At 45.3% G+C, this 72089-nt stretch overlaps 2 protein-coding genes across 2 annotated transcripts in view; one reads left to right on the forward strand and one right to left on the reverse strand.

Annotated features, from left to right (window-relative positions):
• Window positions 1-4237: 4237 nt before the first annotated feature.
• Window positions 4238-41352, reverse strand: MAP6 (microtubule associated protein 6). Its single transcript, XM_009098894.4, has 3 exons — window positions 40581-41352; window positions 6870-7083; window positions 4238-4995 (listed from the first exon to the last, which is right to left on the reverse strand). Exons 1-3 carry the CDS (start codon window positions 41303-41305, stop codon window positions 4795-4797), a joined length of 1140 nt encoding a protein of 379 aa, XP_009097142.4. The 5' UTR covers window positions 41306-41352; the 3' UTR covers window positions 4238-4794.
• Window positions 41353-48987: 7635 nt separating this feature from the next.
• Window positions 48988-72089, forward strand: part of MOGAT2 (monoacylglycerol O-acyltransferase 2) — a 28174-nt gene continuing 5072 nt past the window's right edge. Inside the window, exons 1-2 of the mRNA XM_009098895.4 lie at window positions 48988-49081; window positions 58898-59076. Coding sequence (XP_009097143.1) covers window positions 48988-49081; window positions 58898-59076 — 273 coding nt within the window. The remainder of the gene's footprint in view (window positions 49082-58897; window positions 59077-72089) is intronic.

The raw sequence follows: 72089 nt of genomic DNA on the forward strand, positions 1-72089 counted from the left end.
GTGTCATGGGAGAAGCACTTCGTTGCCCATCGTGGATTGTCATGGATAAGCCCCAATAATAACCAATCCTTTAGAAATGAGCATTTTTCTCCTCTACCAGAGTGAAATGGTAAATCCTGCAACCTACAGCCCACCTGAAACACTCCAAAAATCCTAGAGATAGATGTGATTCATGAATGGATGGAACTGTCAGGGAAGGGAGAAGGGAAGGCAGGGTGATACAGAGGACATCAGAAAGCAGCACTGTTACTAGCATGTGGTCACAAATGGAATAAATTCAGAAAGTGATTCGTAGACAAGGCAAGGATGCAAAATAGCACCCTTAGCAACAGGAAGGTAGAAAAGGTTTGGTGGCCCCTGGATGTCAACAGGAAGGAGGAGGAGGTGGAGGAGAGGTTTCAAAGTCATAGAATCATGGAATAATTTGGATTGGAAAGGACCTTAAAGACCATCTAGTTCCTAACCCCCTGTCATGGGAAGAGACACCTTCCAGTAGACCAGGTTTTCAGGTTTGGTTTAGGGAGAAAATAAAAGCTGTAGGCTGTTGAAAAAGTGCAATTAGCATTGGTAAATACACATCATCTACCCTCCCTCCAGCTCTCAATGGGATTTGGTCTCTGCTCCCTGAGCCAGGACAAGGTGGACATGAGCAAGGCACTGCATGGACTTTCTACTCGAAGATATTTTGTATAGAAAATAAAACTTGTGCCACCCACATGACTTCACTGTCCATCTTTGCATTTGCAAACACTTACAGCTCACGCCAGACTGGTCTGAGATTAGCAGCCACCTAGAGGGAGTTAGACTGTGCCAGCCCAGCTGTCCCCACAGGCAGGCGTGAAAGCGGCAACTCTAAGCAACACAAGCCTCATTTGGACAGACATTTCTTTCACTTAACTGTGCTTCTGATTGAGAAAACAAGATCAAGGAGGAGGTATTTGTCTTCAGCATTTATTTATCATTGGAAAAAGAACCCTTTGAGCAAGCAAAGATCACAAGCACATCACAATCAATTGGCGGTACATTAATGTCTGTCTGTGTGTGTGTGTGTGTGTGTGTGTGTGTGTGTGTGTGTGTGTGTGAGAGACTCTCATCAGAATATCAACAATGAAAAAGCACCACAAGGAGGTGTGCTTAACATGTTTACAAGAGACAATTTGTGATACGCAACCAAACCCAGGCCACAAAATATTAATTAGACACTTCCTATCTGCCTCCAAGAGGCAAGAGTTTGTGGAATGCATGGGCACCAGGTTTTGGCACCGGCTGTGCTGCAAATGAAGAAGCAAGTGATTAGTGTGCAAAGCAGTCAGAAAACAGGAGCTCAGCAATTAGCACCATTTTGCAGAAAGGAGTAACAGTACAATACAGTGAAAATGTGAAAGCAAGCAATAGCACAGGAACTCTCACAGGGTAAAAAGCAAAACATTTCTTTTTTTTCTTTTTACAAGAAAAGTAAAACATATTACAAATCAGCAGTGGAACAGAATCAGCATTGTGGTAGCTGGAAACACAGAACAGCAGAGCACTGTTTCCCAGTGGGATTGACAAGTTCAGAGCCCAAAGTGAATTTGAAATGGCAGAGATTTGGTCTCCTTTCTGATAAACCTGAGTGGGTTGGATGGGCATAGAGTCTGTGGAAGGTACAGCAATGCAGGATTTCACCCTGAGGCTTGCCTCTGCTGTAGTTCCTGGTATTCAGTGCAGTGCCAGCCCATGTGCTTGGATGCGTGTGTGCTTGGATGCATGCTGCAGATGTGGTGCATATGGAACACAAGCCGGGATTTCTATTCCTATTTTGTTGATGTGAGAGGAAGGTGTCCAGGCCTTACCAGTCTCCCAGGCTCTTTCTGCAAAGAAAACCTTTCAAGGACCATTCATCCCACCCAAAGACAGGTGTCAAAAGCAGGCAGCTCAATGGTCCTTGGAAAGTTCCTTCAGTATAGAGGGAATTAAAACCACTGGCTAACACTTTATACCTAGCTTTGTAGTGAGATCATGGAATGGCTTGGGTTGGAAGGGACCTTCTAGTTCCAAGCCCTCTGCCACCAAAAGACTTCATGTATTATGGATACAGAAAGCTATCTTTTGACCACTCACTGCGTATGTTTCAAACACTGTGATAGATGCTCTTCCTTAAGAAGAAACCATCCCAGGCTGGATAATCAGCAGTTCATCCAGAGCCATGGAGATGCTTGGATGAGGTGGTCTGAGCATCTTAGTGATGTTCCTTGGTAAAATTTAGTTCATCTTGAAGTCAAGGGCTAAATTCTCATTGAATTCCAGGTGAAACAGTGGCAAGTGTGGTGTCTCTTTAAATGTGAAACTTAGGGCTGAAAAATAAAAGGAAGAATTGTTTTGCATGGTCTGTCCTTATGAAAGATTGGTGTGTTGAGCCATTTGAACTGTCTAGTGCCTTCCTGATGTGTTCTGCCTGCTGTGACATACCATCTTCACAGCTTATGCTACTTATCCTGTAGGAAAGGACATTACTGAGGAGTGTGAAGATACATGAAGCATCTTAAAAGGCAAGGAATCACACCAAGTCTTGGGAGCTGCTCTTCTCTGGCCAGTTGTCCCTTATGTGACAGGTTGGAAGAGCTGTGAGCAGCATGCCTCCCCGCCAGCTCAACACAAGCCTTTTGCCAAGCTGCTCTGGACACGGAGCTGAGCAGTGCTGCAGGGGCTTCTGAGCACTCAGAAAAGCAATGATCAATATGGACAGGTCAGCATCTCCATGAGGCATGCACATAAAAAAAAAAAGAAAAGCAAGAAAAAAAGAAAAAAAAAAAAAAAGCACTACATTCACAAAGATTTCCACAGTTTTACTTCCTGGAGGATTTTCCCTGGTTTCCTCCTAAACAGCAGAGGTTTTAAATATATATATATATTTCTATATATGAATATATATTTTCCACATACACAACCTGACTAGCTCATAGCACACAGTTCTAACACAGCTAAGCTGGGAATTACACCACTGAATTCAGAACACTACATTTACTGATACTCAAAGGTTTAGGCTGTTAGCGCAAGGCAAACAGGACACATCACATGATACACTGAACTTGGCATTTATTCATTACTAAGGCCAGCAAATGTCACTATCTGTATATCACAGAGCTTTCCTCCTCATTGGAAAAGTTCACTCAACCTTGTAGCCCACCACTCATTTATGTTTCCAAAAGACTAATTCTAATGGGATGAAACCCCAAAAAAGGGACTCCTCACCCTCCCAACCCATCCATTTTTTCTGCTAGATAGCTTCACATCTCTAAAATACCCCTAGTAATAAGACTTTCCTTATTCCACCACCTCTACAGCAACACACCACCTCTCCACTCTACTTCCCATCTCTGTCGTCATGCTTCCCAATTGTCCACTGGAAGTTTCAAGGTGGACTTCATATTAGGAGAGAAAATTTGGAGCTGCAAAAATAAGGAACGAGAACCCTGCATCTTAACTTGCAGCCACTCTGCTATGGGAGAGGACCCAATCCAGAAGTTAGGCACATAAATTTGGATTGGGACCACAACTCTCCCACTGATCCAGTGGCCCAGATTCCGTGGCATGCAATGCCATTCTTTTGGGCCAGTCCATACTCGCTGACAAATGGTCCTGCTGTGTTTCGGGCTTCCAAACTGGTCCTGGGGATTTCCTAGTTAGTGTAAGAGCACAGTAAATATGACTGAAACCCTGAGATCTTGTCTGGAGGGAGTCTAGGGATCCCAGTAACTTTTTTATGGCCCTCTTGAGTTGCCCATGAGCCAACATGAACATAAACAGCTGGAAGAATAGACACAACGGGGGCTGACAGCTCTAGCCAACCTTGGTGACACATTTCTTTCTACCCCTTGGAAGGCCATGCCTGCAAACTAAACCACTTTTTGAAACCTAGCTCTGCCTATTGACATCCCAGAAGTGAAGAAAGCAGATCAAGATTCAAAACAAAACAGGAATAATTAATAAGATCCATAACTTAGGGGAAACAATAGGGAAGAACAACCTGCTGTTAACCTAGTCTAACCTGCCATGTGATTGGCAAGTCTTCACTGCTCACTGCACCTTCCCTCACCAATTTTTTTTTTTTTTTTAATCAAGGACTTCAAGTGCTATTGATGAGTGAAGTTGCCTTGATGCAGCTAGATGTACTCCCAACTACCCTTGGGGAGGATTTGGCCCTTTACTTCCATGGGCTCTCCTTTCCTGTCGCTTCTTGGAGCAGAATTCCCATCAGTGTCAAAAGGGGAAATCATTCTTGGCCACACCATTGATTTTGGTGTATTTACAGCATATCCACGGCACCATGAACGAACCTGATCCTCTCTGCCTCCAAACCCTTTACCTATTGACACCAATGGGAGATGACAACAATGGCCAACCCAAAAAGGCCTCATGGGATGAGAGCACAGCCCTTCCTTGGCTCAATGGGCACTTCCACGCTGTCAAAGCACCGAAGAACCAAGCCCAAGGAAAGGGACAAGCTGTTGGATGTAATCACTGTTGATCCATCACCTTCATCTCTTAGGACCCTGCTTACACATTCTCACATCCCTCACTCTGTGCAGAGCCGTGTTGTGCAGGCAAAGCAGAACAACCTGACCTCAGAAACAAGGATTTCCTAATCCTCCTTGGAAATAAAACAGAAAAGCTTCTAATACAATCAGAACAAAAAGCAGATTAGAAGCCTCTAATTAATTTTGTGGCCTTTATTTAATCAAAGGGGGGGAAAAATAAAAAAGGAAGGAAGAAAGAAAGAAAAGGAAAAAAATGAGAAAGAAAGTGCAGTGACATTTACTCTTTTGCCTCAGCCAGTTTATTGTTCATCTCTTTACTTTTCTCCTTATCTTCTGGCTTTGCAGTATTGGAGGTCTCGGCGCTCTTTTTCTTGGCAGCCCGGCCAGATGCAATCTGCTTGTCTTTGGCCTTTTTCAAGGGTTTATGGCTTGTTGTGGTCTTTTTTGGTTTGGAAGGCTTTATGCTAGGCTTTTCCACCTGCATGGAGGGCGACAGGCAAAACAACGACATAGAGATGGAGAAAGAGAGAGAGAGAGAGAGAGAGAGAGAGAGAGAGAGAGAGAGAGAAAGAGAGAAGGAGAGACACAAGGACAAGTGGAAAACAGGATTCAGATCTGAAACAGCACAAATGTTACTTATCTGCTCATCTCTGCCCTGCCACAAAGGCAGGGGACCAGCTGAGCTTATGCTGAGCGGCAAATGGCCAGCTCCTTTCAGGATGCCCTGAAGTCAGTGACCCTGGAGCCAGGAGAGCCCATTGTATCCAGATCAGGATAGAGCAGGGTGAATAGGAGAGGGAATATTATCAGTCATTTTATCAATTTCTGCATCTTTCTCTGACTTCAGGAGGGGTTTTACAAACCCACAGAGGATTGCCTCTCTGGAAGCAGAGAAATGATGCTCAGGTCAAAGAGGCTGCTATAAGTCTCCATCTTTCTTGCAGGAGAGGACTCCTCTGTTTGTTTGTCCCTATCAGATTCCCAAAATGGAGGAAAATTACCTTGGGATACCAGAACACTAATTGGCACATGAGAAAATTCCACAATATCTTGTTTCTATGCCCCCAAAATACAGTTACAAAAATTAAGGGAGAACAGAAGTCTTCATCTCCTACATGCTCACCCTGCAATGCCTCTCAGTCCTCACAGATCTAATCACTTATCACTTAGGGAACAACTTATGGTCCTCTGTTTAAAACTTCACAGACTGACTCCTTTAATATGCAGATCCTCTGCTGGTCCTGGAAAACAAGGCTGGAGAACATTTCAGCTCGGGCCCTTCTCAACACATGTTCTTTATCTGGTCAAAGCCAGAAGTGTAAAAAAGTGTCAAAATCTGTGTAATGCTCTGAATTAAAGGCAGATGTCTAGCTCCCAGCAGAAAATGTAATGTGGGGCTCCTAAAGTTTTGGAGAGAGGAAGAAAAAGCTGCCTGGGTAATTACATAGGAAATGACAACAGAAAAACCTCTTCATCTTGGCCCTACCCTCACTTGACATAGGGCACTATTGTCCCCAAAGTGCCTCAAGCTGTCCTAGAGCCCACAGAATTCTAGAACAGTTTGGGTTGGAAGAGTCCTTAAAGAACATCTCATTCCCTCCCCTCTGCATAGGCTGGGACAACTTCTACTACACCTGGTTGCTCCAAGCCCCTTCAAACCTGGCACTGGCCACTTCCAGGCATGGGGCAGCCACAGGGCCTCACCACCCTCACAGCCAAGAATTCCTTCCCAATATCCCTTCTAACCCTGCCCTCTGGCAGTGTGAAGCCATTCTCCATTGTCCTGTCCCTCCAGGCCCTCGTCCAAAGTCCCTGTCCAGCTCTCCTGGAGTCCTGTTAGGCACTGACAGGGACTCTGAAGTCTCACCAGAGCCTTCTCTTCTGCAGGCTAAATAAACTCCCTCAGCTCTCCCAGCCTGTCTCCATAACAGGGGTGCTCCATCTCTTGGAGCATCACCATGGTCTCTTCTGGACTCAGTTCAACAGATCCATGTCCTTCCCATGCTGAGGACCTCAGAGTTGGAAGCAGCAGTGCAGGTGGGGGGGTCTCACAGAGCAGAGGGGCAGAATGGAACAGTGGGGCAGAATCCCCTCCCTGACTTCCCTGTCCATGCTGTGGGATCAACCCAGGACCCTGTTGGCTTCCTGGGCTGGCAGCGCCCATGCTGGGACATGTTTAGCTTTTTATTCACCACCATCTCCAAGGTGGATCCCAAGATGCTCCCGCTGGTTGGAATGAGGATACAACACAAGGGGAGGGACAGCAAGCAGTGTTCAGCCCAGCCTGACTGCCCTGGACACGTCTCACCAGGAGCAGCGATGGCCCTGGGTCCCCTCTGCCGTGTTTCTCACCTTTGGAGGTTCTTTGTAGGGCTCACAGTAGAGAGTGCGTATCCTTCTGCGTTCCAGGTATTTGTTATCAGCTGGAGAAGGCTTACTGGTTTCCCCCTTGAACTGAGCACTGTAACTGGTTTCATGGGTCATTTTCTCCTCTGGTGGCTTGTACTGGGGCTTTGCTTTTATCGCTTTCACCGGCTTGACATCTATCCAGGGTCTGAACTCATTTCTACAGATCAAAAAGGAAAAGGGTTCAGGAATTAAACCAACAGGAGAGCAATGATAACATGGGAATGGAGTCCTGCATTGATCAACCAAGTCTATGTGGAAAGGATTTTGCCTCCATCCAATCAGATTTACATAGAAACTGTCTGCCAACAATTCATTTTTTACCTCATCCAAAACCTATTGGCACATTATGAGAAATTCAAATGAAATGTAGTCTATTAAAATCAGTCAGTCCTGGACAGCCCTTAGCCACACCTGTAAGCAGAAATTGGTGTGATCCCACATACATTGCACCTATTAGACAAAAAAGCTTTGTTAATTCCATACTAACAGGTAAATAATTGGGACAAACAGATAATTAATTAACACAATACCAAGTAAGATGTAAACTCAAGCAGAGCAGGGAATGCAGTTTATCAGCTATATTTTGAGCTGTGGCTTCCCTTTATTAACTGATAGTGGATTCCTGAATCACAGGGAAACAATAACACTATCTTTCATTTCTTTTGGATAGAGCTGAAACTCCTGGTAGAAGAAGCCCCAAACACAGTTAAAAGTGTGGATCAGTGTCTTCTGGACACATTCTGCTTCCCATCCACAGCCTCCTTCTCTTCCATTTTGTAGTTCTTCCGGATACAACACCTTCCAGGTTTGAAGCAAAACATTTCAATTTCTCTCTAAGACTCAGCATTCACCTGAGGATGGGGAAGGAGAAACCCTAAAGGTGTTGCTGACTTGGGGGGTTGTGCTCAGACATAGACCAAGACAGTGTTTAGATCCTTAAAACTCCAGTGCAAGCCAGAATCTATCCTACCAGTGCTGATACAAGCCCTCTGCAAAGGAGTAAACTTTCCTTGAAAATCACAAAGCTGCAGAATGGTTGGCCAGGACCTTAAAGTTCATTTCATTCCAAGCCCTTTCCATGGGCAGAGACACCATCCACTAGACCAGGTTGCTCCAAGCTCTTGTCTTAATTTCAGGACTTCCAAGGCATTAAGCCTTTTAAATTACAGACCCTGCCCCTCCTGCCTGTTTCATTTAACCACTTCTGGGTTGTATTACTAATTTTCTGCCTTTATTACTAGGTGTGCTGGTTTAAAAGACAAGTGTCGACCAAAGAAGGCGGGAACCTTCCAGGAATGGAAAATATGATCCCCCTCCTTACTGTTATAACTTCGAAATTATAGGGATCTCAGGTAAAAATAAGGGGAAAGGAGAAACAGTTCTTTACTAAAACAGATATATATATTTTTATATATACACACATATACATATACATATACATATACATACATATACATATACATATACATATACATATACAAACATATACATATACATACACATATACACACTATAAATATAAATATAAATATAAATATAAATATAAATATAAATATAAATATAAATATAAATATAAATATAAATCATGTAAAACAATTCAGACAAACATCAACGACAACATGGTCGTCCACAACAGCAACAACAACAACAAAACACAAGGAGTTCCCCGTATCAGCCTTTTCCCGCCATCCGGCGCCGCCCCTTCGGTGCAGTTACGCTCCCAACCGCCAGGGGCGCCCATGGCTCCTGCTGAGGCAGAGGCTGCAGTGACTCCCCCGAGGCTGCAGGGGGCGCTGTTGGCTCAGGGTGAGACAGCGGGCGGCGCTGAGCCGCCCCAGCGCTGATGGTGGCCTCGGGAGGAGAGAGGAGGTGGGGGGCAAGCGATGGTTCTGTTTTCCCCTCCCTCTCACATGGAGGCTCCAGTAAGCAGCCGCGAGGTGCTGTCTCCCTAGAGAGAGGAGATGGGAGCCGGGTTTTCCCCTGAAGCACCCAGGCAGATGTGGAGGAGCTTTCTCCCAGCAATGGCGGGTACTGAAAAGTCCCAGTCCCAATAGTCGCTGCTGAGGGCGGCGGCCCACCAAAGATACTTGCTTTTACAAATAAACTTCAGGTTAGCTGATAAACTAAATGAGACATTGAGAGATGAAAGAAATAATGGGGAAGAAAAACTCCTGAATTCCGTAAGAATTAAAAATTAAAAGGGAAGGTTATACATTAGAGGGAAATCTTTGGGATCAGGTGTATCGGGGAGTCTGTACCTCTCCAGTACCTCAGGCAGTGGGGAAAGAGAGAGGGAAATGTGCCCAGGAAATTAGGACAAAAGGGAGGCTGTGTCCTCCAAAAATTCTAGAGACCCCAGGGGAATGCCCCATGGCCTCTTCCTTTATTCGAATAAAGCCAGAAAGGACTCCTCTGTCTCCTTTTTGGACATAAACCTCTGGTGTTTTGTGGATTGATTTTCCTAACAAGGAGAAGTCCAGCACCAAACCCACAACTGGCAGAGACCGAACCACCTCCAGCTACAGAAACTCCCGACCACCACCCCGCTTCTCCCCTCCCCCAGAGCCATTCCAATGATATGCCAAGGCCCTGGCTACATCTTTTGTCTTTTAAATCAAGGTCCATTCACCATCTCTATGACAACAAATGGAGGAAAATTCCCTGAAGAAAAAAAGAGAAAACCTAACCTCCAACACTCGGGAAATTAACTCTTTGTAAGGGGGCTGCCGGTCAATCCCTTCCCGTAATATTTTTGAACACCTTAATCAGCTTCAACCAAACTTGTCAAACGGCAATGAAGATATTTGGTTTTACTTCTGTGAAAATAACCAGCTGTGTTGCGTTCAGAGAATCAGGAAAGCTTAAGTATGGACATGTGCATGTCATCAGAGGATGCTCAGGCAGGGATGCTAGGGCCGCAAAAGGTCACCTGTTGTCCTGGCTGAGGACAGAAAACCCAGCCCGGCCTCCTTGCCTTGCCTGCCCTGTCGTCTCTTGCAGCAAGGAAGGCAAAATCCTTCCACGAGTTCCAAGAATTCCAGTCGGAGCTCTGGTTGTCAGGGAGTAGAGCAGGGGGGTGGGGGGAAGTTTGACACCACCTTTCCCTTTGTCCTTCGAATCATACGCTCGACTGCAGAGCACCATCTTGGTGTTTGTGTGTGTGTCTGTGTGTGTGTGTGTCCGGCATTTTCGGGTGTCTTTTCGTTCTGGGGGCAGTCCATGAGACTTAGAAATTTATAATCTGTGAAAAATGCGTATTTTATGATTGGCTTTTTGCAAATATTAAAATTAATGTTATATGTGTTGTGTTAGAAAGTTATGCTGTATTAATTTTTTAAAGTAGTGTGTAAAATATAATTTTGGGTTATAACATACTGTTAAAATAGAAACTGTGCTATGTAAGATACTTTTTTTAATGAGAGGACTCGCACTGAGATAGCAGTCACAGGACGCCTAAATCTTTCAGAGAAAGAGAATTTATTGCTCCCTTATCAGAAGAAACGAACTTCTTCCCACCTCGGTTCAGGCGTCTTCTGGAGAAGTCAGGATTCAGAGGAAGAAGCTGACACTGACCAGACAGAATGCTTTGTTTGAATGGAATTTATGCATCATGTATGAGGTGTATGAATATGCAGCAGGCTATTGTTTTTAAGGGTTAATCCTCTGTTAACGGGTGTCCTTTTCAGGCTTATTTTGCCCAGAAAGAGGTACCCGGACTATCTGTAAGTTTGTGTTTTTATTGTCTCGTATTGTCCAAATCTCAGTTGTTCAAATTTTTATTACTCTAATTATATTACTATTTTTATAACCATTTTATTACTATTAAACTTTTTAAATTTTAAAAACAAGTGATTGGTGTTTTTCAGAAATCTTTTTGTTATTTTTGTCTGTTGCTGCTTGTTAGTAAACTGTTATTTTTTCTACTCATCTATGTTTTGTGCTGGATTGTTAGAGCCTATAAAGGGAGACAATTCATTCCAGAGCATTCTCCTTTAAATTGCCTCAAATCCAGCCAGAATGACAAACTCAAAGTTCATCCTAAACTCCTCAGAACAGGTTTCTTCCTAGGATCCACTTTTGTTCCAAAGTAGACTATATATATTTTTTCAATATGTGGAAATAAATAAAATGATGGACTAATTCTCTCTGCCCATATCTATCTGTCTCTCAGATTTCTTTCCTAGTGTTATAGATGGGTAATGCGATGGTTGGCCCTCACAATTAAGACATTAATATTATGAGTATGTTAAGAAGTTTTATTGATGTATAGTTATGTTATTGTGATGTGTTCTCCCCATAGTGCTCTTTCCCCTCCCATTTTATTGTTGTCACGGGATGGCCTTGGTAGTCAGGGCATTTGTGGGGAGGGCAGGCACAGCATGACAACACCTGACCTTCCATCAAACTGCAAGAAAGGAGACTCCACCAATGGACAGAGAAGAGCTGACTGACGGACTTTGGGAGGGCCTGGGGTTACCTGATGCAACACCAGCAGTATAAAAAGTGGAGCAGCCATTTTGTGGGTGAGCACAGGGTGGTTTACTTCCATGCCCCCAGCGCTGTAATTTTTCCTTATTCAGTGTTTTGTTGTATTTTGCTAAGGTTTAATAAACCTTTGAAATTTTAAAAGTGAGTATTGTTTCTCACACTAGCGACTTCAAACCCCATTAGCTGTTTTCTGTTGTATTTGTGGCAGAAGTAGAAATCTCAAAGGTGAAAATCACAATAGCTTTCCTCAAGATCATTGAATGGGCACATGGGGAATATCCAAATGGTGTTCTGCAGCTGAGGGAAAGAGGTAAAGTTCATGTTTCTCACTCATTCTCAGAGGACAGCTGAACGATCAGCCCCCATGGTTCACCAGGTCAACCAGCAGGACCAAGGACAGGCTGCGTTTACAGATCCAGAGACAAAGGGTGAAGGCTGTTGTACTGTGGATGTAGGGAGTGGATTTTAAAGGTGGAACACAAACCAGGATTTATTCATTCTTCTGCTTGTAGAATGCTGGTTTATACAAAAGTGAGTTCCGAAGCAGCATGACTGTATTTGTTACCATAGTGCCTAGCAATTTCATTAACAGATATATTATGCAAACATAAACATGCAGGAAGTGACAGGCTTTTCCCCCAAACTCCTGTGATCTCTGCAGAAAAGGCAAAGAAAAGCCTTCTACTCCCAGTGGGCTGTCAGGGAATGCATTTCTGCAACAGAGCTGGGCTCTTAATGCAACAATCAGTTTCATCTGACTGAAAAATGAGACTGCTTGTCTCCATCCTTGTTTTGCTGGTCTGAATGCAGATGTAACAATTCTGTGAGTACTCAGCTCCACTGTTCTTGGTGACTGGATTTCACCCTTGACTACTTTATGTCTCTCAAGATGAGCCTTTGCATGCAGATAATAAAACAGCCATTCTTAGGTGTGTGCACATTGATGTACTGTGTCTACCAGCTCTGGAATAGCTTGGCCACAACCTCTGGAAATCAAGGATACAAGGCTACTGATCTAGAAATACCACACTCTGTTGACAAAGAAATTCTAAATACCAGTGTGCCACATGTATTCAGTGCACATCTAGAAATAGCAGGTTGCTCAGAGAAGCTGTGACTGCCTCATCCCTGGAAGAATTCGAGACCAGGCTGGATGGGGCTTGGAGCAATCAAGCCCCATCCAACCTGGTACAGTAGAAGTTGTCCCTGCCCATGGCAGGGGGGGTGGAATAAGATGACCTTTAAAGGTCCTTTACAACCCCAACCATTCTGTGATTCTGTGTTCATTTTCTAAATCTAAATAATTTTCAGGATGTTTTAACATAACCAGCTATTACACTACAACTGGTCCCTTCAAGTATGTGAGAGAGCATGGGCCACATATGGAGCTCTACCACATCTGGGATGGACCAGCCATTCCCCCTTGTTACCACACAGGCAGAATCAGACTGGTTTGATTTGAAAGGGACTTTAAAGTTTATGTCATTTCAACTCCCCTGCCATGGGTAGAGACAGTTCTGACTAGACCACTGAAACACTCAGTGTGTCCAGTTCTCCATATCTGACGTGACATCCAGAGGACGCAGAGACAGTGGAAGTAGGAGAGAATCTCTGACCATTTACTACAGCTACATGTGATGCATCAGGCTGGTCTCAAAGCCTATTATGATATTTAGGCAACACATAAACTTTAAATAAGTGTTACTAGATGTCCTGGATTGTAAGATAAGTGTGTTTTCTATTTGCCATCTCTTAGAGGTGGGGCAGTTATCTTCTGTTAATTGGGCAGTTTCCTTTATCTCTTCCACAAACCAGTCCTCCCTCTGGGAGATATCTTCTGTTCATGGGCCATTGAGTGTCAGTGCATGGCTGATAAAGTTACATCATCCCATTGTGAGATGTTCTGCCCAGGGGGAGGAGCCAAGCATTCCTACCTGGATATAATCTGAGATTTTGGGACACCAGAGCAGACTTTCCACTGGATTCCCAGAGGAGCAGCTGCATTTTCCTTTGGTTCCCAGAGGAAGACCAGGCCCATCTACACCACCACCAGACCTTCAGAGGAAAACTACACCCTTCTACAGGCTCACTGCTCCAACAGAACCATGTCTGCCACTCCAGGAGGACTGCAGCCACCATTCCAACAGGGGTGTCAGGGCATATTCTGTCAGTAGGGTTTTTTGTTTTGCTTCTAGGGATGAAGAGGATGTCTCCGGAAGGTATCCTAAATCCCCCTTCCAAGTCTGATGACTCTCAGTCAGAGGTCTGTCTGATACTGTTCAATGTCACCATGACCTTGTGTTGTCCAAACAGTGCATGGCACAGCTACACTCTCTTGAGGCAGTTGTACTGTACTTCCTATGCAATGCCCTGTTGTTGGAAGTCTTCAAGGTCAGGTTTGTCAGGACTTGGAGCACCCTTGTGTAGTGGAAGGTGTCCCTTGCCCATGGCAGGGAATTGGAACTGGATGGTCTTTAAGGTCCTTTCAAACCCAAACCATTCTGTGATTTTGTCATCTGGAACTGGCGTGATTCTCCAGGATCTTTATTTCACTCAGAGATGTTGTGTTATACATTTAAATTCTTCTTATATTCAGCAAAGAAGTGAGAGAAAAATAGTACCTTTAAGAGTTAATTTTAAAAAAATATTCTGGATACAGTAAAAAATATCTGTATTCTAAGGTACCATATTGGTTGCTCCTGTAGCACTAAAACTTATGCTGGTTTGGAGTAAGATCCTGTCATTCGGAGACTTCCCTCATTATTATTCAACATTCCAAGGCAAATTTGTGGGGAAGGTACCCAAAAAGTTACAAATTCCTTCTGCAATCTGAAATGAGCCCTGAAAATGTTACTTTCCCCTTTTTTCCAGAACAGTGGGTCATAGTGGTGTCTGGACCTTTGAAGAATTCTGCACACCAAATTAGCTCTCAAAGTATTCGAGGAATGTGCTGAAACCCATCCTAAAAGAGGTCAGCTCACTTAAACCTGTGCTTAAGTAGCAAGTATGCACCATGGACCAGATCCAGTCTGGATGTAACCATCAGGCACAGCTTAGTCCAGCTCTCAAATTCTTTATCAAAGATTTTCAATGCTTTTAATTTTGCTGAGGAAGATTTTAAGAACTCTTTTCACGTGAAATGGAGGGTTGAACTGAAGTAGTGGCCAATTACATGTCTCCTAATTTTCTGCCTCGTTCTGGTCCCAGCCTTACAAAGAATAATTAGAATTGACAGGGAACCCAGTGCTGAACTGAAATAAAACTCAGTGAGAAAGAGAATATCAGGTGTCAGGTGACCTTTTGTGAGCCATGTTCAACAGAAAAATTTCCCAGTGAGGTTAAAGAGAGTTTATGTATCTACAGTGCTGATGAGAGCATAAGGCTGTACAGGACAGGGCAGATGCCTTACCAATGCATAGGCAGTAGATCTTATCAGATGACAGCAGCCTGGGGAGGTGGTGGCCTGATCCATATCCATTAAAGCCTAGCCTGGTCTCCACAGGTATCAGTGAACACCACACTGCTCTTGCGTGAGGCTTTGTCCACCCTGGTTGTTTTAATTGCATTTTCCCTTTGACTGAGGATTGCTGAAGTTGGTGGCAAGATGAAAGTGACCTGAACACCCTCTTTCAGCCCAGCCAGGGCACACTGGGGTTAAAATGAGCTCCCAGTTGTCTCTGGAGATGCTTGTCAAGTCCTGTGTAGGCACGGACTGCCTTTATCTACTGAAGTCAAAGGAAAGACAAAAGGGGGAAGGAAGGACAGAACAGGGCAAGGTTTAACCACTTCAAGCTTCCACCTTCTTTGAAGGACTTTAAAGAGAGGCTACATTTGCTCAGCAACAGCACAGGGTGTTCAGTGTATTCTGCTGACAGCAGCTCTGCTGGCACTGAGCCAGGCCAATTCTCTCTTCTTGATGTACACATACAAAATAATGAATAATGCAGAAAAAGGAGATGGGGACTTCATGCCGGAGGCCTGCACAGGAGAGATATTTCTAGCTTAATCTGGAAAATAACATCTTGGTGAAAAAGAAAAAATATTCCTATTTTTCACTTAAAAAAAAGAAAACTTTACAAAATGTTAGGCCTGAAACATTTAATTAATTCTAAAATGAAACTTTAGTTTCTTTTTCAGTTCCTTTAATTCTTTCCCATCCCATTTTTCCCCCTTATTCTATTCAGGACAATGCCAAAAACTATGAATCCTCTTACAAAGCAAAGTGCTGCACAAGGAGTATTTCAGAACATCAGATTTCTCTTTAATGTTTCTCTAAACAAAACAGCAACAAAAAAAGAGACACATTTGAGCCAAACTAAGCAGAAGATACGTCCAGGATTTTCAAATTATTTTTCCTTTCTGGAATGCAGTGTCACTTACTCTTAAGTATTCTCCTGCTCTTAAAACCAGAAAAGAGGAATTTGGTGAAATGAAGTAGTGGGAAACCCAAAATCCATAATAATGGCTGGTTGAACTCAATGCCAGAGGAGGACGCTGAACTTCAGTATATAATGGGATTTAATTAAGTCATGGGTGTTTAGATGGATATCAAGAGTATTCATAGTTGTCTTCAGCATTTAACTGCTCCTGAAAAACCATGAACCAAAGCAGGACTTATTCCATGATACAGGAATCTCCTCCAGCCCCTGTCTGGTTGTCTGGTTCTGGCTGTGATTGGCCAAAGATACTGGCCTAAATGGGTTCCAGATAAATTCTGCTCAGAAAGGATTGCTTGGATGAGGAGCAGGCTTGTGTTTTGATCCCAAAGCTGTTCTCTTTTCTAAGGTGAACAAAAAGAAATACATTTGGGCTCAGCCTAAACAGGTGCATTCTCCTGCAAACACAACTGATTTTAAAGATAAGCCTGATCAATGGTTACTGCTCTGCAAGAGCCAAAACCTGCCTCCTAATCCATTTCCAGCCCCAAAGGAATTCTGCCCCATGCTGAGGTCCCTCATGCAATAGTAAACAATGCAATGTGCTCTTGCCTCACAGAGAAATAAACCTAAAATTCTGGGCCAGAGTGATTTCTTGCTTTGCCTGACATTTTGCTGCAACACAACATGTCCTCTGCACCCCAAAATACTGGAGCTGTTGGAATGAGTTTGCAGGAAGCAACAGAGATGCTGCGAGGGCTAGAATCCCTCTGTTCTGGAGACAGGCTGGAGAGCTGAGGGTTTTCACCTAGAAAAGGTTCTAAGAGACCTTAGAGACCCTGCCAGTTTCTAAAGAGGCTCCAAGAGAGCTGGAGAGGGACTTATGACAAGGGACTGGAGTGACAGGACAAGGGGAATGGCTTCCCATGGACAGAGGGCAGGGTTAGATGGGATATGGGGTAGAAATTCTTCCCTGTGAGGGTGGTGAGGCCCTGGCACAGATTGCCCTCAGAAGCTGTGGCTGCCCCATCCCTGGAAGCATTCAAGGTCAGGTTGGATGGCGCTTGGAGCAACCTGGTCTAGTTGAAGGTGTCTGCCCATGGCAGGGGGCTGTAACAAGATGATATTTAATATCACTTCAAACCCAAACAGTCTGTGATTCTGTGATTCAGCCATTTAATTCCATTTTCCATCCAAGCCTTCTTTAGTTAAAAGGTCAATTTCAACCAATTTCTATTTTCAATGGTCTTGTCAGCATACAAATTTGCCACTGCAAGTGCAAGAACACCCTTGTCACTGCCTGCTGCATCCAGTGGCCCATCTCTAGCTCCTACAGGGAGGCTTAATGTCAGATTTATCCTCTAATCCCTGTGCTATTCTCTTGAACACAATAATTTACTGTCAAGCTTCAGTGAGTTTGTGAAAGGTACAAGGAGGCTCCTGGTGGCCAAGAGTATTTTTTTCCCAAACATTAATAATCAACCTCTAAGACATGCATACACACACACACAAACACATGTACAGAGAGCTAGTCTGTTTGGATAAGCCAATTGTGTACAAAATCTAAAGCAATGTGAAATATATTAATGAATTAGTTTGAAACTTGGGCAATGGACAATGGGGAGTGAATGTGAGCAGGATGGGGAGGGATCAGTATCTCTAAAGATCCCTGGTTAGGGCCCATCAAGCACAGCACTGGCACAAAAGAGGAGAAAAGTACTGAGCCTCCAAGAGTACTGAGCCTCCAAGTAACCTCCTTCAGTTACTGGCTGAAGGAGGTTCTGATCAAAACTATGTACTGGAAAGGATGAAACCAAGTCATATGGCAGAGGAGAGCCATGTTGCCATCCATTTATAAAAGCTGTTTGAGTCAATAGCCCCCAAATCATGGATATTGCATTGCCCACCCATGCAATGTGGGCTTTTGTGGTATTGTCCACAAGGGTCCCAGGATGAAGGAAGAGATGAGAAAGTTGACTCCATGTATCAAAGGCTTGATTTATTATTTTATGATAGATAATATATTAAAACTATACTAAAAGAATAAAGAGATTTCATCAGAAGGCTAAGCTAAGAATAGAAAAAATTAATAACAAAGTCTTGTCTCTGACCGAGACCGTCTGGGCAGGTGATTTGTGGTTGGCCCTTAATTGGAAACAATTAGATGAGACCAACCACAGATTCTCCCTGTTGCATTCCACAGCAGCAGATAAGAATTGTTTACAGTTTGTTCCTGAGGCCTCTCAGCTTCTCAGGAGGGGAAAAATCCTAAGGAAAAGATTTTTCATGAAACCTGTCGGTGACAGGCTTTCAAGGAGGAAGAATTATTGTGCAGGATGTCATGATTAAAACATCACAAAACCAGGACTGAAGGTGACAGTGAACACTGCAAAGGGCCAAAGAACTGAGTAGGATACAAAGTTGTGGGTGAGTAACTCCAAGAGTAACATCCCAGCCCGCCTGTAGAGGTGCCTGTATGATGCAAAAGGATGAGATAAATCCTCATGCTCAGAGTAAGTGGCACATCTAGGCAGCTTTGTCACATGAAATTGACTTTACAGACCTCGGGGTAAACACCGGCACCCCCAGGATTGTTTCCTTCTTTCCACTGCTGCTTTCAACTTAGATCTGCTCTCCAGCCTCCAGCCTTCACCCAGTGCCCTGTGCTCCCCAGCCATAGGGAGAGCACAGTCTGAGCCTGATAAAAGATATCCATCAGCATCTGCAACAGCCCAGGAGCCCAAAGCTATCCCTATCTCCTGGCAGCTAAACACCTGCCAAAGGGAACAGCATGGACTCTGGGGAGCCTAACACTTGGAGATCCCACAGCAGAAATCAGAGAAACCAGGTAAAGGTGTATCTGGGGATCTGCAGAGAGGTTAAACCAAACAATACTGACACCTCCTGGTGTGAATCACAACCCTGTGGAAATTTGCCTGTTTATACCACTCTGAATTTCCCTGTCTATTATAAACTTACGGGTTCTGCTAAGGAAGGGACATACGTTGGCTGTTCCATGTAGTAGTTTTCATGTTGTCTCCATACAGACTCAAGCTGTACAGATTATGAACTCGATGTTGGTGTCACCAAGGAAGCCAGACCATGCAGCCTGCTGGAAAAGCTCCCAGCGTGATCAGAGCCTGAGCTTGCTTGCAGAAATAATCCATCTGTAAATGTCATGTTCACCCCTGGAAAATGGGTCAAGATCAGGTCAAAGTTCTGCCAACATGCTATTTAATTCTGTTCTCCAGTGGCTTGGTCTAGGAGCAGCAACTCAGCCCCCTTGCCCTCCATAAGGACAGATGACTGTAAAATTTGCCACACAGTAAACAAACAAAGCAGTTCAGAGCATGGATGCTTTGACACAGCATCTTTATCAACAGAGTGCTGTAGGACTGGGAAAAGTGTTGCTACAGGCAGATCTGGATAGGCTGCACGAACCAGGACATCATGGGAAGACCCTGTAGCAGGACTTCTGCCCCTTCCACCAGAAAGTTTATCTGTTGTTTGTTAGCTGGTGCAATTACTCAGGGAATCTTGCTCTGAGTTAAGCACCACATAAGCCTTGGTGGAAGACAGTTTTGCGTTTTATTGAGTTATTTTGGTGCCACAGGGTTGATGCTTCCAGCTGACAGTAAACATCTTGCTGTGGAAGCAGATGTGGGAACATAAGCTGGAATTTCTGACTGACAGATAGTTCACTTTACAAACTATAACAGCTACACCATATTTTCAAAAAGCAGAAGTCTTTGCATATTCCTCAATGTGTGGAGTCTTCTCCCTGAAGTCAGGATGCCTTTCCTGGTTACTCCCCTGGTGGTTAAGTGATAGGACTTCGTGTATGCCATCATCAATTGGTGGTAAATTACACTGACTCCTCATCTACAGTGTTTCTTTGCTAGCTGTAACATAGATACATTTATATGGTGCGCTGTTTTATGTAATCTAGTAGTAGTCTTTTGTTTTATCCTGTGTAGCAAGTAGCTCTGTTTAAGGCCTTTCATCTGTTAAACTTCTGTCTTTTCAGTAAATAAGTCATTTTATAATAAACCTGATTGGTCATTCTTAAGAACTTGCAAGCCAGAGCAATTTAGCCGTGGGTCACCTGAGTGAAGCTGCTGCCAAACATCTGAAACTAAGGCTGGGTTTGTCTCACGCTCTCACTCGATCCATAACAGAGCCAAAGTGCTCTTCTGAGAGCCTACTGGGCCAAAGAGCATCCCAAATCTGACTCTCTGTTCAAGACAACACACACAAATGCACAGAAATACAGACGTGAATTAAGTAGGCTCATCTGTTAGGGTCCCAAGAATAAAAATTCTTAAGAAGACACCTTCATGTTAGGAAAAGTGGAAGAAATTGCAAAGACAACATAGCATTGGAAATTCTTCTCTAAGTGTGAAGATTTTTTAGTGCAGTTCATGGTGAATGCAATGAAGTATTTCAAATATCTGATGGGATGCAGAGAAACTGGCAGCTGCCTGCCTCTGCTCATCCCCATGCAAAAAGGGCACAATGAATCACTGAATCTTTAAGAATGGAAAAGTCCTCTAAGATGATCAAGTCCAACCAGTCCCCCCACACTGCCAAGCCCAGCACTAACCCATATTTCCAAGTGCTATAATAATTTGTCCCTTTTAAATCTGTGTTAAATCCCTCCAGGATGGAGACTCTACCACTGCCCTGGCCAGCCTATGCCAAGCCTGAACAACCCTGATCTGATGGCCTTCTGAGCCTTTGGTTCTAGTGGGGTTCTTCGCAGAGAGATGTTTTCAGCGCCTCATTTAAAGTATCTGAAGACACAATTTACAGATGAACTAAAAATGCATTATTTCAGCTCATCAGAAAACTTCAGCATATGCATAGTGGCCCTTAGCTGCTCCATAGAGGTAAATATGGACAATAAAATCTTCCTGAATGAGAGTTTCATACTGCAAAAGCTATGAATGAATCCATCTGAATCCATTATGTGACTTGCAAGAGGAGAATCTGGTGCAGCAAAATGTGCTAATGGACACCTAGGAAAAAAAGCTTTTTAAGGTCAAATGAAGCCATTGCCTTTCACAAACTCAGTGTCATCAGTCCTTGAGGGAGATCCAGCAGCAGGATGAGGAGAGAAGCCAAAGGCATCAGCTTTCAGCAAAGACAGGACAGATGGTTGGTTAAAGAATTGAAGAGCTACTGCCCAAGGTAATAAAGGACAAGTGCATCTCACTACCTGGCACTGCTGACAACACCTCTGGTCCAAATTCACAGAATATCAGAAGGGTTGAAGGGACCTTAAAACTCATGTCACTCCAATCGCACTGCCATAGGCAGGGACACCTACTTGGGGCACTACAAGGTTGCCCCAAGCCCCACACAGCCTGGCCTTGAACGTTTTCAGGAATGTGATAGCCACAGCTTCCCTAGGAAACCTGCACCAGTGTTCATTCACGCTGCTAGTGGGGAAGTTCATTAAGTCCCATTACTCTCATAGTGCGGGACAGGGATTGCTGGGGAAACCTTTCCTCCCAGACTTTATGGGAAGCTCTGCTGTAAAGCTGCTTGACTCCATCACCAGCTCCTGCCCCTTCTCCAACGGGTGATACTGCAGTCCATTGCATGGGAACTGCAAGGTTTGCCCTTGAGGCAAAAGATGGAGATGGGTGGTAGTTGGGTACACAAGTAAGATTTTGTCTGAATTTCTTCAATTATTATCCAAATCATGGGAACAGAAGGATGGGTCTTTCTGGAGAAAGGTCAGGACATCACTGTTGACAAGAAGTAGCCTTTCTGTCGCAGCAGGGTAATTCAACTTGCTGTATTTTGCTGCTCCCTGCAGGGAATCATTATTTCCCTTCTTCCTTAGTGTTTCTCTGAGATTTCATTTCTAGTCTGCATGACAGTGTAATTGCCCACATGGCAGGGTGGGAGGGAAGCTTTGGGCTCTTTGGCCGGTTTTTTCAAAGCCTTACTAGCGAGGCATTCCATGGCCCTGTGCAGTTTGGTTTTACTTGGCTAGCTTGGTTTTGTTGGCCCAGGTGAGAATCTTTTTCCATCCCTGGCCTTGGAGAAGCAGCAGCAGCAATCTTTAAGCTGCCTTTGAGGTGAACTGAACAGCTGCTGGTCCGAGACCAGAGAAATGTGACTGGCAGCAGCGGGAGATGGGTTGCTCCGTTCCAGCCCCCAAACTTCAGGAAATTGAGACAGGGAGAGAAAGCCCACCAAGAGGCTCCAGCCCAGTTGCTTTGTCTGCCATGGAGAGGAGTTTCACAGTAGAGAGTCACCACATTTTCATCTGCTGCTGAAACTGCTGTGAGAAGCTCCTGTTTGTTTGGTTTTTTATCCTGAGAGAGAAGCCGGCACCATTTTGTACTGCATGCTGTAGCAGGTATTTTCCCTGGCATCTTGGGTTTTTGTTCCAGTGTGTGTGTGTGGGTAAGGCTTGACAATTTAATATTTAGCAGTTATTTATGTTTTCCCCCCTTGCCTTGTGGAGATTCTGTGTGTTAACAAAGTGTTGGGTTTGGGTTTTTTTCACTTTCATCCATTAATATTAATTTCCTATTGGTAGAAAGAGATTGCTGGAAGCCTTTTAGAGGAGATGACTCATTAGAAGAGTGTTCTCTCCTAAATTTGTCTCAAAATTGAGACATCATAATCAGAATTTCATTTAATATATTAAAGCAATTCCAGTAGGCTTTAACTGAAGAACTAGTCACCTGGTTTCAAAGAGTTTACATGGCCAAGGTGAGAACAGGCAAATGCTGGGAAAAGGAAGGTTATGAATAGGGATCCCCATGAACATTCATGGAGGGGACACTGAGGAACAAGGACCACTAAGTAAAGAAGCAATAAACCAAGTCCCATTGCAAAGTTAATACCCAGAAAATCAGTGTTGCATCCCAAAACATAGAAGGGGATGCTGAGGCAGGGATGCCTTGGGAAGAGACACCCCTTTAACTTGGGGTGACACAAAGAGATGTTCTCCCACAGTTCCTTGTGCCTTTATGCTAATGATCCAAGTTATGTCATCCCTTTTCCCTCCCCAGTTCTAGAATGTTTCCTGCTCCTGTTTCCCCTATTGGTCCCCATTCCTTGCAGCTCCTCCCCTGAATCCCAGTTAGTTGTTACCCTCTAATCCTGCCTCTGCATCACCCCTGTTCCCTCAATCCATTGTCCCTCAGATCCAACATTCCACCTCCCTTGTCCTGTATATAACCCTGGATCCTTTGTTCCTTGTCCCTGGTTCCCTTCAGTGTGCTCTTAATAAACACCCCTGGAATGCCATACAAAGAACCCCTCCCTTCTGCTTTTCTCTCTGTTGACCTTCCAATAACAACACCATGTGCTGAGTGTGCTCGGTGCACTGAGCTATCCCCTTCTCGAGGAGACGCTCTCGGGAAGGCGGTGGCTTCGGCATCAGAAGAATCACAGCATTGCAGAGTGGTTTGGGTTGGAAGGGACATTAAGGACTATCTTGTTCCAGCCCCCTGCCATGGGCAGACACCTTCAACTAGACCAGGTTGCTCCAAGCACCATTTAACCCGGCCTTGAACAATTCCAGGCATGGGGCAGCCACAGCTTCTGAGGGCAACCTGTGCCAGGGCCTCACCACCCTCACAGGGAAGAATTTCTTCCCAATATCTCACCTAACCCTGCCTTCTGTCAGTGTAAAGCAATCCTCCTCATCCAGTCACTCTTTGTCCAATGTCCCTGTCTGTCTCTCTTGGAGCCCTTTTAAGTACTGGAAGAGGTTCCAAGGTCTCCCCAGAGCCTTGGCCCTGTGATAATAAAGTTTTTCCTTGCATTGAGCTGGAGCAGTGACACACGGCTGAAAGTCCAATGCAAAGAGAGTTTTGAATAGCACCTACTTCTTCTGTCCATACTGCTTGTAGAATTTATCATCTAATTCTTCAGTTGCCTGGCATTATCCCTGTGTCCCCCTTCAGTGACCCTGCAGAGCTGAGGGAGATACTGATATGAGGTTACAGCTCCAACTGCTCTCATGACAATGGATGCCTACAGAGTAGACAAGCCTGCAGCTCAGCTCAGAGACCAAGCAGCCAGGATAACCTCCTGTTTTCTGTTCTATCACTGAACTTTGGGGTTGATGTTAACAACCAGCTACCATGTAAGTGATCTTATCTTTTAACATCTTAGAGCCTCCAAGCCAAAAGCACCTCCTGTGAAAACAAATCCCACACACACAAGCTTAGGATCCAAAGACACCCAATTTTATCCCATTTTAGTGTATACAGTCAAATACAGACATGTAATCCAAACTTCTTGTATTTATATATGCTTTGTGTACATAATATCTTATTCTTTGAAATGGAAGGAGAATTCAAATCCATGATGATTTATCCATCCTCAAGGATGGATAGCAGTAGTCCCACTGTGCAGAGGTTTAAAATCAAAGAATCATGGAATAGTTTGTGTTGGAAGGGAAAAATCATATAGTCCACCTTCCCTGAAATGAGCAGGGATATTTTCAACTAGATCAGCTTGCCCAGATCAGGTAACTGTTTATATTTATTATACAAATAAAATAATAATTAAAAACCATCATACTAATTAAATACATACTTTTTAATATACTATATAAATATTTACAAATACTATATAAAATGCATAGTAATAAAAGTATTGTTGCAGATATTTTTTGCAAGAGCTATTCTCCAGAAAACCCTTTAATCTGTCCACTGGGGTACCAGGTCCAACAAGATGACTATTCCACAGCAAACACTTCTGCAGCTTGATGAGCTGCATTTCCCCATTTCCAACCATGTCCCAAGTGTGTAACACATGTCAGGGATAGCGAGACAGGCTGCACACAACATAGGTAGTATAACACAGCCTTGAATAATGCAATACAGATGTGGATGAATGCAGATTAACCTACATTTGGTCCAATCATCTGCCTCTGCCATTCTCACATGTGTGTATTTGAGGTTGTCCTATTTCTTTACAAAATTGTACATATATAATGAATCTAAAGTATTTTTTAACATTCAAAAGTGACAAGCCAGTCACTGGCTTTGACTGAATTCTGCTTGTCAATTGGTGCCTTCCTGTGCAATGCCACCACTGAATGTTTCTGTAGTTGAAATTAAGCTATAATTCTTTTTAACTGGAAAAACTGTTACAGATCTGGGTGTGAACTAAGTAGATGAAAGAAGAGAGATGAGACTTGAGCAAAGATAAAGGATTACTGAGCTAAGAGAAAGGCTGAGTTGGATTTCCCCTCCCATCTTTCCCCTTAATACTGTGTTATTCCAAAGGCTGCAAAATCCAGTTATAGAATTGGTTTGTGCTGTAGACATTAAGGTGCAGAGTTTGCACAACATATGTGGAATTACTGGAGAGGAAATGTGGATTATTCCATTGAAGTTGCCCTGGGTGCTGTGAGGAAGGTTATTCTACAAAGCACCATGAAAATCTAGGACAAGGCAGAAGGGGTTTAAACTGAAAGCAGGGTGATTTAGATTAGATATTAGGAAGAAATTCCTCCCTGTGAGGGTGGTAAGGCCCTGGCACAGGCTGCCCAGAGCAGCTGTTGCTGCTCCATCCCTGAAGCATCCAAGACCAAGCTGGATGGGGCTTGGAGTAACCTGGTCCAGTGGAAAGTATCCCTGTCCATGGCAGGGGGTGGAACTGGGTGGTCTTTTAAGGTCCCTTCCAACCCAAACCCTTCTGTGACTAAAGTGGGATGAGCAGAGAGTTTCAGGGGACAGTGTGGGAGAACTAAGAGTTGGGAAAGCTTCTTTGGGAAAAGACAAAGCTTAGGATGCCCATGCATTTTTTTAGGAAACCATACAACACACCAGCACAAGTCACAGGGACTGTGTTGGTGCAATGAAGAGCAGAATAAGGGCCATTAAAGTTTATCACTTTTAACAGTGTAATACTCAGTTCATCCCACATCAGTTAACATATCTTTCTTTAGAAACTATCTCTACCAGAGGGAGATACAAAAGTTAGATGAATTGCAGGAAATGAAAAAATGCTCTGCATTTTTCTGCCCCAAGCTTGGGAAACTGCCAGGATCACTTAAACATCAATAATGTAATGGGGAGGACTCACTGACTCCAGCTCTGTAACAACCTGATTAGTCCCATGGTACCAAATCTGTAAATACTGGGACCACCAAAGCTGCCTTGGGGGAGAATGGGGAAGAGACAGCAGAAGGCACTGGAATAGATGGCTCTATTGTGAAACCTCCTCCTAACTGCTTAAAAACAAGGACTGATATGAGTTGATCAAGGTGACATGAGTGAACAAAGTTGATATGAGTGAACAAAGCAACTAGTGGTCTCTGCAGGTACCACGCTGTCCACACCGAAGCTGTCACAGTGTAATAAAAAAGGGTAAGGATGACAGCAGGAAAGCTTTATATGGAAAACAGTGAGAAAGCATGTTGTAGAAGAAAAAGCTGTTTGATAATTAATTGGCTATTTTTAAGGGCTCCTCCAGTGTTTGCATAGAGAGTAAAGCTCTGAAAGCAAAGCTCAGACCAAATGGGTTATGTCTTTATATCAAAGGTGCTCATGTCTAGAGGGGACCCCTGTGCTCCATCAAAAGCATCATGCTGAGCACACCAAAAATATCAGGGAGACACGCCATTCACACATGCATGAGAAGAAAAGTCCTAGGCTATGTGCACAGCTGCCTGTGCCAGCAAAGGTGCTCCAGAAATATTGTGTGCAGCAATCAACGTCTGGAGAACTGCACAGGCAGGGAGAAAACCACAGAAACACTCAAGAGACTCAGAGCCTATTCCCATTTTGGGGAGCATCTTGCATTGTCATGATTTGCAAAGCTGATGGGATGTTACCACTCAGGGATCTGATGTCCTGGTGTCTTTTGGCACCTCCAGGCCCACTTGAAACAACTGGAGGAGATTGCAAATGGGCCACTTGCTTAGAGACAGTGCTGCACTGATGCTTATGTGACCAGAGACACCTGGACTAGATGATGATGCCATCGTAACGTGGATGCAAATAGACTTAAAAACATACCTGGATCATAGAAATCCACTTCCCAAGAAAGGCACCATTAACACAGAACTGAACAAAAATACTCCTCCATTGCACAGTCTCCTCATGCATCACCCATGCCAGACCTACCTGCCAGCACACAAAGGTGTGCACAGCAATCCAAAAATACTCCTCCATTGCACAGTCTCCTCATGCATCACCCATGCCAGACCTACCTGCCAGCACACAAAGGTGTGCACAGCAATCCCTTTCTTAAGGAAAAAAAAGCTCCCAGGCAGTAAATTGAAGAACTAAAACATAGAAGCACCACTTTTATAAGTCTTCTGTGAAGAACTAGAAGGAGGATTTGTTGTTACAATGCACTTTTGTGGACACAGCAGATGGTTACAGCCTCTCCAAGCCATTTGTATCCTGCTGGGTAAACTATTTGTCTCATTCGAAAATGAGGCAATCTACAAATACTTCTTCCTTTGGAGTTGTTCCAAACTTAATCAAAAACTAAAACATGCTAGGGACAAATGTATTAAGCAGGTATTTAATTGAGAGAAGAGATGATGGAAAAGGCAGAGTTCTTGTCTCCCAGGCAGAGCATGCAAGCTTTAAACACACTCTTAGATTGATTGCAACTGACAGAGCAGAAAGGCTCAGAAAAAGCACTCCTTCCCTTCCCATAAATAATTCACCTCCTGTAGCAGTTCATAAAATGTTTATATTAAGTAATAATTCAATTTTGCATTGCAAAAAGAAACCCCAAACATGCTAGCCAAGAAAAAAATCATCCCAAAGGAGGATGAGAAAATGACTGCTTGGAAGCTGTCATTGCTAAAGCAATTTAATGGGATCATTCTTGGATGTACTCTGTCCTGTTTGGTCAATCCTAATCCTGACCTGAATAGTGTTTTCCATTGATCTCTGCAACAGCTACATGAAGCCTGCTCTTGAGTCATAGAATCACAGAATTATTTCTATTGGAAAATACTTCTGTGATCATCAAGTCCAGCCATTAACCCAGCACTGCCAGCCCCACTATTAACCCATGACCACAAGTGCCACATCCACACATTTTCTGAACACCATGAAGTGTTTTCCAGCAAGGCAGGGCAGGTTCAGTGATCCCACATTAAGCTCTGCTGTCAAGAAATGATGCTTTTGCTTTCAAGTCAACAGGAATGTGAGGAGGCTGTGAGCCCACTAATAGGTTATTTGTCTTGGTTGCAAAAATACACAAGGTCCAACATGAAATAAAACTCCAACAGTTGGACCCCAACATGGGATGGAAGACTGAGAGCATGGCAGGGAGGAGAGAGAGTAGTGGGACAATGGTTGATGATCAACAGAAGCCATCAAAAAACAGAAATAAAATATCACCACACACACATACAACTAGGCAGCTTTTATTGAAATTGTAATTGTTTGATCCAACCTATGCCCTGGGGAGCATAAAGAAAAGCTAGCAGCACCAAGGTCACTGCAGACAAAAACATCAATACAGGGAATGAGTGATAATGATTTTTCTTTCTCTTAGATTCACAGAGGGGGGACTGTGGAGATATCTTCCTGGCATCTCCAGAGATGCACAATATCCCTTGAACTTTGTCCAGCAATGCACTTAATACAGTTTTAATTTTTGATATCCAAATTTTGCTCCTGTTGGCTATGACAACAGCAGGTTTGAGCATCCTAACCCACTGCTACATTTCATAGATGTAAAGATAATAATCCATTTTTCTCTTCCAAAACCATTCCATACTTTCCAGCTTCCTGCAATGACCATGTCTTCTGCACTCCTGGCCCCTCTAATGGGTATCCTCAGAACCTTCTCTGGTCCATGACTGCTGAAGTACAAAACCAAAACCTGAACAAAAAAAAAAATCTACCCAAGTCTTGACTAATGTGGAAAGATGTCACATCCTCTCCATGTATTTCAGTACGCTACTTGCCCCAAAGTATTTATTTTGGAGTGCTTTTGTTCTTATTTTATTGTTTCTAAAATGAAGTAACAATTACTGACATGTGAATTGTGATTCCCTGTGGAATTTTTCCTCCACCAGCTGTTCCCGTCTGGAGCAGCACCACTGCTGATCCCTACCTCTACCCTGCCCTTACTTCTCCAAAACTGCTGCTTCTTGGTTTTAAGTGAATTCTTCAACATGTCAAGATCTCTTGAATTCCAATTAATGCAAAATTATTTAGCCAAACATAAGTGAAGGACTCAGCATGAGATTACATGGATGGAATATGACAGGCTCTGAAGTGGTAGGGTCCTAATGCCACTTTCTGCCCTTATAAATCTCTTACCTGTTATAAAGTGTCATGGTTTGGAATGGCAGGAAATTCAGGGAAGTGGTGCAAAGTGTGAAAAATGCATACTTATATGATTGGCTCTTCACAAATATTGAAATGAACACTATATGTGCTATGTTGGAAAGTTATGCTGTATTAATTTTTTTAGTAGTGCTGTATTAATCTTCTTAAGTAGTGTGGCAAATATAGTTTTTAGGCTATAGCACAATATTAAAATAGAAACTATGTGATGTAATATACTTTTTGTAACTAGCTCAAGGAATAGATAAGATAACCAAGAAGTTCTTCACATAAAAGTAACACCAACAAGACACCAAAATCTTAAGAGAAGAATAACTGCCTCTTTACTGAGACAATCCAGACTTCTTCCAGACTTCTAGGAGACAGGAAATTGATTTACAAAATGAGGAGAGGAGCAGAAATTACGCAGGAGACACCCTTTGTTTGAAAAGAATGTTTGAATCATGTATGAGATGTATGAATATGCAACAGGGAATTGCTTTTAAGGGTTAATCCTTTGTTAGTGAAGTGTGCTTTTGTGGCAGAGTGCAAAAAGCACCCAGACGTCCGCAATTCTTTGCTTTTTATTGTCTTTTATTGCCCTAACTTTGATTGTCCAAATTCTTATTGTCCTAATTTTTATTACTATTTGATTACTATTAAACTTCTAAAATTTTAACACAAGTGATTGGCATTTTTCACACAAACAAGACACCCTTTCAATGCTTCAATCCTCCCTTGAGAGAGAGAAAGGAACAAGATAGGAGGCTAGGAGCTGTCACCCAGACATGGTAAACCCAATCCATGGTAAACCCAATCATACCTTCATAGGATCTTGCTTGGGCAAACTTCAATCCCACCTTTCTTCCCTCATCTCACATTTTCTTCACATCCATTTATGTCTAGACAACAAGGGCATGAAACACGTTCAAAGTCCTGATGTGCAACCCAGCATGCTGGTGTCCACAAATCCAGCACACTGGAATAATCAGACCTTGTTGGCTAATTCCCTCCCTAGTTTTAGGAACTTCACTGTTTAGTCTGCTCTGATGCACTGGTGGAAAAAGTGTGGCTCAGGCTGCAAGAGTTTGCAAGATACCCAGGATCCTTTCAACTTCCTGCTGAGCCTCACAGTGATGGAACTACGCAGTCAAAATGGATGTGAGAAAGGAGAGGAGCCACCTGTGCAGGGAAATGGCATCCTGAAGGCATCTGCAGATTCTCCTTTAAAATCTCATCCAATAACCTAAGCAACAGCCCCACCGCTGCCTCAGCCTGGGAATGGGACCAGTCAGGGTTCACATCCCTGCCTGTGATTCCAGCCCATCAGATGCTGATTCCTTTCAGGCAAAGCTCCCTGCACAAGAGCCTCCTTCAAGGTGAAAGGCAAAGTGAAATTTGGGAGGAAGCCTGAAGTTTAGCAATCAGGTCTGAAGAAATTCCTTCTCCAGCATCTGGATAACCTCTCCTTTTCCCATTCATCCAGCACAAAGACACTATTAGCTCTCACAGGGTGTTTATCTGCCCAACCTTGCAGATGCTGAATTGGAAAACAGACAGAGATTTCTCACTGGAATACTGTGCAAGGTTGATGGTGCCTGACTAATGGTGCTTGACTGTTTTTCTCTTGTATTTCAAAAGGGTTAAAGATATGTGATGCTGTGCAGGTGCTTTGCTGCTCAGAAAGGGGAAAAAAAAGAAGGTGGTAGTCATAAAAAACCCAATGGCCTTCTGTAGTGAAGCTATATGCTAACTAAACAAATTAATTAATCCCAGAATGTCTTGGAATGAGACGAACCTTAAAAATCCTCTCGTTATGACCCCCTGCCTCAGGCAGACACCTTCCACTAGACCAGGTTGCCCCAGGCCCTGTCCAACCTGACCTTGAACACTTCCAGAAATGGGGCAGTCACAGCTTCTGTGGGCAACCTGTGCCAGGGCCTCACTACCCTCACAAGGAGGAATTTCTTCCCAGTATCTTACCTAAATTTCTTCTGCTTCAATTTGAACCCATTCCACCTTATCTTGCCACTACTGTTCCTGATGAATAGTGCCCCTCTGGCTTCTTGTAGGCACCTTCAGACACTGCAAGGTGCTGTGTGGTCTCCACACAACATTCTGTTCTCCAGGTTGAATCACAGCTCCACCAAAAAAATAAACCAAACAACCCAACCCCCCCACAAAAACCAAAACAAAAAACCCAAACAACTAAAAAACAGTTTAAAGTTTTTAAAAAATTAAATTATATTTTAAAAGTAATTCTTAAAAATGTAAAGTTTTATTTTTAACATTTAAAAACATTCATAATTTTTCTTAAAGAATAACAGTCTCCCCATCTCCTCTGCACCAAAACCTCCTATTTTGTAGTGTTAACAGCACAGCTTGCAGCCAACAGCACCAACAGTCTATCCATGTGCACACTGTGTGTGCAAAGTGTTGCAGGATCCCCTCAGCTACAGGCACTTAGTGATCAAATAGAAATTACTAACTGAAAGAATAGTTTGCCATGTGTCTTGGTTTGGAAAGACAGGTGTCTGCTAAGGAAGGCAGGAGCTTCCCCTGAAATGGAAAATGTAAACCTCCTCCCTCCAAATTGTTAACATTTTGAAATTAAGGGGCCCTCAGGCAAAGGTATGGGAGCAGGAATAACAGTTCTTTACTAGGGAAGAAAATTTAAATAAAAAATGCAGTAATACAAAGCAACATTGACAGAGTCAGAATACAACCTGACACCCTGTGGATCAGGGTGTTGGTAGCAGATGAATTGGCATTGTGGCTGCAGTCCTGGAGTGGCAGACATGGTTCTGTTGGAGCAGTGAGCCTGTAGAAGGGTGTAGTTTTCCTCTGAAGGTCTGGTGGTGGTATAGATGGGCCTGGTCTTCCTCTGGGAATCCAGTGGGAAAGGGCTGCTTCTCTGGGAAACCAGTGTGAAAAGGCTGCTCTGGTGTCCCAAAATGTCAGATTATATCCAGTTAGGAATGCTTGGCTCCTCCCCCTGGGTGGAGCATCTCACAATGGGATGATGTAATTTTATCAGTCATGCAGTGACACTCAGTGGTCCATGAACAGAAGATATCTCCCAGAGGGAGGATTGGTTTGTGGAAGAGATAAAGGAAACTGCCCAATTAACAGAAGATAACTGCCCCACCCCTAAGAGATGGACACCTCTAATAGAATAGACACTTATCTAGCAATGCAGGGCACCATATAATGAACTAATAATCAAAATAAAGCAGTTATTAATGGAAAGCAAAATATGTTTGCAATAGAACACCTGCAATGCTGGATTTGGGGAGAAGAAATGAGTTGGAGGCTAAAGAAGTATCTTGGTGAACAGCCCAGTTTGTGTGTATAGTATTTCAATAATATATAAAAATAGATATACATAGATATAAACATAATATATAAACATTAGTATATAAAATATATTAATCTATAGTAATTAATAATATATAATTACAAATAATTATATAGCCTTCCAATGTCCTTTATATATATATATATATATATATATATATATATATATATATATTACATAAAGGACATTGGGAGGATATCCAGAATATTGAGTTATACATCAAGAGAAATAAAAATTCCATTCTATAAAACTTTCCTAAAATGGCCCTTTCCCTGCTGGCTGGTGCTGACCACAATAGCAGAAGAGCATCCCTGATCTTGCCCCAGTGGAGCAAGGCTTAGCCAAAGACACCATTTGAATATACATATATACATATATACATATATACATATATATAAATATATTCAGATCAGAGCAAAGACCAGTGAGATGGATGCAAGATTGAGTGCAGAAGTACTTAGAAAACTTGTTTAGCTAGTAGGAGACAGGAAAGGTCATGATCTAAATGCAAGAGGAGACATATTTATAACATTATATGTCTTAGTGATTTATTTCAGAAAAGAAAGGATGGGTAATCTAAATCAGTTGATCTCTCTCCTCTTTATTTACTTTGTGTTACAGTGGTGGCTTGAAGCCACCAAGTAAAAGTGGGATCTGCCCTACAGCATCAGGTCCTGCATCCCAAAGGAGCTGGTGGTCTCACCAGACACAGAAGTGTGTGGAAGGGGAGGAGGAGAGGTGTTTGACATGTCCTTTCACACGATAACTGACTTAACAGATAAAAGAAATGTGAAAATCTATTTGGTTTCGGCAAAGCATTTTATCCAGGGCCACGTGAGAAATTTTTAATTAAGTCAGTGAACATGAACATCAGCAGAATGGGAAACCAGGCAAGGGAAATGACAATGATGAATGTTGGAAGGGTGAGCTGCAGCCTGGAAGAAGGTTAGCAGTGTTTAACATTTTTGAGGTTGACTTTGGCACTAAAAAAGTAGGGCAACATTGATGACACCTCCTAATGACACCATGAAATTGGGAGCACCAATATGTAGGAGGATTGGGAAATCACAGAGGAAGGAGGGGATTGACCTTGACTGCCATGTTCAAAATGGAATGAAAATTAGTAGTTAATTCCAGGCTTGGTACTAATCACCAGAATTTTTTTTGCTACGGGTTGTAACTGCCTAAGAAGGAGAAGAAGGAGAACAGTATGGACATCCTTGTTATCAAAAAGTAAATGAGGGATTCATAATGAATCGGTGATGTCCACAAACACAACTCGTGAGTCTTTAGTGGGAATGGGGACCTCATCTCCCAAGGGCAGTAGTGTCCATCTCTGTTTAAGAAAAAGAGATTTCATCTAGGAAGAGCTAGGGAGACAAGGTTGATACCAGGAAGTAACAATTTTTACTTCCTAGCTATAGAGCCAAACAATGAAGATACTGTACTTGGAGGCACTGAGCAGTGACATTTGGATAGGGGAGAGTCACTAAGTATGCCAATAAAACAGAAAAAAAATAAGAGAGAAATAAACAAAATAAAGCAGCAAACTATAATCTGTCTATGGGCCCGGACTGTAAATGAGTTGCAAATCATCAGAGACTGAGGTCTTTGCACATAATGCAACTAAAAATTCTGCATTTCTGAGACACAGCCTTGGGTGTTACTCACAAAGACTAAATAACAAACCAGGTAATTGGACTTCAAGGTTCTGAGGGTCCCACCCAGCTCCATGTGCCTGAAGGTCTCTCTGAGGTGACCCAGCTGAGCAGGAGCAGAGGAATAGTTGCTCAGGCATGTTGACTTCATCACCTGAATGCCACCTCCATCTCTTCCTCCTGCTCTACCATGTCCTAAGGCATGCAAAGATCAGCTCCAGTTTGTACACAGTCAAAGCAGCAAAATTCAGTTTTACCTACATTGCTGAGCAGCTCCCCATTGGCTTTTGGGGCTGGATGTTTCCCACCTTTAACTGATTGCAGGGAATACACTGCCACATACTCCAACTTGGAGCTACCTACTTGCAAGTGTCCCCAGCTTGGAGACACCACTGGTCTTTCCCAGCTGATGGACTACATCCAGGGGAGATAAGAGTGTGGCAGAACAGCTCTTTGCCTGCATGTTGTGGTTTGACACTGGCCAAATGGCAGGCAACCTCTACAGATGCTCACTCACTCCCTCCCCTGCTACAACTGGCCAGAGGAGAGAGAAAAAATTAAATGAAGGTTCATGAGTTAAGGTAAGGACTCAGAGAAAACACTCCAAGGGCAGAACAGGCTCAACTTAGAAGTACAAAATGAATTTATTACTAACAAAGTCAGAGGAGGATAATGAGAAGTAAAATAAGCCCTTAAAACACCTTTTTCCCCAGCCCCTTCCTCCTTCCCACCAACAGCTCAGGGAGACAGGGGGTGGGGGTTTTGGTCAGTTCATCACCTGAGATTTTCTTCCACTGCTCAGGGAGAGAAGTCCTTCCCCTGCTATGTCATGGGGTCCCTTCCCACAGGAGACAGTTCTCTGTGAACTTCTCCAGCATGGTTCCAATCCCATGAGCACCAGTCCTCCCAAAACTGCTGCAATGTGAGCATCTTCCATGGGCAAACATTCCTCCCAAAACCGCTGCAGCATGGGCCACTCTTCCAGAGGGTGCAGTCTTCCAAGGACAGCCTGGGAGCAGGGGCTCCCTCTCTTCAACCAGGTCTCTCATTGGATCACAGCCTCCTCCAGGCATCCACTCACTCCAGCGTGGACACCTCCCCCACAAGTGGATCTCTGCATCCCCCATGGATCCCCATGGGCTTCAGGGCACACCTCCTTCACCATGGACATCACCACGGCCTGCAGAGGAATCTTGGCTCTGGCACATGGAGCACTTCCTCCCACTCCTTCTCCACTGACCTCGGTGTCTCCAGTTGTTTCCCTCACATGTTCTCACCTCCTCCTTTTCTCTGGCTACCAAAACACTGTACCCCACTTTGTTTTGATTTTCTCCTTAAATGTGTTATCACAAAGGCGTTACCACCATCTCTCACTGGCCCAACCTTGCCCAGCAGCATGTCCATCTTCAGAGTCATCAGGGCTTGGCTCTGCCAGATATAGTGGAAGCTTCTAGCAACTTCTCACAGAAGCCACCCCTTTGGCCACCCTGCACTACCAAAAGCCAGGCTGTGCAAAACCAACAAAGCCTGTATCATCCATCTCCATGCTCTGTGCCTTAATGAGCACTAGGGCCATTAGTCATTACTCATACAAGGGATCCCTGTGGTATCAGCAGACATCGTGTCTCCTCCTGCTACTGAAGGTATGTATCAAGTGACCCCTGAGACAGAGCTCAGCCTTTGCCAGAGCAGCCAAACATCTCTCTGAACAGCCTTTTCTGGATGGAAGAAAACATTCTGCCCCTTCCCTTCCACCTGAGAGAATTGGATCCATCTGCCTACACGGTTACTTTAATAAACACTCTCATAGCTCAAACAACAAGGATTTGGAGAATGGTATCTGCCCAGGAATGTTCTCCAGCAGTGCAGTCTGGAATAGCCCTCGCTCATGCTATTAAACCTCTTTAACCTCTAAAACCAATGTGGTTGCATCCAAACTGATTGTAGGGATAAGTTCTTGGCTTGGGAGTGTGCGCTACCAAACTCAGGGTGAGAAGAGGCCTAGGGACAGTTCTAGGAACTGGAGTTTACATGATGTTTCCACACCCCTGAACATGTCCTGGGACTCTCTAATTTACTAGTACAGACATAGCTATGGATCTGATCAGAAATTTCAGAAGGCAATGGAAAATCTCCCATCTTACAGCATAAGCAATGTAATTGGCATTTTCGCCAAGATAGGAGATGTCCTTCCCTGGAGATTTTCAAGAATAGGTTAGATAAAATCACAGAAACACAGAATGGCTTGGGTTAGAAGGGACCTTAAAGTTTATCTTGTTCCACCCCCCGGCCATGGGCAGAGACACCTTCCAGCAGACCAGGCTGCTCCAAACCCCGTCCAACCTGGCCTTGGACCTTCCAGGGATGGGGCAACCACAGCTTCTCTGGGCAACCTGTGCCAGGGCCACAGCACCCTCACAGGCAGGAATTTCTCCCTGATATCCCTTCTAACCCTGCCCTGTGACAGTGGGAAGCCATTGCCCCTTGTTCTGCCCCTCCAGACCCTTGCTCAAAGTCCCTCTCTGGCTCTTGGAGCCCCTTTAGGCACTGGCAGGGGCTCTGAGGTCTCCCCAGAACCTTCTCCTGTCCAGTCTGAACACCCCCAGCTCTCCCAGCCTGTCTTCAGAACAAGGAAGAGTATGAATTTCCTGCCCTTTTGTCTCTTGCTCCAACCTTCCTGTGTGGACATCCCTCCCTAAATTATCTCTTCTGTACCTCTGAAAACCAGGCAGCAAGTCTCCAGTGCTGACTCATTCATCTCTATAGCTACTACAAATTCTCTTTTGCTCCACATCCTTAGTACCTCCAGGGTTTGAGATGAATGACAGAACATTAGCAACAGGCAATTCATTAGTACTAGAGGCAGTCCAAAATTTTCCATTGAAGCCTTTATTGTCTTGTTTCCTCTGCTAGGAAAGGAAGTTGGTGGGAGGGAAGAAATAATTGGTTTGGTAAAAAAAAAAAAAAAAACAACTTTAAATCTGGTTTCACAATATTACTTCTTGGGGGAAATTAATTTTCTTAGAACTCATTTTGATTCCTTACAAAGGGGGTAAATGTTTCCTTTCAGTTTTGTATCTTTTTTTTTCAGGGAATAAAGGTAACAAAAGGAGCAGAATGCAAGACAATGAAGAAGGGGGAAAAAACACCCAAGAAACACCTAATTCTGTCATTTTCCCATAATTTTCAGATAAAAATGGAAAGCATTCATTCTTTCTTTCTTTTATTTTTGCCAAATGTGCTTTTAATTGTTTCACATCCACCAGCATGTGCCACTGTGAGCATATTTTGTTGCTTGTTCCCTCTGATCCCAAACCCCCAGAGTCAAGTCCAGCCCACCCCATCCTTTGGTGCACCAGGGAGAAATGCTCTGCCCAGCCCATCCAGAAGTTCAGGAGGAGAAATTCCCTCACCCAGCACAGATAAAGCCCTCACAGAATTGAACAAGAAACAGCTTCATCCACCACCAGAGGCTTTCCATGGGGCTTGTCACTGACCTGACTGAAGGATTTCCTTGGTCCTTCAGGGTGCACAGGCCACCCTGGGAAGCAGGACCAAAGGTGATGGGGTGGTGAATGAGATGTAACCTGCCTTGGCTACCTATAAACTTAGGCAGCTCATGTGCTGGGGAGGGAAACTGAGGCAAGAAGCCCCCTCGGTGCTGGAACCTTGCTTGACCATTGCCCACCCTTTGAGAGCAGTGGGAATAAGTACATAAATAAATCCCATATATAACTGAATGGTTAATAAACTATAGTTAATAAATATATAAATATAAAAATATAAATAATGTAAATACTATGAATAAGATAAATAAATACTAGAAATACTGGAAATAAATCCTATATATTCTGTAGGATCCCTGGGCACAGGCAGTCCCTGGCAGATATCCACACTCCTGCCACTCTGGCCTCACTGAAGGCTTCTGGCTCAAATGCTAATACAAACAAATCCCTCATCCCTCTGGCTGGGAGGAACCTCCATCTTCCATGGACATCACCACCAGGCACCACCTCTGCTCTGTACCTCTGTGTGGACCTGGGAGGAGGTCACTGTGATAGTCATCTGTCTAGGTACACAGAGGCTAAAAAAGAGAATTCTTCTCTTTAGCATGGACTTCCCCCGTGACCTTGGGCTAGTTGCTGACTCTATCCCATGCTCTCAGATATTCCTCACATGGAAATAATGCCTAGTGGGACAGAGCAAGCTTATAAACTACTGCTGCTCTGTTCTTTGGTTTCACCAAGGAATTGTTTCCCAGCTTTGTAAACACTGATTTGCAGCAGTGACAGAGGACTGTAAGGAAATCTCCCCCCCACTCTCTGCTGACAGGAGCTTTCATCCATGCACAAGCCCCATGTGAGCCATATCCCTGCTTCTCTCTAGCAAGAGGTCATTAGCAGGTAATTTTTGGCTGCTGGGTGGCCCACAAGGTTGCCCCAATAGGCTGTGAGTCTCCATCCTTGGAGATGTACAATATCCACCCAGCATGTCAGCAGGCAGTAATTAGGATTTGGAGAATTTGGTTTTTTATAAGAATCCAAACAATAAACAACACTTAGAAGATGCCTAATTTTGAACAGAAAATGAGAACAATTAGCCAAAACATCACTTCTGCATTAATGAAGAGGCGCTTATGTTCTATGGCTGAGCATCAGAGCAAACACTTCTGCAATATGCAGCAAGGAAGAAAAACATGGAAGTGGGAGAGCACTTTCCCAGGTGGAAAGAGAAGCCCTAAGAGTATTGTGAAAGCCAAAAAGCAACACAAAGAAAACTGAATCCTTCTCGTTCTTCTTAGGTTTAACATCCCTGCTGTTCCAATCCCTTTCCTTGGGCAGGAACCCTAGCCCAGTGCCTTAGGAATTTGCTGGAGCAGAGTGGAGGGATAGGAAGGTGAGCAATCTGCATTTAAATATGCAAATAAGTCCAATTACCCTTTGTAGCAGTGGAAGAGAAGCAACACATCGGCTCTCCAGTTCCAGGAGAAAGCTTTCTGCTTTAGCCCTGCTATCTCCAGCACGAGCCCAGACCTTACAAGGTGAGCAGACAAAAAGCTGAGTCTCAGTTCACTGCGGATTTAAGGGCTGTGTCACTCCCAGAGACCCCTTTCCCAACACTCTCCAACTCTGCAAAACAGAGCCCCCAAAAATCCCTGGCCAATTTCTCGTGTCTCAGCCAAGCACCACCATCACACCTGGATGCACCTGAACCTCCGGCATTACCCAGTGAGAGTTAAGAACTGATGCCAAATGACAGCAAAAATCAAGATCTCACTGCTTGAACTGTTTCTCACTTAGGGAGGGGGGAAAGCAGATTACTGTCAGCTTTGCTTAGTGGGACAGAGGAGTCAAGTCCCAGCTTCATCTTAAATCTGCATGAATGTATTACCTGTTTGGCCAGGTGTCACCTCTAATCTCCCCAAGAAGGAAAATAAAAATCATTCAGAGGCATAAACACCTCAGCATTCACACAGCTACTGAGAAAAGGAAAACAGCTGCAATCACACTTTTTGTCACCACAGCTTAGCTCTATGCCACTTCCACCCTGGTCTCGGCAGGGGTGGGCTCTGCCAAAGAAAGTGCTGGAAAACACAACTGCAGCAACCCCTCCTTGCAAACATACACGCAGGGCAAACACCCCATCACTTGTTTTTGCATTCCCAACACATCGAACGCCTTGACCCGGAGAGAAACAACAACAGCAGCTCACTGCAAGGAGTTTCACACTCGGAATCCCAAACAAGGTCTACTGCTGAAGTGAAATAAGGGCATCCATTTCTAGTTGGCTGGGGAGGTGGCGGTGGGGACAGAAGGATGTGTCATCCCCTGCTGCGCTGCATTAAAACATGGCAGCATCCGAAGGCTGCCCCACCCAAGCGGCCTAGGATGCATGTCCCTCATCCTGGCGCATTCTCGGGATGCTTTGTCTTGAGCGTGGGCCAGCCTGAGATGCTTCCTGGGACGCTCTTGCCCCTGTGTGGGGCACCCCATCCGTGCATGGGCCCCCGATGACATGGTCAGGCCGCCGGTCCTTTGGGTTGGCTGCAGCCTGACAGCCAGGGATGTGCTTGGAAAGGAGCAGAGGTGACTTGCACATTCCACGGAGGTGACCCCAAACATTACCCCTACGGAAACCCAAGGTGGTGGGTGTCTTTGAATTTTGGAATGAACAGGAGGAGGGGAACACAAAGACACTCAAAGCTGCTGCCAAACCCAACAAACCACCAACAAAAAGTGTCCATGCATTCACTACCTGCACAATACCTACTGCCCCATCATCGATTCCCAGAGAGACGGGAAATTTAAGGACACCCCACCCCGGGCAGGAAATCGGCAAGCCCCCCCAGAATGTTTCACAGCCTCGCTCCCAGGGTGGGATGCTCCTCCAGGGAAGCGCACAGGGGGACTGGGAAAGAGCTGACGAGGGGCCGGCAGGTTGGGGATCTGGATGGATGGGAGGGGGGGAACGAGGATATATCTTCTCACCTGTACGAAGAGCTGACCCCCGCCGCCACCTCCTCTTTGATCTGCCTGTTGACAGCATCGGCAGCCGCCCGGCCTCTGCTCGGCTCCGCCGGCTGCCCGCCCGCCTCCTCCGCCTTCTTCCGACCCTTGTCTCTCCCATCCCCGGGCCGCACTGTTTTGGGATGCTCATCCTCCACCTCGGGGTGTTCCTCCTTTTTCTCGGGAGCGAGGTGCACCTTCCGCCGCTTCTCCTGAGCCGGTTTCTCTGGGGGAGCGCGGTCCAGGGCCAGGACGGGGGAAGGTCCCGGTTTGGGGATCCAGGGATGGTCGCCCCGCTTGGGGATGGGCCAGGCACGGAAATCCTTCTGGTACTGCGTCTCCTTCTCGAAGGGAGTGTCCGAGGGCTGGTACTCGCTCTTGGGCTTGCAGCTCGGCTCCGGCCGCTGCACCTTCCAAGGTTTGTAGTCGTGCCGCATCACCGAGTCGGCCGGGGGAGAGGCGTGCGGGGCCGGGCCGGGCCGGGCGGGACCGGGAGCCGGCTCACCTCCCCCGGCCCCCGCAGCCGCCTCGCCGCCCGGCTGGGTCTCGATGGGCGCCGCGGGGCGCGGCGGGGGCGCGGGGGCGGCGGGATGCTCGGTGGCCTCCGAGTATTTGGTGAAAACGAGCGGGACGGCGATGTCCGCCTTGTCCAGCTGGTTCCAGAAACGGGCGATGCAGCAGGCACGGGTGATGCAGGGCCACGCCATGGCGGCCCCGCGCCGGGAGCGACCGCTCCGCGCTCCGAGCCCCGCACCGCTCTCCGCCCCGAGCTCCGCGCTCCGCCCCGCACCGGGGAGGGGAGAGCGGGCGGGGCTTGCACGCACACGGGCAGGGCACGCACACGCGCGACACACCTGCACATCCACGCACCTACACACGGTGTGAAACATGGCCATGGGTGTGCCCCCATCTGCACGGCCACACAGCTGCACACACATGTGAGGATGGCTCTCTGTGTGTGTGCCCTCATCTGCACAGCTGCAGACCTGCACACACATGTGAGGATGGCTCTCTGTGTGTGCCCACAACTGCACAGCTGTACAGCTGCACACACATGTGAGGATGGCTCTGTGTGTGTGCCCACATTTGCAGAGCCACACAGCTCACACACGTGAGACTTGGCTATGTCTATGTGTACACAGACCTGTGCAGCCACACACACTTGCAAACACATGTGAAACACACCCATGCATGTGTGCACACACATTCTTGGTCACAGGCCTGCACACACATGTACAAGGCACTCATGTGTGCACTCGCATGCAGGGTCACAGAAACCTGCACATGCACATTTTTAAAAGCCCATGTGTGTGCACACAGCTGTGCTGCCACAGACCTCCACAGCTGCACAGCTGCACACATATGAGGAGACACAGCCATGTGGCCCATGTGTGCACAGACCTGCACACTTCATGCACACCTGCACAATCACACACCTGCACACACACATGCCAAACAGGCAAACCCAACAAACACTCCTCTGTGTGTGCACACAGGCATCATCACACACCTGTACTGGGCAAGTCACATACACACGTGTGTGGACACACCTGCACGACTGATCACACACATCCACACATATGTGCAAGGCGCCCATGTGTGCAAACACATGCACACGTGGTCACACACACCTGCACGCACACGAGAGATGTGTGTGTTTGTGTGCACACATCTGCACAGCCACACACAGCTGCACACACATGTGGAGACATGCCCATGTATGTGTGCGTGTAACTGCAAGGACACACACTGTAAAATAAATGGAGCCACAGGGGCTAGCTTCTCAGCTGGATAGCTGGTTCCCCGCAGGGTAAGCGCCCCAGGCAAGCGGCCCAAGGCCGAACACCTCAGCCCTCTGGAGGCTGGGGTGCCCTAGGCCAGACAGCCGCACAGCCGAGACCCCTGGCAAGCTTAGTGATTTCAGCTCTTAGTGAAAGTCAGCTCCTTTGTGATTTCAGCTCTTAGCTTGCTTTAGGGGCTGCGGCTGGCCGTGGCTCCTGGAAGGCAGAAGTAAAGAGAGAGGAGAAGGCGGCCAAGAGCGTTCCACGATGGTTTATTCTGAGGGTCTCGCGAAGAGTCTTGAAGCTGCTCTTCTGGGGAAAATGGGCCCAGACAGCCTCTTTTATAGGGTTAGGGGGGATTGAAAACTGACCAATTGTAAGGGTTAGGGAAACTAGCCTATGGGGTCACAGAGAGATAAGAAGGACCAGAGTGAGGACTCCTGGTACAATTCCTATGACTCAGCAAATACCTATCTCTAAACATCCCTCCACGGAGCCGTAGCCAGCCCTGCGTCTGCTACAACACACCAGAGCACAAACATGCAGGAAATGCATGTGTGCAGGCACACAAATGCTTGATCACATACCTGCACACATATGTGCAAGGTGCCCATGTGTTCGTGCACATGCATGCATGGTCACTCACACCTGCACACACTCATGCACAGGAATGCAAACACACATGCAAGACACTCTTGTGTGCACACAGGCATATTGCACATGCACACACATGTCAACTCACACACCAACAGACACATTTGCACACAGACACGAGGACATGCAGAACCACACAAACCACATTCACTCATGCAGGTTCTCATGTAAGTGTGTCTGCAGTGCACACTGACATTTGTACACACAGATGTGCGCACATGTGTACACACACATGACTGTACATGCATGCAAGCACATCCAAACACATGCACGTAGACTCAAGCCTGTACACATACACAAAGTCACAAAATTCACAGAATTACTAGGTTGGAAGAGACCTTCAGGATCATCAAGTCCAACCCATGCCCTAACACCTTAACTAAACCATGGCACCAAGTGCCACATCCATTTTTTTTTAAACACATCCAGCGATGGTGAGTCCACCACCTCCCCAGGCAGGCCATTCCAGAACTTTATCACTCTTTCCCTGAAAAACTTTTTCCTAATATCCAGCCTATATTTCCCTTCCCTACACTCGCCCTGTACACACATGCACAAACATGCACATGAACAACTGAAAATGCACCCCCGTGCTCACACGTGCACAAGAGTATGCACACCTGCACTCCCATGGGTAACACATACATGCACACAGACATAAATATGAACATGCACACACATCTGAACACACACACAGCTAGACATGTCTATCCACTCACATGTGCACATGCTGCATATGCACATTTGTATGCACAAGCACATGCACAGATGCACATGCACACATACACACATATACGCGCACACACATATCCAGTCTCACAAATGTGCACGTGCTGTACACATGCATGTGAACACGTGAGCAGATGCACCCGTGAGCAGACAGACAGACAGAGACTCCACATGTGTGTGCTCCCGTGTGCATGCACTCATGCACAGATACTTGCTCACATGTGTACACATATAGGAGCTGTGCATATGTGTGCACATGTATGTGCAGACACACACACCCCCACCCACACACACACACACACTTTATTATTTCCTTTTGCCTCTTTTGCAGTTGCAAACCCAAACCAAAACACCCCCCAGCCATCTCCTGCTGACGGCTCTTTCTGAAATCTGATTCCCAGGGTGGATTCACAGCCCCAAATCCCACCTTCCTTTCTAGCTTTGCATCCACCTTCACCCCATCCATCATGTCAGCCCTCCAACCCTTCTGCCATCCCTCTGTTTCTCCATTCTGCCATCAGTCTCTCCACCCCTCCCTCACTCCATTTCTCCCTCTGTTTCTCCATCACTTCCTTCCTCCATCACTCTATTACTCCATACCTCCATCTTTCCATTCATCCCTCCATTCCTCTCTATCTCCATCCCTTCATCACTCCATCCCATTCTCCCACTGTCCCTCCATCATGCCCTCAACCCCTCCATTCTTCTCTACATCTTTGTCTTTATTCCCTGGTGCCAATAAAATCCATTTGCACCCAAATCACATCCACACTTGAAGCCCTCCAGCCTTTGTCAGCCTTGCTGCACTGCCAGCATTTCCACTGGGAGCAGAACTCAAATAAAACCTGGGAAATCCACACACCCAAATGCTGAATTACAAAGAGAAAAAGCAATTCCCACTCATCAGTGACTGCAGCTGCTGGGAGTGCAGTGAAAAGCAGGATTATCCCTGTGGGGATTGTTTCTCTACTATAATGCTTTGTATTCCCTTATTGATTCTTAGGCCCTGAGGATTTTGGGCTTGGGTTTGGTTTTTTTCTTTGCTTGTCTTTGCCTGGAACGGCTTAATTTCATTCTTACCTGTAGGCAAATTGTGGAAACTCATTTTATGGATGGTATTGGAGCACTCAGTGCTGGGGATGGATGGCTCAAAGAGCCACCTTTGGAAAGAGAATAAATAAATATCAACTAGAGGTGTCTTTACACAGCATTACTTTGCCTTCCAGAACTATATTCATCCTGCTATTACAGCAATTAAAAGTGAGGATTGCAATTAAAGATTTAGGAAGCTGCTCAGTATTTCCCAAGTTGGGACCCAAGCCATAGTGCTCTGGGGCATCAATGCACTGTGTATCACCTTTGTAAGTGTGTGGGATACTGCTGTACATCAGGATGTGCTCATCTCTGCTTAGGCTGGGCTTTGAAACAGAATCACAGAATCATTAAGGTTGGAAAAGTCCCCTGTGATCACTGAGTCCAACCATTCCATCAGCACTGCCAAGGCCACCACTAAACATGTCTGTGAAAAACATGTTCACTCTTCTGAGAAAATTGAAAATGTTTAATAAAGGACAATAGGAGACAAGGACCACAGAGAAAAGGTTATTGGCCGGGTGCATCCTGGCACTCAGCCAAAACCACACTGTTCTCTTTGGGGATACCCTTTAAATACCTTTTCCCTTACATCAGCCTGTTGCATATTCATAGACCCTTATGCATAATAAACTTTTTCCCAAACTAATTTACATATTTTTACATGGCCCCTCCTTGGGTCCACCTTTTAGAGTATGCATATTCCTTGGTTGTGATTTTAGTCCATTTTTATCATCATCTTCAGTTTTGGGCCTTGGTCCACACTGTCTTCAGATTCATGTATGTTGTGAGCGTGTTTTGAGGCCAAATGGGACAAGGGCCAAAGCAAATCCATATCAAAGTGCTGCATAAAGAGACTAATTGAAATGCATAAAAAAATTTTTGACCAATAAATCAAGTGCTCTAAAGGACATCAAATTCTTTAATGAAAATCACTGGCATAACACAGCCAGAATAAGAAGAAGTGATTTTGTAACAGGTAGAGGGGGAAGTAAAATTTGAAAGAATTTGCATTAAAAAACCCCCAAACCCAAAAAATCCACCAGGCAGAAGTGAGCTTCTCTCACACCCATGTCCTCACTCAGAGCTGGAGAGGGACAAAGACCAAGCTTGGTGAAATGGTATCACATAGGTTTGGTGTGGTAGAAAGGAGGAGAATCCCCCAAGGGAGGAACACTTATTACTGAAGGAGTGATGGGCCAGGAAGGAATGGGACAATGTTCCACTGTGCAACTACCAAGAGTGTACATTCAGTTTCTTTCTGATAATTTTGGCCACTGGAGGGTAAATTAGCTCTAGGAATACACATGAATGGGGTAAATAAAAGGGAATTATCTATGAGTGGAAGACAGCAGCAGTGATCTGAAGAGTGCTTATAGCTCTTCTGCTGGAGTCTATATGTGATGGGCCTTCAACAAGGAATTCCACAGGTCCACTTCATGGCCAGCTCCTCCTGCCAACCATGCAGTATCCTGGCACCCTGTATCAGCCACTGCATTGTTCCTTACATTTCTTCCTGCAGATCCTCTGTGTTAGGCTTTCCCAGCCCTGATCCTGGATCCTGGCCAGTGTCCATGTGCAAGTCACATGGGCATGTTAAGACATGCTGACTTGAAAAGCCTGGTGACTTGAAAAGCCCACAGTTACATGACTCTGGGCTTACAGGTTCATACTCTGAGAGGGACATTGCTCCACTGAGTAACAATGGCCACTGACAGAGGTGTTACAGAAGATGACTTATTGCGAGATTAAAGGAACTTCATTTTCCCAAACTAAATGCAAGCCATAGGAGATTGAGCTAATGGCTGTATGAAACTGAAAAGGGAAAAGCCAAGGGGAATGTGGTTGGAGCTTTGTCATGGCCCATACATGTGCAAATGCCTGAGTGGGTTAGGAAATAAGACTGACTAGGTTATCAGGATATAAGATACAGAGATCAGAGCTCAGCGTTTGGGCATGTCTGAATGGTTAGTGAGTTCAGAGACAACTCTGCTCTTCCCTAAAACAGGAAGGAGGAGGCTGGGGGGGGACGGACACCTTTCTCTATATAACTTCCAGACAGGAGGGTGGAGCCAGGAGAGGGTTAGTTTTCTCACAGGGAGCAAGAGACAGGATCAGAGGAAAAGGCCTCAAGTTGTGCCACAGCATGTTTAAATTGGAAATCAGGAAAAAAAGTGTTTCCCAAAAGGGCGGTCAAGCCCTGGAACAGGCTGCTCAGGGCTGTGGCAGAGTCCCCATTACTGGAGGGATTTGACAGGCGTGTGGATGTGGCACCTGGGGACATGGGTTAGTGGTGGCCTTGGCAGTGCAGGTGGAATGGTAGGACTCCCTGACCTTAGAGATCTTTTCCAACCTAAATTATTCTGTGATTCAGAGATTTTAAGTCACAGGCTCTATTTTATCTATACTCAGCAAGGAGATGCATCTCTTTCAGTTCCTCCTGAGTGGAAATCTGTGATTTCTCTCTTAATTAAGCAGAAGTTTTCCAAGTCCTCCATAAGTATTTCTTTTTCTCTCCTTAGTTAAGAAAGTAGACAAAAAGCAAATGACATAACCACAGCAAGGCAGGACATAAATATTTATTACCCAGCTGAGCATTGCTTAACTCCTGGGTCAGGTCTTCCATGGGCAGCACCTTCCAGGGCTTGAAAACTGTTTTAGGGAAGGAATTTTCCCTAATAACCAATCTAACCCTTTCTTGGTCCCACCATCCACCTCTCTGACAATGCTGGTGTTACACAGTCCAGGAAGACCAGGAGCCCTGGGCCCAGAGATCTCCCTACAGAATTCTGGGAATCACTGATGGTTTCTCATCAGGAAACATCCTGTCTCCAGGTAACAGTGCTGAAAGAATCAGAAACCTCTTTTGCTTTCTTGAAGCAGTCAGGGTCTTTACATTTGCAGTAGAAGACAAAAGATGCGGAGAGATTTGAGTGAAATCTAAACCAGTCTTAGCTCAATTAAAGCAACCAATGCTTTTAAGAAGAGATCCCTTGGGGTTTCACCAGAGCCCTGTTATCCTAGTGATTTGGGAAAACTGAGTCTAAGAGATGCCTTGTAGCCCAGCATCCTCCTAGGCCTGACAAGGGGAGGGATTATTTTTAAGCTAACAACTCTGATTTGCTTCTGTCAAAGGTTGTTATTAATTTTATCCTGTACTTCTTGGCTGCAGTGACCTTGGGATTTGAAATGCCCCTTAGACATGTGAGTGAAGCCTTTTACATTGCCAGTCCTCTCACAGTGCTCATTGTTCAGTGCAATCTGTTCACAGTATTATTCTCAATCCTGGTTACAATGAGACCTTTGGTTTTCCCAGCCCTCCAATGAGATTATTTTGTTGCTTACCTAGGGGCTTGTCAGTTCCTTGAGGATTTTTTCCCCCAAAATTTCTAATTTTTTTTCCCCACATAGTCCATTGCATCTCTTTGCACATGACAAGGCAGAGGCTCAGACTGCACACCTGCGTGGAGATACAAATGCAAATCTGGAGTACTGTTTCCTTTCTCTATATAAATGTGTACAAGGATGCACAGGAAAACTCATATGCCCCATCCATCCACCATCCATCCATGTCTTGGCAGAGGCATGAGGCTCATGTACCCTGTGCTCAGCAGTGAAACACTCTTGTGTTACCTCCCCCCCCCCCCTTGGCTGAGACTGAAACCCATCAACAACTCATCACTTGTGAACAAAAGTGACCTGTCTGTGCTCATCCCTTCTGTTCCTTCCTTCCTGCAGTGCACAGGGTGATTTGTAGGGGAAGGGGGAAAATAAAACTGGCTCACAGGCATGAATGCCTCATTGTCTCTGCCAATATCCAAATATTGCAAAATTTGAAAGAGACAGGATCTTTTGAAAGTGGGATTGGGTCCTGAATGGAGTTTACTTTCCAGATTTGGGTGTCAGAAGCGTGAAATTGTCACCATCGAACAATGTTGTGAGTCATGATGGTATAAAGTCCACGGCACCTCCCTCTGCTCCCCATATGGAATGGTGCTGTGCGCAGCCACCACTGTGACTATGTTGCACAATCCCTTCTACTGTAACACTGGGCAGATATTGACCGGCGACTTTGCACTTTGCATTCACTACTTGCTTCCTTCTCCTTGCAAGACACGCATGCAGAGGCCAAGATGAAAGTTGAGTTTGCTCCGCTGTCTGTGCCACTTCAGAGAAGGCTTCAGACAGCAGCAGTGGCTCAATGGGTCTGCAGCTTCCTGGGTCTAGGTAAGAGACATCTCTTTTTCCTTTTTCTGAGAAGCCAGAGAAGCTTTCCATAGAATTGCAGTATGGTTTGGGTTGAGAATTGCACTACGGTTTGGGATGGAAGAGACCTTAAAGATCATCCACTTACAATCCCTTACATTTTTATGCAGCACTCTGATATGGATTTGCTTTGGCTCCTGTCCCATTTGGCCTCAAAATGTTCCCACAATGTACATGAATCATAAGCACATTTGGCAAGGAAAATGAGAACGCCCCAGGCTGAACCTTGTGAACCCACCAGGCAGAAGCTGTGCATGATTATAAAATTATTTAAGATGTGAGAGGCCACTAAAACTCCCCTTTAAATTGTCACCTGCAGTGTTGTCATATTCTCTTGTCCCTGTGACAGATGTTAGGCATGGGAGGGATTGGTGCCAGGACATCTCCTGCAAAGCAGAGGGAATGCCTGGAATAGCCAGAGTAAATAGAGCTTTCCTGCATCTCCCTGGGGTAGTGTGGAGCTGAACACTCTACACAGAGGGAGCTGCAAGTGTGGTCTGGCTCTGGCTTTGGAGATGGAGTCTCACCTACCTTTATCCCAGGGCATTTCCATTCCTATAAAATGGAGGAAAAAGCCTCCTAAGAAGATGTGGACCTCCTATCTGATTTTTTTTCTTCATTTTCACTTCATTCCAGCTTTTGTCAGTGATCTCCTGGGAGCAATGGGATGAGCTGCTATCCCCTTCCTCTGACTCTAGTCAGTGATTACCAAGGAGTTAGGTGCCTGCCTTTGGGATTGCTACCACTGTAGGGTGTGTTTTCCCTAATTAAACCCACGGTGCACTTCTAAAAGGTCTTGCCCTGAGCTTTGCCATGCTGTTCTCACAATGCCATAGCATTATTTCCTCAAAGAATTGGTGGATATGTGTGTACAGGGCGTGGGGGAGAATGTGTACAGACAGCACGTGATGAGATGTCAGCTGGTGGTCTGAGAAAAGAAGCCAGTCCACCTTTGTCATCAGATCCTGCAGAGACATAAATGTCCCTGGATGGTCTCCATTAGCTTAAGTTTGTCTGAAAGGTGCCCTGGCTTCATGTGAGGATGCCAGGAGAAGAAGGTTTATCAGGTACCTTATCAATCAGCTTCCAAAACATCCTGATTATTGTTGCACAGGAGGTGCTTGACAAGGAACCACCACTTGGGGTTCTGCTCAAAGTCAGTGGGGATTTTGGGGGCTGCAAAATACTGGACTTGCTCTGGTTTGTACCATACCATGGTGCCTTTAGCATAATCATACAATCCAAATACAATACAAACCAAAGTGGTTTGGTTGACAGAGACCTGAAAGATCATCCTGTTCCATCCCCTGCCATGGGCAAGGACACCTTCGACTAGACTGGGTTGCTCCAAGCCCCATCCAACAAGGCCTTGAACATGGCCCCAGGGATGGAGCAGCCACAACTTTTTTGAGCAATCTGTTCCAGCGTTTTTGGCTTCTTCTCACCATCTGATCAGAGCAGGGTGGCACTAAGGAAGTGTATGGCTGATTGCCCATGCATGAGAACATTTACAGGCCTTATGCAGCATCTAAACCAGGATGGGGTTTTCCACTTCTCTTGCTCTTTAGGTTTAGAGTTTTTGTGGTTTAAGCTGTTGCTCTGCTTGGTGTTAGGAATGAGAAATAGAATTACCATGCTTGAGGAACAGTACCGTAGGAGGAGTACTGGTGACTCTGCTTTTCTAGCCCTGGGAACAGACACTTCACTTTTTACAGATGCCCTTGCACATTCTAAAAGGTCATTTTTCCAAGAAAACCCAAACAGTTCGAGGAAAAAAAACACATCAGCAGACTGAGATGCAGACAAAGTCACTGCCTGGTGGAGGGCATCAGGTGCTGATGGAAATGACACACATGCTGTTTTGGATAGGATGCACAGGGAAATGATGATGGGAGCCACAGAGGCACATTATCAGGGAGTGCAAACTGCCTGGGGACATTTACAGCCCATCAGGCTGGAACATTGCAATGTTTCCTAGTTTTATAGAAACAAAAATATCAGAGGCAGGTTATCAGTGTAAATTGTCTGGGGCCATTTACAGCCCATCAGGAGCCAAGCTGAAAGGAAACATCAGAGAGCTTCCCATTGTTATGCCAGTTGTGAATCTCAGATGGGATGTGAGCAAAGCTCTGCCTTTGCTGTGGCAAGACAGTCGCTGACTAGCCCAAAACACAGCAGATCTTTGTACACAAACATCTCCAGAACTATACCTGCACAAAAACATAGGCTGTGCTTCAGACTCCCACTCAGTTTCTGAGATGGACCCTTCCAAAATCTGCTACAGACCGGAGCCTGAATGGCCACCTTTGCACCAGTATCTGATGGACCAGAGGACTGTGCAATTATGGTCCAGACAGAGTTGCTCTTTGAATATTTCTTGGTGTATGATTGGCTCATGCTGTCAGGAAAATTACTCCACAAACACCAGAGGTTTATGTCCAAAAAGGAGACAGAGGAGTCCTGTAACTTTATTTGAATAAAGGGAGCATTTTCCTGGCGTCTCTCAAAATTTTAGAGGACATAGCCTCCTTTTTATCCTAATTGCCTGAGCACATTTCCCTCTCTCTTTCCCTATTGGCTGAGGTACTTGAGAGGTAAAGACTTCCTGAAACACCTGATACCTAAGACAACCCTTCTAATGTATTCTCCCCGGCCCTTTTTTTCCCTTGTACCAATCAGTGGAATTCCTATGGAATTTATGGTTGTTCCCATTGTTTCTTTCATCTCTCAGTATCCAATTTTATTTATCAGCAGACCTACAGTTTATTTGTAAAGACAAATCTCTCATTCCATTTATCAATCAGTGGAATCTTTCCCATTGTTTTATTTAGTTCTCTCAGTGCTAGTTTTATCTACTAGCAGACTCACCGTTTCTTTGTAAAGACAAATCCCTCATTCCTTCCATAAGTATCACTCTTCTGAACTACACCTTATCCCAGTTTGTGCAATTCAAGAGGCCAGGGGCCACTGCTGGTCACCAGGATAGATGAAGCTACCTTTTTTTTGGAAAAAAAGTGCCAAACAGCCATCCTTGGTGCCATTGTGTACTTGTGTTATAAACCCTGGGGGTCTCCCTGAGCAGAAGAGATCCCACATGTGATCAACCTTCTAGTGAAGAAGAGATCCCACATGTGATCAACCTTTTGCCACCAGAGAACACCTGGCAGGAGGAGACACCGACGTATCCTGGCAAGACAGACGAAAATCTGGCAAGAGCCATGCAGTCTTGGACACAGCTGACCAGAATGGGACATTTTGGAGTGCTCCATGCTTCCCTCTCTGTCCCTGCATCTGCATTTCCTTCCACAGTCCATGATGCAGTTGGGATGCGGTAGAGCTGTGGTCACAGGGTTAACAGGTGATCCAACAGCACATCCCCATTCTCAGCATGGATGCAGTTGGGGCTTTTGGAGCTTCAACAATGTTTTCCAATAAAACAATTTGTACTTGAGGTTTTTCCCTTCTTGGTATTGGGAGCAAGCTGGCACTTGACTTTCCAGAAATGGAAGTAACTTCTTGAGCCAGCAGAATGACAGCAAATGGCCGGGAGGGAGGAATCCTCTGCAGTTGTAGGAGTTACTTGCAAACACAGGCTCTACCTCCTGCAGGGAAATGCAGCTTGCTCTGAATGAGGATGAGACCCAAACCCACTCCTCCACCCCTGGCTGACCTTCAAGAGCTAATCATCTTCCCCAGGAAGAACTTGATTTGTTGTTTGGGTTTTTTAATGTGTTTTTGCGAGTTTTTTGTTGTTGTTTGTTTGTTTGTTTGGGGTTTTGCATGTTTTGTTTGGTTTGATTTGTTTTGGGGTTTGGTTTGGGTTTCCTTTGGTGATACAATCTGAAACCGAAACCAGTTAAGAAATGCTCTTAAGAGGTGCATTAGAAAGGTAGTAACAAAACCTTATGAAGACATTCCAGCTGTTTTGGTTCATTTTACAAAGTTTCTTTAAGCCTGGAGCTTTCCACCCAAAATATCCCAGTTTAACAACTGCATAAGCTAGATGCTAAGAGATACCCTTATTTTCATCCCATCAGCTGCCAAACACCCCTTGTTTCACTATTATAATCTTCAGGCATGGAGCTCAGACTTTCTGTGGGCAGGATTTAGCTCCTTTGCTTGGGAGACAGGCTTGTGCTTCTGCTGCCAGAAGAGAGCTTCTGAACACCCATTTGGCCACTGTGCAGCCCTTTGCAGAGGCCAGAGATCCCAGCAGCACTGACTGCAGGCAGCTGTTGCTATGGTTGTGCAAATGCATCCCCTGAGAAGCCAAGCACTGTGGGAGGGACTCATTTATCCCTGCAGGATGCTGGGTGAGGGCAGCAGCTTGGCCCCTCTGCCAGCAAGGAGCTCTGCTCCAGCATCCCTTGCCGCAGGCAGGCATTGTCCATACTGCCAGTTTTCTTGAGGAGGCTCCTGACAAGAGCATGGAGACAAAAGGTTCTATTTATTTCAGAGGTTGACAGCTGCTGGAGGAGGAGTGCAGGTTGTAAGAATGGGTTGCAGGGCATGGAGTGGGGACCCTATTGCCTTCCCAGTACATGATCTGAGTACTGATCAGTGCCTCCTTGTAATAGAGTGGAACCAGGCTACTGCAGAAAACTGAAATCAGCAGGCTGGTTCCCAAGCCTGCTGCACTGCTTCCTTCTGCCTCTCTCATTCCCACTCTCCACTGGGCATTGACACCCATCCAGATGCACCCATGCAGAACTAAGAGTGCAGAGCTGAACCATGGCAAACAAACCCAGTGCAGGGCCAGTAGATCTGGGCATGTTGCCTCTGCAGACCCAGCATGCCACACCCAGACTTTGAACCTTCAAGTAATCAGGGTTGGCTCAAAGGGCATGTGGTACCAGCATGATTAGGCTTCCCTGGCAGCTGAGTGTAGTCCACAGCCTTCCCACATCAGCTGTGCCCAAGGGTGCACTATCTGTGTGGGTGGCCACAATCAGGACTCCAGGCTGGCACTGAGGACCTCAGCAACGTGTGTCTTGGAAGCATTCAAGGCCAGTTTGGATGGGACTTTGAACAACCTGGTTTAGTGGGAGGTATCCCTGCCTATGGCAAGGCAGTTGGAACTGGATGGTCTTTAAGATCCCTCTAACCCAATGCATTCTGTGATTCTGCAATGATCTTGCAAGCCCTACTGGCAAGTGCAGTATGAATCTGACTTACTTTCAGGCTGTTGTGATAACAAAAATCTCTTTCTGTGGGCTGCAGTTTTCCCTATTTCAGGCTGAATTAACAAATTTTGGGTTAGGAGCACTTTGATGGGACACAGTCCCTGCTTAGACTTAGCCAGAGAAGTTCTCCGTGTGCTTTGAAACATGTGGCTCCTTTGGAACCCACGGCTTACCTGGAGCCCATGGCATATTTGTGCTCTCTGTGATATGGTCATTTTCTTGTCCAGAGAGGGATTTACACCTCACAGCAAAATTCATCATAAGAAACCCACCACTTCATTTTTGCTTCTCTGAAGCAAAGAAGCTATGAGCTTCTTTGAAGGAATCCAGCCCAGGAAGCCATCTGACCTGTGGGAAAACAAACAAACAAACCATCAAATACACATGGATGTGTCTTTGCTGAGTCTCATACAGCCATGGAGATGTGAGATGCTGGGTCCTAGACCATGAAAAGTTGCTGCACCCCTGCTCAACAGGCGCACTGCAGAGTCCAGGACCATCCTATGAATGCTTCATCCAGAGCCAAATCTCACTATGGACAACTATAGAGAAACCTTCCTGAATCTGGACTCATCAGAAAGTGCAAGATTTAGGGTCTGCATATTGCATTCCTTCTTGCCAGGAACCCTTTGATTTTAGTTTTGGTTTAAAGCAGTCTCCACTTTCCATGACAGTGTAGGCAGTGCAGCAGCTAATCTCAGCCCAGCTCAGAATTATCTGTTTTCAGATAACAGAACTGATGAATCTGCAATGACTTGCATGATGCCCTTAACCCTGCTCTTAGAGCCCTTGTCTGCCTTGAAAGAGCTCTGTGTAAGGGCTTAAGCTATTTTATAGCAATTTAGCATATGCCATTGGGTTACAGCACCCATATATAGAGTCCAGATGTCAGCAATGGAGACAGATGGGGAAGACTGAGTCAGTGATCAGAATCCCAATTTATTGTGGGATACAAATGCTTATATACTATTTTAGGGAGACTAGTAATGTGTACTACAATGATTAGGTTAAAATCACATCCACAAACTTATGCATATCACAACATCTCTTGCTTGCAGAGTTTAGCTTGCAGAGTTTATGAGATTTCCTTTTTCCGGTAAACCAGTCTGATTGAATCTTCTTGCAATCTAGGTCTAATTTTCAAAGTTCCATTTGCTTTTGCCAAGGCATCCTGTTATCAAATCTCTTAGGTTAACCAGGTCCAAAATACATCATCTGTCTTGTGTCTCCCAATATCCCAACCTCTCCCCCTTTCCTTTCAATCAAAACTTCTCCTTTAATGGCTTTAATAATTAATCTATACACACATTGAAAGGTATCATGATCATTACAATCATCATCAAAATAATCACATATATACCTATCCTAAAAAGAATCTTTTAGTTAAAAGGCCTAAAAGGCTCAGGCTTGATCTTCATAAATTAAAACATTCCTGATGGCAGCTGCAGGGGCAGAGGCATTACTGGATTTAGACAGGCTGCCAGAAGTATAATTGCAGCAAAAGATTTGATTCTTTTACACAGGGTGATAGGGAAAACATTTTTAGACTGATTCCTATCTGTGCATTTAAAATCAAAACAAAAATCCAATTTCACAGAACCCAGGACTCTAATTCTTGGGGTTCCAAGGGTGTTTCAGGACAGTAAGGGATCAAATTCGATGTGATTTGATTTGCTTTCAAAATTTTTTGTGTAAATATTAGTGTAAAGTTCTGGAGGAGTTATATCCAGACCTGCAGAAAGAGGAGATGAGGTTCATGTCTGTTTGCAACCCCAGACATGTTTGCAACTCACACCTGCCCAGTTCTCCTGAGCAGTGGGACCGGTGGTGGTGGACTTAGTCTGGGGACCTGGCATGACTTTTGGAACACACTAATTTCCACTCTGTGGAATATTTCCGGCCACTGGTGGCCCACAAAGTCTCGGTGTCCAGACAGTGGTATGGAGTTGTTCCTCCTCACCAAATTACAGACCATAAATAATCAGGTGCCTGCCTAAGGCTGGAATTCGTTTGGATGCAGATATAACTGTACATTTTCTGGAACCTTCCTGTCTCTTCGGTGCCATCCACAGTAACTTTCAGACTGACGGTCCATTCTCGGACAGGAATGGGCCCCTTTCCCACAGAGCATCAAAAGGTTTCAAAAGGACAAAAAACCCCCCAAATCTTGAAATTGAGTGAAGGTCACTGAGTGCAAATTTTGCTCTGGTAAAAAAAGAAATTGAATTGCAAATTAATTAAGGAAGAAATTAATAATTATATAATTGTGAGATAAAGCATGGATTTGGTCCAGAACTACTCCTTCACTTTGCAGAATGTACTTTGAGCTTTGCACAGTATGATAAAAAGAGAATTAGGCACTGTAGTTTTGCAGCAGACCTGATGACTGGGCTCCTAGGTGGCGTAAAATTGTGTTTATTTATCATGTGGACCCTGGAGCTGCAGTTCATGTTCTATACAGTTCTTGAGAGTTACAAAGTCTGTGTCGATGGCATTTGAAAATGAAGCGTGAGCAGCAGGTTGAGGGAGGGGATTCTCTCGCTCCATTCCACTTTTCTGAGACTCCAGCTGGAGCGGGTCCAGAGGAGGCCTTGGAGATGCTTCAAGGGCTGGAGCCCCTCTCTTCTGGAGTCAGGCTGGGAGATCTGGGGGTGTTCAGCTTGGAGAAGGGAAGGCTCTGGGAAGACCTAAGAGTCTCTTCCAGTGCTATAGGGCCTGGAAGAGAGAGAGAGAGGGAGAGGGATGAGAGAGGGCTGGAGAGGGATTTTGGACAAGGGCCTGGAGGGACAGGACAAGAGGCAATGGTGTCCCACTGCCAGAGGGCAGGGCTAGATGGGATATTGGGAAGAAATTCTTGGCTGTCATGATGGTGAGGCCCTGGCACAGGCTGCCCAGAGAAACTGTGACTGCCAGATGCTTGGAAGTGTCCAAGGCCAGATCTGAGGGGACTTTTATGATTCCATTAAAATTGTGGCACCAGGTGTGAACAGCGGTTCTTTCTGACCCACACGATGCATTACAGGTTAGACCTGTTGCTTTGCCGAGAGCTGCAGTTTTTTTCCCCACTGCAAAATTCTTAGTGCCTACCCAGGAGCTTGCTGCAGTGTCTCTACGTATAGAAAGACATGCAATCCCATTTCAGCTTTAAGGGGATTTAGGATCCTGTTAGACTATTGCACTTTTTTCCCCCATAGGAATTATTGGTACCATCATGACAGTGTTCTAAAAAAGGGCAAGGATTTGCTTTTTTCATGCAAAGTTTTGTAATCAAGGTGACTTATCACGAAGAAAAATGCTACAAACATGATCTACTTATTTATCCTTAAGTGAAAGCAAACAGGAGGTATTTGAAGGTCTTAGATGAGAGCATCCTATTCCATGTCTCTGACAGGCCTTAGCTGAGAGAAGGTGGAGAGTGCAGGTATCAGGTGATTTGCCAAAGGAAAAGATGTCTCAGAGCAGGAGGTTGTGGATGCATCTATATCACAGCTGAAGCTGAGCAGGGCATCTCCACCCTCATATCTTCCAGCCCTGGGTGGAAGATCTGAAATGAAGACCCAAAGTAGAACAAAATATACAAAACATTATATAATCCATGAGCTGGGGAAGGCAAAGGACTTGGATGAACCTTTGGGTTTTCTTCAGCTCAGTCCTTCCCTTCAAAAGCAATACCAAGGGTTCCAGAGGGACAGCTGGGGAGGACGCAGCTCTTCCCAGGCGCGCATCTGCTTTGCCAGGTGGCAGCTTGGTGGCTGTCACCATTTTCCAGTATCTGCAGACACACAGTGTTGGGCTTGGGTGGGATTTTATGTACCAAGTGATGTTTGTTTGCACAAATGCTTTTGTTCTTTTGTTTATATGCCAAAACATAGGGTATAAGGGAGGTGGGAGGTAGAGGTGAAAGCTGGCACTAACTGGAGAAAGTCCTGAGTCATGGAAGTCATAAAGAATGAAACAGAGCCTTCTTAAAAAATCCATCATGACATCAAGTTGAAAGAACTGAAAGTCCTGTGGAGTCCAAGATTAGAAGTGGAGGAAAGGGTCCAAAATCAATAATAAAAAACTCACTAAAGAGTAAAATCTTATCTATGGGTATATATCGTGGACACAATTTAAATGGGGAATCATTAGCTTAAGATAAAGCTATTGGGGACTGGACATAGGACACTTTTTGCTGCCATTGCAAAATATCAGGTGTCATCCAGGAGTATTAACAGGAGTTTTGGGATAAAACAAGGCCATTATCGTTGCAGAGATCAATCTGACTCCAGAGAAAAGCAAGACAGCAAAGGGATAGAGAGCTGATCCATGAGAACACTGTGAATGGAATGAGATTCATCAGTCTTTTGGGAAGAGAGGGACATGGTGGCCTTTGGAGAAATTGGTGCTTGCTACAAGGGAGGTGCTTGGTGTCTTTTCAGGTTCCTGGGGCAGATAGAAATCACCTCTGCATCAGAGGTGCCTTCACACTGATAAATTCAGCAGCAAGCCCAGTGGAGGCTCCATCCCAGGACCAAAATGCCTCTCCAAATGAACCATTCCTCCCAAAGTCCACCTAATCCAACTATCAAGTCACTGCTGGCTTTTCTTTCAGCACAGTGCTGTACTGCTGTCTTCATCGCCCTCCTCTTCACTCGTTTCTGGCTGGTCAGTGCCCTCTATGCTGCATGGTGGTTTACAGACAGGGAGAAACCCTGCAAGGGTGGGCGGCGGATCCACGTCTTCCGGAACTGCGTCATTTGGAGGTACATGAGGGACTATTTCCCCATCACGGTAAGTGCCACCAGTCCATTGGTTCTGCAGTGTTTCAGGGACCAGCTTTGTCCTTGGAGTTTGGATACAGTCTGGGGCCAGCAGTCATGGCATGGGATGCTGGGAACTTGGTGTTGAAGGATAATCTTCCCAGCTCCCAGATTACTCAGACACAGTAACAAATGGGGATTACCATTTTTACAAACAGCATGCTTCAATCATCTGGCTTTTCCATACCTGTTTAATCTTGCTGCATTCCAGCTGCTAGGGAAACCTCACTTTTGTTTTCCATGTCTATATTGCAACACTCCTGCCATTAAGGTCGCTTAGAATCTACCCAGTGGCCATAGCACCAAGTTTTAACCAAAATCCAAGAGATCCTGGATGGTCTGCAATGTCAGCATCCCGTTTTTCTGAGGAGAGGGATGGATGGGTAAAGCTGGGGGTGCACTGGGAAGTCTCAGAGAGCTGCTGTTCTCTTGAGAGGGACTTCTGTGACATTCCCTGATTTATTTAATGCATGTGGCTGGCCTTTGCCCTCTTTTATCTGGTGTCCCCTTGGCATGGTGTGGATGCATGGAGCAGCAGCAAGTACTGCCTCAGAGCCATCACAAGTTGATACAAATCTGAGCAATGCAAGAGAAGAGCTCATGAGTTGTGCAAGGAAGAGAGCTTCAAGGACAGACCAGGCAATGGTAATTTCTAAGATAATTCCTTTAGGAATACATTGCCTGTTGAGAGAACTCAGATGGGATGCACCCAGCTGGTCAGAGAACACCTGGAGTCAGAAGCTGAGTGCTGCAGTCCAGGATAAAGAAGTTGGGAGCCCAAAAAGCCAAAGAACCCACCAGCCAAAAGGAAAAAATAAGAACCCAGCCTGAGAGTCAATCCTGCATGGAGTAGGGCCTGGGATAAGAATTAGGGGGAGCCAGAGCAAAGTGAGGACCAGGGATGAAATGCCCATCAGCTTTGCTGCTCAAACAGAAATAACTCTCTTTTCTGTTCTCATAAGATCACACCTGGAATACAGTGCACAGTTCTGGAGCCCCATCATAAGAAGGTTAAATGGCACTTCTGGGGCAAGTCCAGAGGAGGCCACGAAGTCAGTAAGGGGACAGGAGCACCTGCCATATGGAGACAGCTGAGAAAGCTGGGGCTGTTTATCTTGGAGAACGTTGTGCGGATACCTCACAGCACTTCCAGTATCTGAAGGGAAGACAGAGAGACACTGTTCATCAGGAACTATAATGATGGAAAAAGGGGGAATGGTTTCAAACTGTAAGAAGGTAGATTTAGATGGGATATTTGGAAAAAATTCTTGGCTGTGATGGTGGTGAGGCCCTGGTACAGGTTGCCCAGAGAAGCTTTGGTGCCCCATCCCTGAAAGTGTCCAGGGCCAGGTTGGACAGGGCGTGGAGCAACCAGGTCTAGTGGAATGTGTCCATTCCCATGGCAGGGAGTGGAATTTTAAGGTCCGTTTGATAATGAAATCAGCCAAGAAATGAACTTTCTAATGCAATTTGAAGTGTTAGAAAGCAGACATTTATCTGTGAAGGACACATTGCAAGGATGTCTTGTTTAATCCAATGTGTGTGGTGAGGCTTTACAACATTATAACCATATATTCATTAAAGCGTGTCTCCTATCTAATACATAAACATCACTTTTCCTAGAACTAATCTGCATGCAACTGCCTCCTACTGGAAATCATTTTATGATCCTGGAGGGTCCTCTAAAGGGATCTCTGGTGGTCCTATTCAGTGAATATTTCAATTTTAGACATAACCTTTCCTTGAACTTTTTCCTTGGGCATGTGCTGTTGCTTCTTGTTACCTAACTTGCAAAAAAACCCCACTATAGCCCTCTTTATCTGTTCTTCCACTCGTAAGTAACATTTATCATCCAGTGTGCATACCTTTACATCCTTTTATCTTTGTTTGCTAGTTAGTCTTTAAGCTCTATTCAGCAACTTCTGAGGAACTGAAAATTTATATTCTCTATGTCATGCGGTATATTTTCTGTAAATTATTTGTGGCTGTAAGTGAAGTGCTGGACCAACCTCTCTGCTGAAATTTAGCTGCCAGCTGAGCCCAGCAATGACCCTTCTCCTGTCCCTTTCTAAAGAACATGGAGCCCCACTCCTGAATGCCTCACTGTGTTCCGTGTCCGTCCTTTCCTGTAGGAGGACCACTAACACCAGTAGAGGGAGCATGGTATGGGGTTTGGCTGTAGATCCCTCGGTGAGGGCCCAGAGGGCTCCATGGAGCCTTTCTCCCCACTTCTGGGGAGAAAACAGAGGAAGTAACACAAAAGGACAGCAGAAAAATTTAAAAGACATCTAATATAGAGAGCATTATAACCAAGCAATCAAATCATATTATTTCTCCAAAATATTTCCTCAGTCATAGAATTATGGAATTATGAAATGTTTTGGGTTGGAAGAGACCTCAATGATCATGCAATTCTAACCCCTCTAACATGGGCAGGGACACCTTCCACTAGACCAGGTTGCTCCAAATCCTGATCAACTTGGTCTTGAAAACTTCAAGGCATGGGACAGCCACAGCTTCTTTGGGCAACCTGTGCCAGGGCTTCAGCATCCTCACAGCCAAGAATTTCTGCCCAATATCCCATCTCACCCTGTTCTCTGTCAGTGGGAAGCCATTTCCCATTGTCCTGTTCCTCCAGGCCCTTGTCCAAAATCCCTCTCCAGCTCTCTTTGAGCCCCTTTAGCACGGGGCTAAAGCCACTGGCAGGGACTCTAAGGTCTCACCTTTTCTTCCTCAGGCTGAACAACCCCACTCGCCCAAAGTCCCAGCACAAGGGACACAAGGAAGTGACATCTGGGGACACAGGCAGGGTTGATATGCAGGACTCTGGACTGTGTTTTTGTGTAGACAGAGTTTGTTAAGCCCTGGAGAATTAGGCATTCTGGGAAGATTAAGTATGACTCCTAATCCTACCAGATCCCAACAGCAAACTTAGCATGGTCAAGTGTTCGGAGGCAGCAAGTGCTGCCTGCAGTCTTATTTTAGGAAACAGCTTTAAACAGTGCTTTTAAGGGATCCCTGTGCATTTCTTTGGAAGCAAAGAGAGATTGGGATGAGCGTCTGTTTTCTGGGCAGTGTGAATTTGCAGTGTGCTGCAGTACATGGAGCATGCCAGTGCTGAGCTGAGCCAGACCACTGCAGTGTGTGCAAGGCGCATCCTCTGCCGATACCACCCCTGCAGCTCTTTGCTGTTGCATTTATCCCCCTTGGAACTGACTGCATGTTAATTAATGATTTGAGCATCAGAGTTAGGCAGGACCTGAATGAGCTTGAGTGTTCTGAAAAGTGGGATGAGAGAGAAATCAAGTCAGGGTCCAGTGCATTGCCCAGGGAAGTTATTTATGCTAATTTCCCTGCATTTTAAACATATTCTAATCTGTTTATTTATTTATTCATTTATTTATTTTTAAATCTACCCTCATTATAGTCCTTCAATTGGCCTGGAATTGTTTCAAAATCATGTAGATGTGGCACTTGAGAACATGGTTTAGTGGTCGCCTTGGCAGTGCTGAGGTAATGGTTGGACTTGATGGTCTCCGAGGGCTTTTATGACCTAAATGAATCTATGATTCTTCAATTCCAATACATGACTGAGCTCAGCTGCATTATAATGTTGTGGAAAATATACCAAAATTTATCTAGAGTATGTCTGAACAGATAACCTGTGATGCCTACTGTGTTGATGTAGCCTACAGAGTGATTTTGGATGTGTGGACTGCTTTATTGATGCTATGTTCAAAAAGCAGGCAGTAATCTGTCTGCTGCTGCCCAAACCCTATCTCCATTTTCATAATCCTTTCCTCATCATTTATCAGTGCATCTTTACAATGAAGGATACGCCCAGCTTAACAGAAAAAACAAATTCTGTCCCCATGCCACGTGAATGGACATCGCTGCTTTTTCTCCCCAGCTCCATCCCATCATCCCTCATACAGCCATGGTGCTTTGGCAACCTCAGATGGGGAAGGTGAAATGGGGAAAGTGTAAGCATAAGCTTGACAATATTTATTTTTACCACAGTCCTCAAACAGAAGTCACCATCTTGGTGACTGAAAGTTGGGGCTGGATGCTTGGCTTAGGCAAGACATCTCACATCACCTCTGGATCACACAACTCGGGTTATGAGTTCGTTCTAGCAAATTAAGGTCTCAGATAACTTTTTTTTGAGGACTGTTGTGGTTTTTTTGGTTTCTCAGTGAATTTCTTTCCTTTGTTATCAGGAAGATGCTGGAAGAGGCAGGGAGTGGCTTTTTGGGTGAACAGTTAGCGATCAAGATACAAAAGGAAGTCTCCTGGCATTCCAGTGGAGTTTCTGTGGGGATGGGGAGTTTTTGGCTGGGGGAGTGGGCTTTTCCATTCAGCATTTTTCGGGAATTGTCGGGTGATGCCACTCAGCACAAGTTGTGATCTCGGACCCGAGATGTGGCGGGGGTGGGTCCGACCTTCCCGCCCTCCTTCCATAAGGGCATTGAGGGACCTTGTTCTCGGCTCCAGGACTTTGCTACGCTGCAATTCGGCACTGCGGTCGAATCCGCCTGCTTCCCCTGCTTCTGCCAGCTGCTCCTTGGTAGTGCTGAGGCCGAACGCTGCCCCTGAGTTTGCAAAAGGAGCAATTTCCTTCCTTCCTTCCTTCCTTCCTTCCTTCCTTCCTTCCTTCCTTCCTTCCTTCCTTCCTTCCTTCCTTCCTTCCTTCCTTCCTTCCTTCCTTCCTTCCTTCCTTCCTTCCTTCCTTCCTCCCTTCCTCCCTTCCTCCTTCCCCTCCTCCCTCCCTCCCTTCCTGCCCTCCCGCCGCCGGCTGAGAGGATCGTGGCTCCCTCTCTGTGCCTCTCCAGAGCTGGCAGCGCCCCCTGCCGGCCGTGGCCATAACTACACCCTCAGGAAAAGCTGGAAAAGCTGGAGTCGGCTGGTTGGAAGCTTTTGTTCCTGCATCGTGGTAAATTCTGGCCTAAAATATATATATATATATATATTCTAGTAAAGAACTGTTACTCCCTTTTCTACTATTTTTTTTTTTTTTGCCTGAAAGCCCTGCACTTTTGAAATCACAATAATTTGGAGAGAGGGGTGTTTTCTTCCCATTCCAGGAAGGTTCCCACCTTCCTTGGCAGACATTTGTCTTTTAAATCAAGACAGGGACATATTTTTTTTCAACTACTGTCATCACGCAGAGCACCCCAGTAGGGATAATCATGCCAGCTTTATTCAGGGCAGCCTGGAAAGAACATGCTGTACAGGGAAGGTCCCGTGGTCTTTGTCACACTGCTTTCTCCTTGACATTTCTTACAGGCCTTGGGGTTATATCTAAGTGCCAGGTGGACCTTGTTGTCTGCAGAAACCTCTGTCACCGGGCTTGTGGTCTTGCTGGTGTTACTGGCTTTTGAAAGCATAACTAAAATGAGTTACTGGAGAATTCGTTGAACCCTTGAAGCTGTAATTTGGGAAGACTTCATCCCATGACTCGTTCATTCTCATCGTGGTGCTATAAATGAATACTCCAATTTAAAAATTAAGGAAATTTAATTTATTGTCAGAGTATGAACTTGGAAAAAGCCACAAGCGAATAGACTCTGAGCCAGGCAATCAGTGTCAGGGAGACTTAGGATTTGGTCTCTATTGCACCAAAGTCCCTGTGGGTCTCCAAAATGTCATTTCGAAGGGATCCGTTTTATACAGTCTTTTGGGCTCTGGAAGGGGGCTCTTCCTTAGCATATTTTAGCATATTATCATAGTTTTTTCTTTCTTGCTGCCGCGTTTCCCAGAACCAGTGGATAATTCCTGGAATCCTGTCAGGTGAAAACTTCCTGGCATAAACTTCTGATGATGCCTATCAAATGCCTCCTGCTGGGGACTTGTCAGATGGAAAGAAATCCCTTGAAACATACATGCCGGGAGACAGTGTCCTCCTGATGTTTGAATCTCCATTCTTTATTTGCCGGACACTGGCCTGGTACACAAGATGCTGTGGTTTTAATTTCCTTTAGCACTAATTATTGTATAACATATGTCACAATGGCACAAACGCTGACGGAGGTTATTTGAGCGTGCTGCAGTTCTCGGGAATTGCAAGGTGCTGTAGAGGTGACAGTTCCAGTTCATGTGAACCAATCCCTGCCAGGAATGATTTCTTTCTTTTCACAGAGAGTGGTATTATTTGTAACTAAGGACTTATGCCACCGCCCATGACATCATATACAATTTATGATTTCCAGAGGTCTTGACTGTTTCCTTTGCTTCCTTCTGTTGGCTGGAAGAGGGATTGTCAGGGAAAAAGCAAAGCATGGTCAAATGGCCCACAGCCCCCATGCTATCCTTTTATGCTGAGGAACTTCTCTGTCCCGTGTGTTGGCCCTCTCTTTTTTGTTCTGGAGTGTCCTTAAGTAAGAGGGGTGTCATAGTTTGACACGGGAGGAATTTGGGGACGTGAGGCAGAAGCTTTTTGTATAACTGACGGTCTGCTGAACCACTGAGAAGCTGGACACACCTCTGTGAAAAACATATGTCAAAGATGAAAGAAAGCCAGGAACTTTCTCTTCCTTTCCCGGCCGCGAGAAGGTAACACGCCCCGGGCCCTGTCCCAGGCCGGGCCGGCCGTGCCGCGGGGCTGGGCCCCTTCCCCCGGGCCCCCTCCTGGCCGCCCCTCTTCCCACATCGGCTCCCGGGCAGCGAGACGGGGTGCTCCGGGACTCGATGGAGCCGGCCTTGCTAACATCTGCCTGCTGACTACACAGCCACAGCCTGGGGCCCAGCCGAGCCCCGGGAGCAGCCCCGGCTCAGTGCCGGGATTTTATCCCCGTGGGAGTTGTCCGCAACGATCGGGCAGGGGGAAGGAGAAGCCCCTCTCCCCCATCGCGGCTGCTCCTGCTGAGTTTTAGCCTGGCTGATTAGATCCCTGCAGCCTCCCCAGCCACAGACCGGGTCATGTAACCATTTGAAGAGCCCAGGTGATATGTTAACCCTTTCAGGGCTTCAATCCTCCCCTGTCATGTTAAGCCTTTCAGTGCTTCAGTCCTCCCCCGAGTGAGAGAGAGGAACAAGATGCAAGCATGTAAAGGAACAACATGAAGTCATGGAGGTCAGTGAAGAAGTCAAGTCCCAGATGGGAGGGATGGGGAGATGCCTTGGTCTTGGGGCTGAAATCCTCTTGTAAGCTATGGAGAAAAAGACTCTTTTTCCCTCTAATGCATGAAACTATGGGGAGATTGATATTGAGCAAAGGCCTCCATGCTAAAGTAAGCAGAAGTGAAAGCAGTTGTGATCCCATGAGGAGTTTGAACAGAGAAAGAGATAAGAGTAGTCTGGTACCTGCAGGAAAAGATCTCTGTTCCCAGGGATGAAGATGATTTTAGAGATAGATTAATGAGAACTTCTGCCTTTGAATAGCCCATGTTTAAAACAATACCTTATAAGTTGATATGGCCCACTGATGAGCTGTGGGAAGGCTTGTGGAAACGGGAAGGACTTCACAATGGTAGGGTTCCCCAGGCAGCTGCTATTGGTGAGGAAATTGAGAGCCATGAGAGGACTGTTTTTTTCTTGTGGAGAAGTCTCCATAGCCTTAAGAGGGACTTCTCTCCCTAAGTGAACTGAAGAAAGACTATTTTAGAGGTGGTAAACTGACTGGAAATTTTAGGTTTTGTTTCTTTACATTGTGAGTGGGAAAGAAAAGGTGGTGGGAGGAGAAGTGTTCTGAAGGGCTTGTTTTGATTCTTACTACCTTTTTCCTTTTAGTTACTTTTAATAAAATTTTCTTTATACCCTTTTAAAGTTTTGAGACTGCTTTGCCTTTCTCCTAATCCTGTCTCACAGCAGGAAGTGAGTGCACTGGTGATTGGCAAGCACCAAACCTGCCACACTCTTTGGTGCATTGGCCGGGAAAAACTCAAAATTGGGAAAATCTGAAATTGGTGAACCAAAACCACTACAAGGGGGGCAATGGCTGAGATCCATTAGAGGACTGTGTCCCACCATTTGCACTGCTAATCCACTGGATAAAGGAAGTCCTACAAGAGGAAGGGAGGAGGACTTGAGCATTTTGGAGCTTCCGTCCTTACCCAGCTTTGGGAGTGAGGGTGGTGAAGTCCCATCCAAACTCAGTTTAAATCCACCTGGCTGGTCAGATTCTCCAATATTTGCTGCAAATCCAGCTCTGACCTGACATGGCACCAGGAGAAAATCCCAGGGCTCAAAGATCTCACTGTTTCCAACTGTGCCTCTCAAACTCTCACCATTTCTGGGACCTGAAGCCCATCCTCCTCAGCAGCTGCTGGCAGTACTCAGATACTTGCCCTTCCTTTAGTCTCCCATCCAGACACCCTTGGATGGGTGACCTGCTTCTTCTCAGTTTGGCACAATTTGTCCATCTTCAGATCTGGTGGGGTTTATTGGATATCTTTGGTGGGCTTCTTCCCACAGAGAAACTGGCTCCATGTTCCATCCTGCAAGAGATGATTTTGGGAGGTGTCTATGGAGAGCTACAGACATGAGGATTTGTTTAGTGCAAAGTGGAAAGGTTTATCCAACTTAAGAGCAGATTACTGACTATGACGTCCATGGAAAGAGAGTTTGGGACCAGAGGATAGAAAAGCAGTAGCAACTCAGTTTGGGAGACTTTAAATGAAGAAGCCAGGAGCTTGCTGATCAGGTCTCCTAACCTCTCCTCCTCCATCACATCCTCCTCTGCTCTCTGAGTGGCTGTGGGGGTAATGCCGTGCTGCTCCTTCTCTCCCACCTCATGTTCATCAGTCCTTAAGGATGCAATGATATGGCACATCAGTGTCCTCCCTGACTGTATGCCCCCAACATTGTATGCACCGTGCAGTGCCCCTATTCATCTCAACTTGATTAATTCCTCACTTAACACCTTTTTAACACCTTCAGACAATGCATCTCCAGGGGCTTCTGGAGCACCACCCACCAAACCTTTGGACTCTGGGAGAATTTTATTTGAATCGGAGAATCACAGAATTATCTGGATTGAAAGGGACCTTAAAGATCATCTAGTTTTAACCCCTTGCCATGGGCAGGGATGCTATTCACTATTTCAGGTTCCTCCAAGCTTCGTCCAACACGGCCTTGAATATTTCCAGGGATGGAGCATTCACAACTTTTATGAGCAACTTGTATCAGTGCCTTATTACTCTTTCCTCAACCTCTAGTGCACCAGACTTAAACAGGGAATTACCTGTTCTCTGTCTTCCCATGGTTTGGGACAGGACAATTCAGTCTGTAGGGAGCAACTAGGAGAACCTAGTCACATCTCAAAGGATTAATTAAATCACCCTGGTTAAACCAGTGCTGAATTCCTGGGCTGATAAAGTCACTCAGAAGCCTTAACTCCAATTATCATAATTCCACTCCAAAATTAATTAAAACCAAACCAAACCAAATATGAAATGAAGAGCACTTTAATCCCTCATTATTATTATCAAATGAATAATTTGGGATGTTAATGCCATTTAACTAATCCAGTTTAAAATTAATTTGCTTGAGATCCTTCACTAGTACATGGGCTCTTATCAGAGCTCCTGGAAGTCTGCATATGCATATAATACAGACCCTTGGCTGGGTAATAATTTACATAGATTCCATGTATTAATTTAATTTATTAAGAAACCCATTGCTTTTATAGAGAGTTACAATACAGGTTGGCCTAATTGATCCTTTAATGAAAACACCATCACCATTGGCTAATTAGAAAACCACCCTTTGGTAAACAAATCTCCATAACATATTCCTCATGTTCACAGTACCAGGTGCAGGAAGTTAAGACAAGAATTGTTTCTCATTCTTTTCTCTGATCTTCTCACAGCCTTTTCTCAGAACAATGCCTGGGAAAGTTGTGTTTCTCTCTGGCCAGAGAGCTGCTGCCACATATGCATTTCCCTAACACGGCCGACAGTGCATGGAGCATGTCCCACCATGTCTCTTGGGGAGCTGGGGGAACTGGGGCAGAGTTTTACCCATGTCATGGACCCACATTTGAGTAGTCAGAATAAAGGGAGTTTTCTGTTACAGAGTAATTACTGCAAGCCCTGAAAAACTGTTATCAAGCTATATTTCTTCATGATAAATCATAAAATAGGCCTTATTCTCCATAATTTAGGTTCATTAAGTTCTTCCCTGAAAGAATTGTCCAGCCTTGGCACAGGCTGTCCAAGGCAGTGGTGGAGTCCCCATTCCTGTAAACATTTAAAAGCTGTGTGGATATGGCAGCTGGGGACATGGATTAAGGATGGTCTTGGCAGTGCTGGGGAAGGATTTGGACTCCATGATCTTAGAGGGCTTTTCCATCCTAAACAATTTTATTTGTTAGGAAGGCCGAGATCACCGCACACCTGGGATCCAGAAGGCTTCATAACACTTTTGAGAATGAATCATTACTGCTGTCAGAAGCCAAGGCATCAGCCAGCATCCTGACCATGCCAAAGGGAATTTCAAGGAATCAACAAACCCATGGCTCAGCTTGGAGAGCACAACCCTGAGCTGCTAACAGCTGCTTCCAGACCGCAGGCCATACACATTAACTTGGCATTCCTCAGACACCTCTGAGAGGAGAAACTGCTCTTATTTCACCAGAAGAACCCCAGGTTTTCTCATGCACACACCAGCTTGTTTGGACTCTTAAGTGCTTTGGCAATTATTGAATGTTCAGTTCACTCATAAAGACTGGAATTGCAAATGCCATCCAGAGGGTGTGGAAAAGACAACTCATTTGAGGCAGGATGGAGGATAGTCCCACTCCTTGGCACCTCAAACCTAGTTCCATTAGGCAGTTCGGCTGGACAGCAGGAGGGGGAGGCTGTGCAGAGTCCCATTATTTACCTTCCTGGAAGTTTGGGAATGGAGACTGACCTCTGCCAGGTGGAGGGGGAAGGAGTGAGACAGTGGGAACAATCCAGAAGGGAAGATGGAATTTCTCTATTGAAGAGTTTCCAGAGGGAAGAGGGTAGTGTGGAGTCTAGACCTACGGTATCTAAGGACTTTGCCTAAATCTCTCCTCTGCTATAGATTTCCTTCTCAGTCTTGTATTTTCCTTCTCAGCTCTCTTGTTTCTCTGTGAGTTTTGGCCAAATCATCCAGATGTCACACAGCAGGCTCTGTGACAAAACGAGGACCTTCTTTCCTCAGGGCTACTGTAGGGGACAGCATTTGCAGAAACATTACCCAGATCCACCAAAACTTGAGGGACTCAGCTGCTACCCTCCAGCTGCCCATGGCTCAGAGCAGGGCGTCAAAAACGATAGATTCAAAGACCGGGTGACATTGGAACAGAACTCTAGAGGTGAATATGTCCGACCCACTGCTCAAGCAGGGCCACCCAGGGCCAGTTGCCCAGGACCATATCTTACCACAGAATCACAAAATGGTTTGGGTTGGAAGGGGTCTTAAAACTGGTCCTTGTTGGAACAAGGACACTTTCCACTAGACCGGGTTGCTCTAAGCCCCATTAAACCTGGCCATGAACACCTCCAGGAATGAGGAAGCCACAACTTCTCTGGGCAACCTGTGCCAGGGCCTCACTATTCTTGTAATAAAAAATTTCTTCCTCATAGCTAGTTTTAACCATCCCTCTCTTAGTTTAAAACCACACTCCCTTGTCTTATCACTCCAAGCACTAGCCTTTGTTCTTTCCTTTCCTGTTCTCCCTTCTCTTTCATTGGGATGAGCACCAAGACAGAAGCTGGATGTTTCTTAGGGAGTGTTCTTACAGATGTGTGGTGTCTTAGCACAGGGAAACTCTCCCATCAAGGCAATTTGACCGCTCAGTGGCTGCCTTCTTGCGTCACCCTTCCCCCTTCTTGTCTCCCTGCGTGCACAGAGCCAGAAATGGAGCAGTTTCTAACACACCTGAACATCTTGCTTCCCTGCTTAAAAATCACTTGGAGATGAAATGTTACTCCAAAAAGAGCAAATGGTGGCAGGGGCCCTGGGCACTTAATGATTCAGCCATCTGCCTCTCTTCCTGCCTAGAGACCTCTGCACCTGGCCAGTAGTGGGACTTGGTTTGTCCATTCCCCTCATTAGGAGCAGCTTGAATGGGTACATGTACAGTCAACAGTGCTTTCAGACAGGTGGAAAATGAGTCATGATGGAAGAAAGTAAAATATCTCTCATTATTAACCTGCAGTTCTAGCAGCTTCTAGGAAAACTCATGCACCATTAACTGCACCCTGAGTGCTGATGGAATCAGGGTACTTGGTGACACTTAAATGCATAGGGCTTTGGTTGTTCTTGAGCACAAATGCCTTTGATTTGTCTGGAAAGGCATGGTGGCTCTGTGATAACAGAATCACAGAATTGTTCAGGTTGGAAAAGCCCTCTAAGACCATTGAGTCCAGCTGTTGCCCAGTACTATCGCAAATGCCACTTAGTCATGTCCCCAAGTGCCACATCAACAGGTTTTGAACCTGTTTCAGGGACTGTGGTCCCACCACTTTCCTAGTCATCTTGTTTCAATGTCTGACCTTTCAGTGATGAAATGATGTGATGACTAACCTTGGATAGATTAATCCTTCCCTGCTGCTGTGAGTGTCCTCAGCATCCAAAGAAATGGTGCAGAGATTTCAGCATTCCGTTTTGCCTGCTTCTGCCTGGGCTATGCACATGTTGGCTGGTGTTGGCATGGCAAGGTCTTCCTGGTGCCAGAGCTGGAGGGTGGGTTTGCGACACCAGCTCCTCTCCCCTGGGCAATCCATAACAAGTGCAATGGAGATCAAATCCCAGTTGTCCCTTATCTCTCTTTAACAACCCCCTCTTGTTCTGTGGTACCCATTCTCCCATGTGGTATATCCCAGGCTTGAATATCACTTTCAGATTGGCTGAGGACTTTACCAAGCTGCTTAGTCAGCCCTCAAGGGCTGGCCATGAGCTGCACTGTATCTGCAATCCATGCTGCCCATCCACAAAATGCTGGGCATGGGCATTCTCTGTTCCCTCCTGCCAAAGTTGCAGCAGCCTTAGGCAGACATCCACTCTTGGATGGAC

This window comes from Serinus canaria, chromosome 1, assembly GCF_022539315.1.
Source record: "Serinus canaria isolate serCan28SL12 chromosome 1, serCan2020, whole genome shotgun sequence".
NCBI lineage: Eukaryota > Metazoa > Chordata > Aves > Passeriformes > Fringillidae > Serinus > Serinus canaria.

Bases quoted from the DNA above. Each gene is read 5' to 3' on its own strand.
- MAP6 (XM_009098894.4), bottom strand. From the start codon at position 41,305: ATGGCGTGGCCCTGCATCACCCGTGCCTGCTGCATCGCCCGTTTCTGG. The intron at 7,084-40,580 runs GTGAGAAGATAT...TTTGATCTGTAG, and splicing joins GGGGTCAGCTCTTCGTACAG to AAATGAGTTCAGACCCTGGA. The intron at 4,996-6,869 runs GTGAGAAACACG...CCCTCCATGCAG, and splicing joins CCTACAAAGAACCTCCAAAG to GTGGAAAAGCCTAGCATAAA.